Source organism: Coregonus lavaretus, assembly GCF_964263955.1.
Source record: "Coregonus lavaretus genome assembly, chromosome: 7".
NCBI classification, from domain to species: Eukaryota; Metazoa; Chordata; class Actinopteri; order Salmoniformes; family Salmonidae; genus Coregonus; species Coregonus lavaretus.
The window spans coordinates 7,988,414-8,060,502 of NC_139994.1; the positions used below are offsets into that span (position 1 = coordinate 7,988,414).

A 72,089-nucleotide genomic window follows, 5' to 3' on the forward strand; every position below is an offset into this window, starting at 1 on the left:
CTGAATAAACAATGCTCTCATGGTAGTTTGGGAAATGTTGTTTTGGAGTTTGCAGCAGCTCCTGGTGCATAATATGTAGAGTCCCTTTTTAGTGTACATATATACTGTGTATGTGTATATATAGCGCTATATATATATATATAATGATTGAAATAATAATATGTTAGCTGTTGTACAGTAGACTTTAAAATGATATAAGTGATGATCCAAATAATTTTATTTGCACTCTCTTTGAAGGCTTGAGAAATGTACTTTTACTTTGACCGAGTGATGATTTTAGAGTATGTTTATAACAAGTCGAATGTAACTGTCAATAAGCAGATAATGATCAAGTGATTGTTATTGCTCAATTCCAACTCCATCTTCTTTCCTCTTTGTCACTACCCAGACTGTTAGTCCTTGTCGATTCCCCTTTGCAGATCCGAATGGGTAGGGCCAGGGGATTTTCTGACCTGACCAGTAAAAACTCCTATCCCAATCAATGTACAACCTGTTTTTGTCTCAATTTAGCACTCTGAGGAAGTTGCTTGCCTATTGCTTACACATATCAGTTCCTTTAGTCTGATTACACAGTGACTGTTGGGGGAAGCTTAACAAATAGTGGGCTAGCCCAATCTTTGTATTTTTTACTTATGGGAGTGCCTCTCTATGGCACACCCTTACCCCCTTGACTACAAACCATGGGCTGCATCTCGATTTTCCACTGTTTCAGAAGCGTGCACTTGAACACTCCCTGTCATGGCTTTAAAACCACTGGGGGGTGGAAAACAGACGCAAGATCAGCATTCAGGGGCGACTTCACACAGCACCCTGATTTGACAAGACAATGGCAAGTTGACCAAAGCAGAAACTGACTGGAACCCAGGAGGATACATGATAACATTGAGATCTGAAATTATATTTTTAATAGGTGGGTTGGTTGTTTAGTAAGAAAACTGACGTGTGCGCAATAGTTTACAATGTTTATTGAATGCATAAACAAAGTGGCACAATGAGCACTTGTTGTGATCAAATACAGTGGTGAGAACAAGTATTTGATACCCTGCTGATTTTGCAGGTTTTCCTACTTACAAAGCATGTAGAGGTCTGTAATTTTTATCATAGGTGCACTTCAACTGTGAGAGACGGAATCTAAAACAAAAATCCAGAAAATCACATTATGATTTTTAAGTAATTAATTTGCATTTTATTGCATGACATAAGTATTTGATCACCTACCAACCAGTAAGAATTCCGGCTCTCACAGACCTGTCAGTTTTTCTTTAAGAAGCCCTCCTGTTCTCCACTCATTACATGTATTAACTGCACCTGTTTGAACTCGTTACCTGTATAAAAGACACCTGTCCACACACTCAATCAAACAGACTCCAACCTCTCCACAATGGCCAAGACCAGAGAGCTGTGTAAGGACATCAGGGATAAAATTGTAGACCTGCACAAGGCTGGGATGGGCTACAGGACAATAGGCAAGCAGCTTGGTGAGAAGGACAACTGTTGGCGCAATTATTAGAAAATGGAAGAAGTTCAAGATGATGGTCAATCACCCTCGGTCTGGGGCTCCATGCAAGATCTCACCTCGTGGGGCATCAATGATCATGAGGAAGGTGAGGGATCAGCCCAGAACTACACGGCAGGACCTGGTCAATGACCTGAAGAGAGCTGGGTCCACAGTCTCAAAGAAAACCGTTAGTAACACACTACGCCGTCATGGATTAAAATCCTGCAGCGCACGCAAGGTCCCCCTGCTCAAGCCAGCGCATGTCCAGGCCCGTCTGAAGTTTGCCAATGACCATCTGGATGATCCAGAGGAGGAATGGGAGAAGGTAATGTGGTCTGATGAGACAAAAATTGAGCTTTTTGGTCTAAACTCCACTCGCCGTGTTTGGAGGAAGAAGGATGAGTACAACCCCAAGAACACCATCCCAACCGTGAAGCATGGAGGTGGAAACATAATTATTTGGGGATGCTTTGCTGCAAAGGGGACAGGACGACTGCACCGTATTGAGGGGAGGATGGATGGGGCCATGTATCGCGAGATCTTGGCCAACAACCTCCTTCCCTCAGTAAGAGCATTGAAGATTGGTCGTGGCTGGGTCTTCCAGCATGACAACGACCCGAAACACACAGCCAGGGCAACTAAGGAGTGGCTCCGTAAGAAGCATCTCAAGGTCCTGGAGTGGCCTAGCCAGTATCCAGACCTGAACCCAATAGAACATATTTGGAGGGAGCTGAAAGTCCGTATTGCCCAGTGACAGCCCCGAAACCTGAAGGATCTGGAGAAGGTCTGTATGGAGGAGTGGGCCAAAAACCCTGCTGCAGTGTGTGCAAACCTGGTCAAGACCTACAGGAAACGTATGATCTCTGTAATTGCAAACAAAGGTTTCTGTACCAAATATTAAGTTCTGCTTTTCTGATGTATCAAATACTTATGTCATGCAATAAAATGCAAATTAATTACTTAAAAATCATACAATGTGATTTTCTGTATTTTTGTTTTAGATTCCATCTCTCACAGTTGTACCTATGATAAAATTACATACCTCTACATGCTTTGTAAGTAGGAAAACCTGCAAAATCGGCAGTGTATCAAATACTTGTTCTCCCCACTGTACATAGTTACAGTTGTTGGTTAGCTAGCTAGCGAATTTGAGCCATATTATCATAGATGTGACATCAGTCAAAACACCTCAAAACAAGACATGGTATCAAGAACAAGATAAAACTAGCTGAAACTAGCCACTTACGGTTCCCCACATGGCAGTTTCTTGTCATTGTTGCAAGCCATCTGGCCATCCAGAATGGAAACAACACATGGACTTCTGTTTGGAGCGATTTCAGTGCCAACAGAAACTGTATTTGCATTCAAGCCTTTTTTATTTGCATATAGAATTTGAATTCTATCTTTTTGAATATGTAATGCACACTTTGAATAATTGAATTCATGAGTTGAACTTGTATTTCATGGTTGGAAAGTTAATTGAATTAATATTGCGTTCAGTTTTAAAATTCAATTTAAATTTAATTGAATATTCAAATTCAATATATATATTCAGTTTCAGTATGGTAAATATTGCATTCATTGTATCAAGTTTACAAACTATAATTTCAAGTTGACAAAAGTTTCATATATTCAACTTCTCAGATGCATTCAGATTCAGTTTTCAAATTCTGTTTCCTCAATTCAGATTCAAACCCAGAGACAACATCCAGGTACTTTGCAAGCAAGGAATGGTAGAAGAGAACATATAATCAAACACTGTGTTAAACATGTTTCGGGCGTTTTCTGAAGCCAATGTGGCATGTTTAATTTAATTTCATCATATGGATTTGGCGCTGCCGTTTGAACCGTTTTGGCAATAAGCTATTATGACACCATTACTGAAAGTGAAGAGTCTCTGGAACATGGTTGTGCCTTCTGCTCCTCTCTATATGTTAGAAGGGACGCGTTAGAAGGGAGTGTGACAAAAACGTAATTTGACCCCATAACAGTATAGTTGAATAGCCCTATCATAGCACTTCTAAGGATAGCTATTCAACTCCCTATTTAATCTTGCTCTTGTGAATGACTGGGTTCGAACCGGGTCTCCTGCATGTCTCGACTGTGTTAGCCCATTTAGCTAATGCCCATAGGGATGACATTCCCACCTGGTTGCAACCTTGTTCAGTCACTCAATGTGATAATTTGCCCCCTTTTAATTATTTCAAGTATGCATTAGCCCCCCGAGAATCAAATGAGGTGACATGAAATGCTTAGTAAAATACTTATCTGAAATGTGTCTTATCTGACTGATGCTTGCATTGTGTACTATTTTCCTGTTCCTACTTCATGGGGTTTTATATTCACAAAGCAGGGTATCAACTGAGAGACAAATATCCATAAATGGTAAAATGGGTAGAGTTGCAATGGCACACGTGGGGACCCTCTGGGTCATACAGAAGTGGCACACTATTGTTATACCATAGCTACATCTCAAATACAATTCTGTCACATGCTTCGTAAACAACCGGTGTAGACTAACAGTGATTTTTTTATATTTTTTTACATTTTAGTCATTTAGCAGACGCTCTTATCCAGAGCGACTTACAGTTAGTGAGTGCATACATTTTTCATACTGGCCCACCGTGGGAATCGAACCCACAACACTGGCGTTGCAAGCGCCATGCTCTACCAACTGAGCTGCATACATGTTTCATACTGGCCCACCGTGGGAATCGAACCCACAACCCTGGCGTTGCAAGCGCCATGCTCTACCAACTGAGCTACAGGAGGCATACTTACGGGCCCTTCCCAACAATGCAGAGAGGAAAAAATGAGAAATAATAGAAAAATAATAACACGAGGAATAAATACACAATGAGTAAGGAAGACTTGGCTAGTCAAGATTCTCAGTTGATTGTCATTCATAGGCCAGCAAGCGCTTCACTTGCATTTGAATGGACTACTATGGAACTGCCATCTGTATCAAGAAGGCGTGGCAGGAATCACGATGACGTCCGCACAAAATCTTCCGTTTATAAATAAACTGCAGTCTTTCTCCGCCATCTTCTGTTCCACCACGAGAAACAGAAGCACAAAGGAGGACGCAGTTATTTTGTCTGAAAACGTAGCTATCTATTCTCATTACAAAATGAGTGACATTGAGGATGGAAACTTTGATGGACGAGTAAGTATTAGCGTTGCTACGGAAACCTAAATATCTTGTATTTCCTCTATTTTGCTGACATAGTGTTAGCTAGTTACTGTAGTTATCAGTTTCTTTGTTAGTAACGCTTTGGCTAGCTAGCTAATTAGCGAGTTGAGTTCGTATTTAAAAAAAGTAGCTAGATGGCAACCTAAAATGTTCTTCAAAGTATTGTAAACTTGCTATGAAAACGAGATTAACTCAATTATTCTTCCAAATTAAACGTTACCTTTCGCCATGTGTTGCCAGCCGACCAATACAATAGCTAGCAAACTAACGTTAGCTAACTTGCCTAGCTAAGTAGCTAACGACGTTATCATACATGACGCTACCCGTAGCATAAACGCAACGTTACGCACATTCTACAGATACGCTAGCTAACGTTAGTTATTGCTAGGTTCTAGCTAGCTCCCAGGTAAGTTTGGTGGAAGCCTTTGTCACAATAGTAAGTTGCAGTCAAGCAATCTGAGCTTCAAGCCACTTCCTGTAGCTAAATAAGTTAGAGGTAGCTAGTGGTGGTGAAAGTGAAACAGTAATGTCATCTCATAATGTTAATTTATTCAGTGTTACGCTACAACAATGCATTAGTGTACTCCTCTTGAAAAGTTGTCATCATCACTGAACCCTTCTGAGATGCAGGGTAATATATTTCTGCAAGTAAAGTACTTGTCCTGCTATAGATACTGTATACATTAGTTATTATTTAACGAAAGATCTTTTATTTTTCTATAAATTCATGATCTTTAATTTTATTAAATGTTCTTTTTTCATTAAGGTTATTGATCGTGAAGGATTTGAAGAGTTTTATCCAAGAATGTGGAAGAAAATGTCCAAGAATAAACGAAGGCTTATGAAAAACAGTTACAGAGCAGAACATAGATGTGGGAAGGGGAAAATGAATGAAACTGGAAGATTGGTGGTCAGATATAGAAGCGCTTGCAGTATGTATGACTAAAGGTGAAAATTGTTTCTATTTGGGGAAGAGAACCCGGAATCAGAAAATGAAAACGGAAAAAAGAAGAACGACGAAGAACAGTAGAATTCCTGAGAGAAGGAAGTAGAGTATATAAAGAGACTGAAAGAATGAATGTATCCCTAGGTGTACGGTATATGTTCCAAGTGTCTGTACACTACTATGCTCCCTTTCTATAGTTTAAAAATGCATGATGACTAGTTTGACCAAGGTAGAAGAAACGAGACATGGCGTATGTTAACATTATGACAGGGTTTTAGCATATTATTAATCCAGTTGAAGGAGGGTTTTTTCTTCTCTATCACATGTAATAGACATGGTGGAGCACTAACCTTTTCCTCCACAGTGTATGTGCTCTAGTTGTGTATGTCTGACTTTGAACAGTTGCTTGTCTGTTCCTGTGTGTGTAAGAAAAAGAGGGGGCCTCTTTAACACGCTGTTACTGTAACATTAGGACTCTCGCTCCCCATCCAAATCGGACCGTGGCAGTCCCGTTCGGGTCAAGTCGGAGAGCAGGTCCGGCTCCCCGAGCCCATCCCGGGTCGCCAAACACTCAGCGTCTCGGTCCCGCTCAAAGTCCAGGTGAGTCTGTCCTGTTATGTCTTATCAGAACCCCCACTTCCTATCTCATTGATTCCATTCTCTTTGTGAAGAGTAATTTCTCATTGTGCGTTTGCTTAACTTGACACTAAATCCTCCATCCCCTTCTCCAGATCTCACTCTCGTAGGCACTCTAACCGCCGGTACAGCCGCTCTCGCTCCCCCTCCAACCGGAAGAAGTCCCGCTCCTACAGCCCAGAATATCGGAAGAAGACGAGCCAGAGTGCGTCGCCCAACCGCCGCCGCCCCAGCAGCAGGGTGAGTGACACATCGTTTACAGGTCAAAGGTCAGGGTCTGACTGCTGATTGGGTAGAGCAGTACTTCCCAACCCCCTCCTCGGTAATCACCTGACGTTTCTGATATTTGTTGTGGCCCTAAACTGGCACACCTTTTTCAACTAGTCATGGGCTTGATGATAAGGTAACTAGTTAAACCAGGTGTGCCAGTTTAGGGCTACAATAGATATGTGAAACGTCTGATGGCAAACCCTGTGGTAGAGGGACAGCTGGGTTGTGTAGAAAATACAATTGTCAGTTGTGTTTTTAAGGGCTTGCAGCTGCTTTATGGAATTGTGGAATTCGATTAGGGTGTGTGTACATAGTTTATCATAGGAATGTTGACACCATTTTATGTATAGGTAGCGTGTTCATTTACCAGTTAGTATTCCTATGCTGCTCCTGTATTGTCTGCTACAGGAAACAGAATGATGTAACTTATTTAATAACCCTTTTATTAACCCTCCATCTCTTTATGTCAACAGAGCCATGACTTCAGAAAAGAGACATTCAGTCAGGGAGCAGGAGGAGGTGGTGAGGATGCCAGGGTATGTAGACCTTCTTACCATGATACTTTCTACATGAGTATTTTAATTCAGAAGTGGGCCACAACATGGAAAGCCTGTGGTCTAGCAGTATGGTCACATTTATGCCTCTCAGATCTGGGGTTGTGTGAGCAAGCGACTGAGATGAAGAGTCGCTCTGGATAAGAGCGTCTGCTAAATGACTTAAATGTAAAAGAGTGTGAGGTCAGAGATTGTTAGTGGCTGGTAATCTATGTGTTCATGTCAGCTGCTGTGAACTCTGACCCCTTTGCCCTCCAGGTTAACCCTGACCCCAACCAGTGTCTGGGGGTGTTTGGGCTGAGCTTGTACACCACGGAGAAGGACCTGAGGGAGGTGTTTGGCCGGTACGGCCCATTGGCCGGGGTTAATGTGGTGTACGACCAGCGCACCGGGCGCTCCCGTGGCTTCGCCTTCGTCTACTTCGAGAGGATCGCCGATTCCAAGGAGGTATGGGACAAACAGAGCAGTCTGGGCCTCTTACTCAATTAGTTTATTCTTTACTATTGCTCCTTGCCTTCACAACTGTGGTGGAGAATGTCCGAGGCCCTTACTCTCAGACTTTCTCCAATGGGTTTTGAGAAGGAGAGAATTCCAGGAAAGATTAATTGCGAAAGAGCCGTGGATTAGGAAGCACATGATGGGTCCTATTTAAAACACATTTTGTTGTCATAAGAAGTTATGCTGTTGATCATTGGGTCATGTTGTGATACACCTAAGAACCGATGGTAAATTTTTGCTTTTGGGGCCATCAATGGCCTTATTCCTCAGTCCTTGAAGATGTAAAAGGTTAAATAAGCCTTTTATGCTAATTCATCTGGAACCATTGATATTGTACGCTGACTAGTCTGTACACTATAGTTTCGTTTTCATATTGTGACTCTGGTTGTGTAAAGCGTGATTACTCATAAGCACCACCAGGTGTCAGTCTTGCCACTCACATCAAGTGGTACAAGCGACAAAGGAATTCTTCACTAATGAAGGTCAGAGTTTCTAATCCCAGATGCCCAACATCGCGAGACTTCCAGGGATGCCTGCGAAGCAGAATCAGCAGACCGGGGTTTGAGAAGTGAAATGAATCCTTGTTAATTTTTGCAATATAAAGGCACAACCTAGATTTGAGCCAATGTCAATGCCAAGTAGCTGAACATGTTATCAATCACATTTATTTATAAAGCCCCTTTTACATCAGCAGTTGTCACAAAGTGCTTTACAGAAACCCAGCCTAAAACCCCAAACAGCAAGCAATGCAGATGTAGAAGCACGGTGGCTAGGAAAAACTCCCTAGAAAGGCAGAAACCTAGAGAGGAACCAGGCTCTGAGGGGTGGCCAGTCCCCTCCCTTATGGCTGTGCCGGGTGGAGATTATAATAGTACATGGCCAATAAGGCCATATTTTTCTCCAAGATGTTCAAACGTTCATAGATGACCAGCAGGGTCAAATAATAATCACAGTGGTTGTAGAGGGTGCAACAGGTCAGTACCTCAGGAGTAAATGTCAGTTGGCTTTTCATAGCCATCAGAGGTCGAGACAGCAGGTGCGGGGGAGAGCGAGAGAGTTGAAAACAGCAGGTCTGGGACAAGGTAGCACATCCGGTGAACAGGTCAGGGTTCCATTGCCACAGGCAGAGTGAAACTGGAGCAGCAGCACGACCAGGTGGACTTAGGACAGCCAGGAGACATCAGGCCAGGTAGTCCTGAGGCATGATCCTAGGACTCAGGTCCTCCGGGAGGGGAGCGAGAATTAGAGGGAGCATTCTTCAATTCACACAGGACACCAGATAAGACAGGAGAATTACACCAGATATAACAGACTGACCCTAGCCCCCCGGCACATAGACTATTGCAGCATAGATACTGGAGTAATTACGCCGACCTCATGAAAGTAACAAACTGACACATTTTCATCAAATGACTTTCTTGGGTGCCTTTTGATTAGACAGCCTGCACATGCGCAGTTCAGCGTGAAACAACCGTTTGCCCCTGATGCGTTTCTACGCATGAGCTTAGCTAGCCACCGTCGCCTTGACATCGCCTACACTGCTTCTATTGGAGAAGCAGTTTCTACATATCTTCATACTAAACCATCTTTGGTTCAGCGTTGGACCAATGGGACGGTTCAAGGTGTGCTCAGTATGAACACACATTAAACCTTTTTCTCTTTTACCCTTCACCCCAATCCTTTCCCTGTACAAGTAGAACCCAGAGATGAGATGGAGCTCATTTTCAGAGTGACTGATTTTTAAACTCCTGTCTTTTTGTACCTCTTCTGTTTCCCTAGGCGATGGAGCGTGCCAACGGTATGGAACTGGACGGGAGACGTATCAGAGTGGACTTCTCTATCACCAAGAGGGCCCACACCCCTACGCCTGGCATCTATATGGGCCGACCCACACAGTAAGTATAGGATGGTGAATCTCTGCTCATAGTGTGGTTTTATGCAGATGTACACCTGTCTTGCTGCAACTGTATTTCTCTCCTGTGTGTATTGCTGTTTTATCTTCTTGGATGTGAAGTTGTGATACTGAGGGATTTGATAACTTAGTGTATTGGGAGTTATGGGCTGTGTCTGAAATGGCACTCTATCCCCTTATGTAGGGAGTCTGGTGCCATTTGGCTGAAATGGCACTCTATCCCCTATGTAGGGAGTCTGGTGCCATTTGGCTGAAATGGCACTCTGTCCCCTATGTAGGGAGTCTGGTGCCATTTGGCTGAAATGGCACTCTGTCCCCTATGTAGGGAGTCTGGTGCCATTTGGCTGAAATGGCACTCTATCCCCTATGTAGGGAGTCTGGTGCCATTTGGATGCAGCCAGTGATTGTGTTTGAGGAAATCTTGTCACTCGCAGTTAATATGAACTTATTGTCTCTTTCCTCAGAAATGGTGGTGGTGGGGAGCGAAACAGTGGCAGCAGCAGTGGTGGAGGGAGGAGGGGACGGGACTCGTATGACCGCTACGATGATCGACGCGGCGGCGGTTACGACCGTGGGTATGACCGTGGATATGATCGGGGAGACCGAGGTGGAGACCGGGGATATGACAGATATGACGAGTACGACAAGTACAGGTGAGTGATCCTCGATGTTGACTTCTTTCAATAGATTCACATCGGAGCTATAAATATATTTGGAATAAAAATGAACATATTTTACAGATGTTTAACTCATTAACACTGGTGAAAAATGTATGCACTCACTTAACTGTAAGTCGCTCTGGTGAAGAGCGTCTGCTAAATGACTAAAATGTAAAATGTGCTCTTCAGGTTAAATATGAGGGGATGAATGGGGTTACTTGTCCTGTGCGGGTATTGTGAATTCTTCCTTACACTAGTATAAATATTTTGTTCTCTCTCCCTCCTACAGTCGCAGGCGCTCTCCCTCACCCTACTACAGTCGATACAGATCACGCTCCAGGTCTCGCTCATACAGTCCACGTAAGTACACACACACCAACAGCACTTGTTAAACTCTTAACCATACTCAGTTTGTGATGTCTGAGGGAGTCACAATTACATGAAGCATATCACACTAACATGAATCCTTGTCTCTTTACAGGACGATACTAACAAACTTTCATCAAGATCAAGCTATCCTTTTTTCTGTTAACCACATTGGAACGGAGGCGTTTGGGAGCGTTGTCAAGCTAACTAAAGTGTATATCAACAGACGAAGCTCCCCTGCGACTTTTGTTTACGTGCTGTAGATGTCTTTTATTTTTTAACTTTGATGCATCCATGTAGTGTCTGTGCTGAAGACTCAGACGGTGGTAATGAAACTCATTGTGCCCGTTTGAGTATCTTTTAAAACGCACCCTTCTTCAGCTTGTCACTGATCTATAAGTGACTGGATAAGTTAAAGCGTTGTAGCCATTGTTTTGCTTTCACCAATCCAGCCTTGTCAGATCAGTGATTACCTCAAGGAAGGAAAGAAAGGATGTTTAATATTCAAACAGGCTCATTGGTTTTTGCAGTAGGAGGAAATGTGAAATTGATCTGAAAGTATCACTGGTTTGAGGAGGGTCTTTGTTATTAAGTCACATCTTTGAGTTGAGGATGTTATTGGGATACCCTCCAGAGATGTTTATTTTGATATTTTGTTTATTTGTATGGAAAAAGACATCTGTAAAATGCGTGAGTTTTTTTACATTCTGAATTTAAAGTTGAGCTGTGTGAAGGTATCATTCAGAAGAGTTGTCTCTTGGATCAGCATGTAAATACAGATTTTTGAACAAAAGATTTGATTGATTGTACACTACAGTGCAAGTCCTAATCACCATGCATAGCAATCAATATCAGCTTAATGAAAAATACAAAAGCCACACGATTTAAGTTTATTTACCTGTTTGAGCAACAAATAAGTGTTGAAATACTCATTTTACTGAGTTACAGTTCATTTAAGGAAATTGAAATCAATTCATTAGGCCCTATTCTATGGATTTCACATGACTGGGAATACAGATACCTTAAAGGGTAGGGCCGTGGATCAGAAAACCAGTCAGTATCTGGCCTGAGCACCATTTGCGTCAGGCAGTGTTACACATCTCCTTCACATAGAGTTGATTGTGGCCTTTGGAATGTTGTCCCACTTCTCTTCAATGGCTGTGCGAAGTTGCTGAATATTGGCGGGAACTGAAACATGCCGTCGATCCAGAGCATCCCAAACATGCTCAATGGGTGGTGACATGTCTGAGTATGCAGGCCATGGAAGAACTGGGACATTTTCAGCCTCTGGGAATTGTTGATCTCGTCACGGTATCTCTGCATTCAAATGCAATTGTGTTTGTTGTCCGTAGTTTATGCCTGCCCATACCATAATCCCGCCACCACGGGGCACTCTGACATCAGCAAACCGCTCGCCCACACGATGTATGATTTATTTCAGCTCATGAAACATGGGACCAACACTTTACATGTTGCATTTATATTTTTGTTCAGCGTATTTGCCAAAGACTTGCTTGTGACAACAGTATAAGCACAAATGATTGATAAATGAAGCTGCTGCTTTTGACATTTATTCCTTCACTGAACTGTGCCTACTTCTCAAGCTAATTATCCCCTCCTTGCTACTATTGTATTCAGCCCATCGCTGATCAAACAAGCTACATTCACACCTCATTTTCCCTCTGTTTTTGACAATACTTTTTAATGTTAACCTATAAAGGAGTGTCTGACTAGTGTAATGTTCAGCATGGTGAACCATTCCCAACACTTCAGATATCAATACACTACATAGGAAGAACCTGTTCTCCACATAAAATGTGAATTACTGCTCTATTTTCCATGTTTCTATGTCCAATCCTCAAGAGGGCCGGCACACTTCACTCAAGAGGACATGAAGTTCAGAAAATGTGGTGTAGAAGAGCAGATCATAGACCACAGGGATTGTCAGCTCTATGCATTGCATTTTTATCTGCAATGCTCAGCGTGTGCCATGCTGGATAATCCAATCAGTCCAAGAGTGAGTGTCACACCTTGGCTAAGAAAACGGTAACGGGATGGGTGTGATCAGGGGGGCGGGGGACCATCAATCTAATTAACACAGATTAGTTTGAAGAGGAGTAAAAAAGTGTCAATGAAGAGCATTGTGATTCAGGCAGGCTAGGTGACTGATCAGAGGCAATGGTGTAGTAGAAGGGAGAGAACAATGTTTATCTGGAGACCTTTGCCCTGATGATACCGGAGCCCACTGATGGAACATAAACTATAGAAGATAGTGCTACAGATTCTTAAGAAACCGTTAGTTGCAGTACATGGATCAAATTGTGAAGTCTTTTCTCAAGAGCAAAACATTTTTTATTCCAAGATACTTATATTTTCCCTAGTAAGTGTAAGTACACCTGCCCTACTAGTCTATGATGACCAATAGAGTTTCATCTTCCCTGTGTAAGAGGAATAGCTACAGCGAATGAGGTCGTACTTTGAGGTTGCCTGTGGCCCAGACAGTGAATATCTAAATACATCATCTGGAACGTGATAGTGTTTGATTCTGAAAATGGGCCTCTCAGGTCCTCTACAAGCCAAAATGTTGAATACAATTATATTTGAATTTACTCTGCCGATTGTCCGTGGTATTAGTCCTTCAGCTGCTCGAAATTTCAGACAAAATATCCACAGGAATGTATTGTTTACCCGAGTTTGTAGAGCACCAGTACTGAAGTAGTGATGTATATCATCTGGCACATGCGCAAAACCATGTAAACGCATGCAAGACTTCGGTTAGTATCCATGGTTCGCGTGCGTGTCCTTCCGTCTTGTGCACATGCATCCGTCATGAGCAAAACACACCTTGATTGCCTTACAAATAGACCCGTGTTTTGAAGTCGGTTTAATAATACTTTCCTGTGGCTATTTTCAAAAAAAATTTGACCAGATGATGGACCAAAACCACAGATAATTGACAGAGTACATTTAAATACACTGAACAAAAATATAAACCCAACATGTAAAGTGCTGGTCCCATGTTTCATAAGCTGAACTAAAAGATATCAGAAATGTTCCATATGCACAAAAAGCTTATTTCTCTCACATTTGTTTACATTCCTGTAAGTGAGCATTTCTCTTTAGCGAAAATAATACATCCACCTGACAGGTGTGGCATATCAAGAAGCTGATTAAACAGCATGATCATTACACTGGTGCACCTTGTGCTGGGGACAATAAAAGGCCACTCTAAAATATGCCGTTTTCTCACACAACAATGCTGTTGCCAGAGAATTGAATGTTCATTTCTCTACCATAAGCCACCTCCGACCTCGTTTTAAAGAATTTGACAGTATGTCCAACCAGCCTCACAACCGCAGACCATGTGGATGGCGTCCTGTGGGCGAGTGGTTTGCTGATGTCAATGTTATGAACATGGTGTGCCCCATGGTGGCGGTGGGGTTATGGTATGGGCAGGCATAAGATACATTTAAATTTTAGTCATTTGGCAGACGCTCTTATCCAGACCAACTTACAGTTAGTGAGTGCATTCATTTTCATACTGGCCCCCGTGGGAAACGAACCCACAACCCTGGCGTTGCAAGCGCCATGTTCTACCAACTGAGCTACACGGGGTCAAAAAACTCAATTGCATTTTATTGATGGCAATTTGAATGCACAGAGATACTGTGACGAGATCCTGAGGCCCATTTTCATGCCATTCATCCGGCGCCATCACCTCATGTTTCAGAATGATTATGCATGGCCCATGTCGCAAGGATCTGTACACAATTCCTGGAAGCTGAAAATGTCGCAGTTCTTCCATGGCCTGCATACTCACCAGACATGTCACCCAATGCTCTGGATCGATGTGTTCCAGTTCCCGACAACATCCAGCAACTTCGCACAGCCATTGAAGCGGGGTGAGACAACATTCCACATGCACAATCAACAGTCTGATCAACTCTATGCGAAGGAGATGTGTCGCGCTGCATGAGGCAAATAGTGGTCACACCAGATACTGACTGGTTTTCTGATCCACGCCCCTACCTTTAAAAAAAAGGTATCTGTAACCACCACAGATGCATATCTGTGACCACCACAGATGCATATCTGTATTCCCCAGATGCATATCTGTATTCCCAGTCATGTGAAATCTATAGATTAGGGCCTAATTAAATTATTTCAATTGACGGATTTGCTTATATGAACTGTAACTCAGTAAAATCTTTTAAATTATTGCATGTTGCGTTTATCTTTTTGTTCACTATATAATATTATTCAACATTCGTGACAGACAAGGGATGCTAAGCATTTTTCTATGTAACTGTGCGCGGCGTTGTCTACATAATTTGAAGAAGTCGCCAGGTTTCGTAACTAACTTTGAGGCTATCTTTGAAAAGTAATGGTTGAATTAAAGTAGAGTTGCATATGTTTGAAAGAGGGTAAACACAAGTCATAAGACCACTTTCACCTTTCTCTGACCGCCTTTATCGGCATCACCATCCGTTACAGACACTTGTTGGTGAATAGTAATGTAAACATTGTAGAACATTGATGATATATACATACACTACCGTTCAAAAGTTTGGGGTCACTTAGAAATGTCCTTGTTTTCCATGAAAACATACATTAAATGAGTTTGAATAGGAAATATAGCAAAATGCATAGGAAATGTAGTCATTGACAAGGTTTTAATATAAATAATAATTGTGTCCTTCAAACTTTGCTTTCATCAAAGAATCCTCCATTTGCAGCAATTACAGCCTTGCAGACCTTTGGAATTCTAGTTGTCCATTTGTTGAGGTAATCTAAAGAGATTTCACCCCATGCTTCCTGAAGCACCTCCCACAAGTTGGATTGGCTTGATGGGCACTTCATACGGTCAAGCTGCTCCCACAACAGCTCAATAGGGTTGAGAGCCGGTGACTGTGCTGGCCACTCCATTATAGACAGAATACCAGCTGACTGCTTCTTCCCTAAATAGTTATTGCATAGTTTGGAGCTGTGCTTTGGGTCATTGTCCTGTTGTAGGAGGAAATTGGCTACAATCAAGCGCCATACACAGGGTATGGCATGGCGTTGCAAAATGGAGTGATTTCCTTCCTTCTTCAAGATCCCTTTTACCCTGTACAAATCTCCCAATTTACCACCACCAAAGCACCCCCAGACCATCACATTGCCTCCACCATGCTTGACAGATGGCATCAAGCACTCCTCCAGCATCTTTTCATTTGGTCTGTGTCTCACAAATGTTCTTCTTTGTGATCCGAACACCTCAATCTTCGATTCGTCTGTCCATAACACTTTTTTCCAATCTTCCTCTGTCCAGTGTTCTTTTGCCCATCTTAATCTTTTATTTTTATTGGCCAATCTGAGATATGGCTTTTTCTTTGCAACTCTGCCTAGAAGGTCAGCATCCCGGAGTCGCCTCTTCACTGTTGATGTTGAGACTGGTGTTTTGCGGGTACTATTTAATGAAGCTGCCAGTTGAGGACCTGTGAGGCGTCTGTTTCTCAAACTAGACACTCTAATGTATTTGTCCTCTTGCTCAGTTGTGCACCGGGGCCTCCCACTCCTCTTTCTATTCTGATTAGAGCCAGTTTGCACTGTTCTGTGAAGGGAGTAGTACACAGCGTTGTACGAGATCTTCAGTTTCTTGGCAATTTCTCGCATGGAATAGCCTTCATTTCTCAGAACAAGAATAGACTGACAAGTTTCAGAAGAAAGTTATTTGTTTCTGGCCATTTTGATTCTGTAATCTGCCAGTTTTATTGCTTCTTTAATCAGCACAACAGTTTTCAGCTGTGCTAACATAATTGCAAAAGGGTTTTCTAATGATCAATTAGCCTTTTAAAATGATAAACTTGGATTAGCAAACACAACGTGCCATTGGAACACAGGACTGATGGTTGCTGATAATGGGCCTCTGTACGCCTATGTAGATATTCCATAAAAAATCAGCCGTTTCCAGCTACAATAGCCATTTAAAACATTAACAATGTCTACACTGTATTTCTGATCATTTTGATGTTATTTTAATGGACCTTTTTTTTTTTTTTTTTTTTTAAACAAGGACATTTCTAAGTGACCCCAAACTTTTGAACGGTAGTGTACATACTTATTGATCACTGATCACTTATTGAAAATGGATCATACATACTTATTGATCACAAGTATTAAACATTAAAAATGCAGATGACATCAGAAGAGTAAGTTTCACCTGCTTTTCACTGGAGACTGGGAAAACATCATAGTAAATTAAATAATATCCAAACATTGGTGAATCAAACATTATGTGGTTAAACCAATAAAACAAAGTTGTGTTAGGAAATGTAAAAGTGACTCTCACATGTGTGGAAACCAGATGAGTGGCCCTTGAGGTTGAACCCCGACACAACTGCACAGCTATCTCTGCTATATGTCTGCAAGGAGAAACAGTGGTGCAAGGATATCCTCAAGATGAGCTGATAGCCTATTCCCTGACCTCATGGATAGAGACATAATGTGTGTGTCCCAAAGAGCACCCTATTCCCTATATAGTGCATTACTAATGACTAGTTCCGCCTGGTTCCAAAACAACCCTAGCTCCTACCACTTCTGTATTTGCAGATTTGAAAGGACCAGATAGGTGATAGACCTCTAAAGTATTCTCTGCCATATTGCTCAGACCTATCTGCCTCTTTCAGAGCTGCAAACACCAAAGGCATAGGTAAGGGTCTAGGGGTGGTTTTTGGACTGAGATGATAACTGTTCATCATCCCTGATCTATCACGACTGTCTACAGACCTACTTTAACTGAGTAATTATTCAGTTGGTATGATTATATAGTATCTAAATAAATCAGGCAAGATCTCTTTTCCGTTGACCAAAGGCCTATTTTAAGATTTTCCTCTTGTAGGACAATAACCGTGATTCTGATTCTGGGTGCCAAGTTCACACCATGGCAGATGAATATATGACGTACAGAATATAGAACAGACACGATCCTTTATCATGTAATATAGAAGTTATTACACTCTATTCATCACACTTCTATCTGCAACATTCTGAACACTCTGCTATTTTTTCACTTATTGTTAATTCCAAAAATGTAATCAATTTGTATTTCTTGATTTGATTATTTTTTTGTAATTTGAAAGCCTATACCGGCTGCCAGCTTGCATGCCAGTATTGTTTTGTTATTGGTGAGAGATGTTTTAATCTGTTTGTTTTTAAAACTTAGCATGCAGAGGCTAGGTCTGAACTTCAGAAAACTTTCTCTCTGAAGTGTTTTTTGTTGTCTTCTTATGAATGAATGTGTGTGTTATAGTACATTTTACAATTGGTACTAAGGGATGCAGGTAGCCTAGTGGTTAGAGCATTAGGCCAGTAACCAAAAGGTTGCTGGTTTGAATATCTGAGCAGACAAGATGCAAAAAATATGTTGATGTGTCCTTGAGCAAGGCACTTAACCCTCATTTGCTCCAGGGGTGCTGTACTACTATGGCTGACCCTGTAAAACATATTTTTTCTTTGTACAGTTGCTTCAATATAACACCAATAAATAACTGTTTCAAATATGATTTCATAACACCATAATCAAACATTGATCACAAGTGAATTATATGTAAATTCCAAAGAAAATTGGAAATGTATTAATAAATTATCATAGGCATTTACATTTAAGTCATTTAGCAGACGCTCTTAACCAGAGCGACTTACAAATTGGTGCATTCAACTTAGGATAGCCAGTGGGACAACCACCTTTTTTTTGGAGGGGGGGGGGGGGGGGCATAGAAGGATTACTGTTATACTATTCCAGGTATTCCTTAAAGAGGTAGGGTTTCAAGTGTCTCCGGAAGGTGGTCAGTGACTCCGCTGTCCTGGCGTCGTGGGGGAGCTTGTTCCACCATTGGGGTGCCAGAGCAGCGAATAGCTTTGACTGGGCTGAGCGGGAACTGTGCTTCCGTAGAGGTAGGGGGGCTAGCAGGCCAGAGGTAGATGAACGTATGGCAAACGTGCCCTCGTTTGGGTGTAGGGTCTGATCAGAGCTATACCTAATGTATGCTTGGAGGTGTTCAAATTAAGTGACTTGAAGAGTAGTTTGCATCAGAGCTTGGGTCAGTTCCATTTCACCTGAAGACCACTCAGGAAACTAATTTGATATAATTTAATATTTAAACATTTTGATTAATTTTCAAATCATTAGGTTACTTGAACTGAAATGGAATTCATCTGCATAATATTCCCTGAGGTTATCATTCATAAATGTGTTTTCTGTATTGAATTGGAGTAAAACAAATGTACCATGAAATGACGATATACTGCAACTTGATATTAGAAAATTCATTTCTATCAAGAAAACAATTATCAGTTGATTTATTGTTTCACGTAATATTGTACAGTGTCTGAAATGTATCAACATCTCTTTTTCTGGACAGGTTTCTGACAAGTTAATTGCTGTTTTCAAAAAAATATTTAATTATTAAAACATTACTAAAAAGTTCCTATAAGTCACATTTCCTAAGCTATTTCTATGTTCATGACAAGAAATATTCACCAGCAATACTATGCATCACAAATTAAAAAGATCACACTTACATTCACATAAAAGTTGGCCTAGATCCAGAGGCTGACAAAACGGGTCTTGAACAACAATTTCAATGGATAGAGTCCAAAGCAAAACACTTCAAAAACAGTCTTTAACATCACACGTTTTTTAAAAAGGATTATGGAAAGGCAACAAACAGTGTTTTGAACGTTAATGTAAATTAATTTCATATTTTGTCATTTGCTTAGAAACGTTCATTGCCAATAGACATTGTTTTTAAATAGGCCTAGGCAGAAACCCGCCATTTTCTGTGTGGAAGACATTAGTGTAAATCTATATGGGGACCTCACAGGGGAAAATACCAATACAATTCTTAAAAAACTAAACATTTAAGGAACATTTAATGCAATTTAAGTGCCATATATGAATGTCGGTCTCAAAAAGCTATTTATCCAATATCACATAAATTATAAAAATCCTTAGAGAAAAGGTATTGCACACGTTTTATCGACATTCACTACAACATGGCGTTCACGACAAGAATGTTCCATACGTTCTAGCTCAAGCAGTCAGCCAATAGAATGCATTGAGACTAACAAGAGATGTTTAGAGATATTCGACTGAAGTATAAATAAATAGATAAGGGGATCTCACCCAAAACGGTATCCCTTGTTTCACTGAACAACGGGAACGAATGAGATATTGTTCCCCACAACACGATAAATGACTTACTATACATATAGTTTAAACTTCCTTATGGAAAAAAATATCATCCTATTTGGTCTTAAAATCTCACCGATGTATCCCGTGTGCCATTCATAACAATCTTTAATCATTCCACACCAGACGTAGTCTTGGGTATGAAACTTTCTTTATGTAAGCCTGTTTACCCCTATGGAATACAGCCATACCGACGTTTTCCCCCAAAGAATGGGGGCGGGGACTAATTATGTACATTCCTCACGGATATATCACCCTTTTGCAGTTCCTGAGCGCCTTGTACAAGCCTGGAATCGTAAACGAGAAGGACTGCGCACATTTGTTCGACATAAACAAAGTGTAGACGCTAAGTCACACTAATAGTCCAATCTTTTATCTATATGAACACATAGCCTATTACACATTTCCAGAAAACTGTCTCATATAAACATTTCGTTATTTCACAACACATGGAATTAGAGTTGGACTCATTGAATACATCGAATCAATATAGGCTATTGAACTGCAACGAATTCATAACGCGGTTGTTTATTGATTGTTGAAAGTTGAAAAGGCTTTTATATGAAAGATGACACATATCCTAATGTTCACCATTTAATCAATTACAGGTTAATTTGCGAAGCAGAAGAACGTATAGGCCTAATAAAGGTGTGTTTGAAACCATCTCATATAGGACTTCCTTGTAGTTCTATTTAATTTTATATAAGACAGTTTCCCATCTCCAAATTTTAACTCACTTTATCAACTCAAATAATGGGACTGCTTTTGTGGAGTAGCCTAACATGTATCTAGTTACATCTTAATTATTTCGTTACATTAAGAATTTATTATCACCTTTATTCATAAGGAGAAAAAAACTTCATTTTTTTCGCGCGCTGATTCATATAGAATAGCGGTGCAAAAGAGCCAATGAATGAACACGCTGAGCTCGAGCCAGCGAGAGTAGTAGGGGAGCGAGAATGAGCTCTCTGACTGGTCAATCTTTCCAACCAATAGCAGAGCACTCTATGTTTGGCCAGCACAGAGTACGTCAACTAAAGTGCTGCCAGTGCCATAGCAGAGGGCCTACGGTTTGAGGCTTTGACAATTCCCAATTTATTTCCTTATGCCTAACATGAACATGTCCATAAAACTGAAATCATCAATTGTTCTTATGTTGTCTAGAAACAAAATACTAACTTTTCCTGCAGTATACATTTGAAGAAGGCATTTTATCAATATGGCATTACGTGTTGCCCTCACACATTATTTAAAAGTTGTAAATAAACTATATGCACTCCCATGCATATTGTGTAGTACTAAACAAATTGTATAGGTACTGGCTAAACTATTAACTATCCCACTCTGCTCTGGTATGTGTGCGTAAAATCACTGAAACGCTATTCAACAGTGGCAATGCATGCGTTTCGAATGTGGGCCTATTGAGCCGATAGAAATCCACTTTAGAACGTACAATAATTAGACCGATTCTAATTTTATGTATTACACTTTCATTCTATTATTCCCTCAAAATGTATTTAGGCGAAAATCTTTTATTTTAGCCTAAATATCAGAATGGATAGCCGAAGGACTGAGATCATATATATGCTAAATGTAGCCTTGTAATTTGGTGCTTGTGAATTAAGGTCCACGTTTGAACTTGTGTTGTGAATTTCATCTACCGCTAACTACAATAATTTTACACTGGATACATATTAACAAGTGTAATTCATTGTCTGAAGAAATGTTCTAAGCCTAGCCAGACTGCATTTGAATGAACGTTGCTTGCTTGTTGTCGCCACCAGTTCGCTAGGGGCATTTCTCTGGATAACATTTTAAAGTGGTTATCCCACTGGCTATAAGGTGAATGCACCTATTTGTAAGTCGCTCTGGATAAGAGCGTATGCTAAATGACGTAAATGTAAATGTAAAATGACAAGACCTTCCCTCTCTCTACATAGCAGATATCCCCACGCCGGAATGGTAAGTGGTTCGCCATATGCAGTAGTAGCAAGCTCAATGGATTCCTGGTTCTACTATTGGTTTCTTCTCCAGATAAGTGTTTTCGAAAACAAACAAGCAATCTCGCCCCAAGACACCCTATTCCCCTCTCTGCCATTTCGTGTGGCCATGGACAAATCTGGCATGCTGCTGGACTTTGTATTGTAGACTAAAGCAGGGAACCACCTCAATCTTAGAGAAGATGGATGCCGTCATGTGGTTGGTAGTAAGCGTGTCATTCCCAAGTTGACCGGGCCATGGTCCTAGGGGAGGACGCATGCTAGACTTTCATTGATTCAATCCAATTCAATGTGTTTCACATGCATAAATTATAACGTCGTGCGATATAATTTATGAATGACACCTCCCCCTTCTTCCTCTCCCACCATACTGTTCTATACAGGATACCCACCGCAGTCTCGCGTGCGCGCAAAGCTCCGCAACACTGCTCTGCTATATGCGTGCGCGCACTGCTGTTTGACTACTTCGACCAGCGACCAATGGGAAGCGAGGGTTTGCAGAGAAAGGCACACAAATGTGATTCTAGTAAAATATACACTGGGTTCTCACGGAATCCCTTAACACACGTAGTTCGCCAGGTTTTCCCCCAACACCAATCCACTCTTCCCCTCCTTTTCTCTCGACTCCCGTCTCCATGGGCCCCACCCCGGATTCCCGTGAAATTTTCCCAATCCAACACTTAATTGAGCAACTGGGATTCCTCACGTGCGGGGTTGATTTTAGTTTGAACACGTGGCTCATTCAAAAAAGCCGGAATATCCTCTTTTTTTCCTTCCCCCTTCTTCATATTGGTTTTATTCAGAGGCGGGCACGAGCCTTAACGTGTATGAATTTCTCTGTCTCTTTGCCAAGGGGTTTGGAGGAAGACAAAAAAGTCGCGTCTCCTCCTTTTTCACTCAGTCAGCTATCGTTTTGGAGAGACGGAATAAATAATTAAGATTATAATTTGTTTTATGCGCGATATAGAAGTGCGAGTAAGCGCAAACGCGACGTGGTTGCCCGTCAAATATATCTGTGGCTTCAACTACTGGGGGAAGCACGCCACCGCCACTCCGTTGTAGTAAGGCGATTTTGGCGACTCAAAACACTGCACACCCGAGAGAGCAAATCACGATTTCCTTCTGCGTAAAGATTGTCAATTTCAGCGCAGAACATGAATAAGCTGTACATTGGAAACGTGAGCGAAGAGGCGAGTGCCGAGGACTTGGAAACTATCTTTGAGCAGTGGAAGATTCCGCACAGTAGTCCGTTTCTCGTCAAAACTGGTTATGCGTTTGTGGATTGCCCCGATGAAAAGATTGCAATGATGGCCATCGACATTCTTTCAGGTGAGACAATAAAAAAGGCGTTCGAGCGGTGCTTTAATTGCGGAAATGGCTACGGTTTTTCTTTAACCTCTTTTAGATGGATGCATACATCCAAGCTTGTCTCCTTGCCTCTCACTTGGCCCCTGACACCGTAGAAGAATCGTCCATGCCTTTGATAAATTCAAAGTGTGAACACGAATTTAATCTAGTACAAAAACGTTTGAAGAAACTTGTTACAGAGTGGATGAAGGAAAATAACGCCTATCCATTGTAGCGTCGTTCAGAGCAATGGGGCGCACAGGCAGTGGCCGCTCATTGTAGGCTTGTGTGTGTGTAACATGGATCACTTCGATTAAATGAACTAAATGTAACTCTGTTGTATTGTTACTTTTGTTGCGGCGGTTGAGCTTGCACGCTCTTCGGGGAGTAACAAAGTCGCAATGGAAGTATGGCCTAACTTGTTAAATTATAGCACACAGTGCATGTGCCTTATGCTGACACACCAGGTGGCTTAATTGTGTATTGGTTAAATGTAGGCCAACGAAATGAAAGACTAATGCCAAACTACTTTTTCTTTATAATTTAGAAACGACAACAAATGTACGAAATGCGGGAGAAAAATTGGCGTTAAGCAGGCGACAGTTGAAATAAAAATTACAATATTACTAAATATCCTCGTATTGAGCTCATGTGTCGTATACTTGTCACGTATACCATATTTAACCTTTTAGAATAGACATTCACGTTGGCTGAAACTTAGTGAAAATAAAGTAATTTGAATGGTCATACAATTGTGCCACCGATTGAAATGAAAGTAATTTCGTGCAAGGCCTTTTTGGTCATAAACTATAGTTGAGGCCTACTTTTGGCTGCCTGGGAGAACAGTTGAAGAGTACTAAACTAATTGTTTACTAAAATTGCATTTATTCTCCTCACTATAGGTAAAGTTGAACTACATGGAAAACTCCTAGAAGTGGAGCACTCGGTCCCTAAACGTCAAAGGTAAAGTCTGATTATAAACTCCTGTATTGTCCAACTGGTCCATTTACGCTATAAGGGGCTGCTGCGGTCCTCTGCCAAATTGTACATATCTCCATGACCCTTTTCTGGAAACATGTTATTTTTGTACCGTTATTTGATTGAAGTCGTCTGTGTCTTGGAATCAGTGGGTTTGGGGCGTCAGCAGGAAGTGAAGGGACAGAATGTCTGTTCATTTGGGGAAAGCAGAAATGCATAGGCTGTATGGGTGTAGAGGTCGAATTATAAGGGCATGAGGGATCTCATACCGTCACGCCTGTGGCGACCTAAAATATGCCTTTTAATTTTTTTCAATAATAATGTACCTTATTTTAGACACGATACCTATCTGTGGAAGTTGTTAGCCTGTATAGTGCAAATCTCCAAGTGTTTTACACTATTCTATGCAGCAATAGCATACTGGGCCTGCTTAAGTGTGTGTACATATATGCGTGTGTGTAAAGGCTTGTGGTGGGGCGTAGGCCCCTCTGAAGTCGTCCAATTGAGAAGGATCTGCCCGTGATTCTCCCTGGCTGCCCCACGCTTCTGTTCGAATCTACTCGCTCATTGTGGTGGTGCACGAGATGGACTCCCAAACGCGATTGGAATGGGCGGTTTAGGGCCTAGTCACGGAAAAACCCCGGTCTGCGAAAGACCATGTAGCTCCGTGTAGGCTACAGTCAACATGATTAAACTATGCTGAGTTATAGCATTTAGTCTGAGGCGATATTGATCCTCATTTACGTGGAAGAGGGACAAAAAAATGCAACAATTTGGCGTGGTGTGTAGGATTTTCCGCCACATGGAACAATTTGTTCATTAATAAACATTTCTTGGATTTTAATTGCTATCATTGAAATTAGTACTTATTGTGAGGATTTGGAGGAAGAGGATTTAGAGCCAAAATGCACTTTAATGTGTTAGAAATAAATAGGCATTTTAATTATTTAAATAATTTGGGCTAAAAGCAGTGCATAAAGGTAGGCTACTGCTATGTTTGTAAGGAATTAGAATCAAGCATGTGATCACCACGTTTAAAAATGTATATTGAAGTGAAGTTTAACAGAATTATGATTTGTATAATTGCCGATAACACCATTTAGGCCTACTAAATCGAATAATCGGTTTTATTGACGTTCTGCACAAAATGGCGTGAACATATTTAAAATATAAAATTATTATAGTGGACATTTATTTGCATGCATTGAATTGTCGAAGTTAGGGCCTAAATGAATTTACGCCAGGGCTTCCCCTGAATGCATTTACTGTTTTTAGCTCGCTCATTATTGGGATGGAATCATGAACCTATAAAAAAAAAAAAAGACTAATCACTGCTTATTTTGCTGACCTTTCCCCTCCAAAAGTGATGCTAGTTATTTTTGGCTAAATGATTAGTCTTTGACATCTGTAGGTTTACATACACTGGCGATTGTAGTGGTAGGCCTTTATAGTGACGTGTAAGCCTGGCGCTTGTTGGCCTCCACCTATGAAAAAAGATTAAGTCCCCCTTTTGCCACAGGAAAGGTTATAGGAGCGACTGGGAACAGTATCCTGCCCATTACACACACACACACACACACACACACACACACTGGGGCCCCTCTGCATTCCAGCCCGCTGAGTGTCAGCTGGAGGCTCGGCCAATCACCACGACTTAACCTTTGAACTGGTGGGGAGGGGGAAGTGCGCGCAAGGAGGCCGAGGCTCCCAGAGTCCTCCACAGGGTTCTAGGGTGGGACCATAGACATTAAAACCAGTAGATAGTGATAGCTCTGACGTCATCCACTTATTCCTATGGAGAACTCCCAATGGCTCATGAAGCCGGAAGTATTTGAATTTGAAGCGCGCCATATTGCTGAATGGCACCCAAAAATCTTTACGGATCATGGTGAAAGTGGCCGTAACTGGCAAAGGATCATGGTCAATGTAGTCATTTTCATCCTGCCTGAGAAAGTCAACCTTAATGTCTAAGGCAGGGGTATTCAAGTCTTGCCCTACAAGTTCCAGAGCCTGATGGTTTTCTGTTCTACCTGATAATTAATTGCACCCACCTGGTGTCCCAGGTCTAAATCAGTCCCTGATTAGAGCGGAACAATGGGGGAGAGAGCAGTGGAACTGGCTTCGAGGTCCAGAGTTGAGTTTGAGGGGTCTATGGCATGAGAGCACGAGCCTCATCGTAGCCTGCCGGCCCGTGATTGTTCTGTCAGCACTTGGGATGTTTCCCATTTATAAATCAGACCCGTCCTGAAATTCTGCGCACGAACAAGTATTAAAACTCCACCTGAAAAACATCCGTCATTCACCTTTTATGGTGACAACGCCCTAATTTCTGTATACTTTGGAAGTATTGGAATTAGGCAAAGGCAGTTTTCTAAAGAAAATGGCAATGGCGAACTTGATCAAATGTCTTTGGTGGTTTGATGGCAGAATGTTACACTTTTGCAGTGACATTTGCTGTAGGCCTAGGCTACCTGACAGACGACAAGTTTCTGAAAGACACACACCATTGCAAATTGCTGTGGACCTGTAAACGGATTGTTTGTTAATGTTTTGTATTTCCTTTTATTTAACCTATATGCTTCTCTGCCCGCGACTTCTGAAACAATGTCTACTTAGTGGTAGCCATACGCTACCAATGGCACATGAAGCCGGAAGTATTTGAATTTGAAGCGCGCTATATTGCTGAATGCACCAAAAGATGAACTGTCTGTTCACCTGTTAAATTCTACTGTTTGTAGTAAACCACGCTCCCTATCTTATTCATAGCGCAAAATGCTTGAAAAAGTACTTGAAATAATAGACTGTCTAATGGGCCCAATTAATTTGTTGTAGGATACTTTGGGAATATGAACCCATCAAGGCCAGAAAAGGTGAGGAATTTATTCTGCAAAGGTTATGAAAATATATATTATGTTTACAAAGAAAATATTGCCTACGCAAGAAATTTAAAATTACAGTATTGAGATGTACAGAAGCAGCCTAATCGTCTGTTCTTCCGTTAAACTGCGCTCCGGACGGACGGCATAAAGCAAATGACTTCAAATAGTTTACTTATTTACTACTGTGAAGGGTGTCCTATTAAACGAGAGATGGGAAGAATGGTATTCTAACTTGTAGGCCTGTAGGGTACCTCGTGAGTATGAAACATCACAGAAAAGGTGAGGAATTTATTCTGCAATAATCATAGAAATTATATAATTAATATAGCCTAGGAAAATAGATGCATATTTCTAATTATTTTAGATTGCAAATATAAATGAAATTGATGTTCTCTCTTCTCACTAACGGCAAACGATTGCATCTTGTTATTAACCTGTTATTTGTTATGAACAAACGTGTCCATCTTATCCCCCATTTTAACCAAATACTAGGCTACTTGCCTGCTTGCAATGCAATAGTTCCACCACTAGAAGCTGTGCTTACGCATGGTCTAAAGTTTGCGGGAAGGTAAATGCCAACTTTTGCGTGTGAACTAGCGCACGCATGTTTTGGGTCATATTTTGTACGTACACACGGTTTATAAATGAGGTCCCAGGGCTTTTGGCACTGCTATGACCAGCAGAAATTGTGACTTCACGCTCCAGACCAGACACTGGGGGGTCCTGGTTGGGATGGGCACATCGAGGTGTGCATGTGGCGAGAGGGGTGCAGATTGTTGGGGACGGGTGGGGGCTTTGTATTGGTGCAAGTGTGCCATTTGCCTTAGTCCTACTCAAACGACATTTTCCATATTCATTGGTTAATCTTTGGCCTATGTACTGTAATCACTGTAGCTTGATCATGAGGGGTTACAAGAGTTGAAAATGTAATAATGCAAGAAGTTAAGGTTATTCTTGGGCCAGCGGCCTGCCAGAGAACTACTTATAGTTCGCTCACTAATTACTTTTATTTCATATTGATGTTTAACTCTCATGCCTTATTATCTGCACTAGTGAGTGGTTGTAGGACACACATAGACCCCTATAACATTTTACACTGTGACCTGATTTTAAAGCTATATTCATTAGTTTATGAGTAAAAAAAAGTATTCCCATCCCCATCTGTTTATAAAATGAAAATGGCATGATTTGAGAGGTGGCCCGTGTGTGTCGGGTCGATCAGGCAGGTCGAGGGGCGAGTAGGAAGCTGCTGTGTAAGTGTTCACTTGATGAATCAGTGTTACTGAATGTCAGTAATGATCCACCAAAATTCCACAACTCGTAGCAGTCTGACTTGTGAAGATGGTACAACTTGAATCTAGTTTAGTATTAGTCTTGGACCATTTTTATATATTTTTTTTATACCAGAACAAATCTGAAGTTGTATTGACACAGTAACTTTCTCACACGTTCTAAAACCGCAGATGTAGATAAAATATTACCAATATTCTCATCAAATGGCGAGGGGGTAGGTCATGAAATCCTAACCATCGTCATTTAAACAAAAAATACACCCATTGCTCTATTCCTTTAATTAACAGACAAAAAAAATCCCAAGTCATAAAAGCAAAGCCCACTTCCATGGCCATTCTAACCCAGTAACTGTGGCTTTGTGAGGAGTAGTAGTTCCCAGCTCTTATTAAATAATTTGGGGTCAGGGGGTCACTGTGGGGCCCATCCTGCAAAGAAGGGATTTTGGACGGAAGCTCGGGGGTGCCCGAAATTCTCTATGTCCCCTTGTCCCATCTAGCTAGCGGGACTAGAGGTCCCTAAACTCGCTCATGCTTATCATGGAGCGAGAGACACTGATCGTGTGGACTTTCATGCTAGAGAACCATTGCATACCATGCTGCAGGGAAAGTAACGTTTTTAGCTATTTACGTAAATCATCAACAGATGTCATTTTAAAATGTTCAAATTCTTGCTCAAACCAATTTAGCAAATTTTTTGCTATCAACTTTTGCATTTTTTTGCTGTAGAATGGACACTTTTGTGTAAAGTGGAAGGGCCTATATAAGAGTGCAGCGGAAAGTGAGCAGTTTTGAGTTCAGTCATTCAGAACGCCTGTATACTGAATAGTCAATGAGTGTGGATGGATGGGCGTTGAGCATGGTATTGGATGGATGGATGGGGGGGGGTGTAGTTACATGGATGAGCATGGTAGTGAGAAACTGGGATGGATGTGGTGCAGTCATGTTGCTCGACATGGGATTTCTCCTATGGGCTATACACACACTACGGCGACACAGGCCCTAGGTCTCAGCTGGGCCATGGTCTGTCGGAGGGAGGCGGGGCTCTTGAATGTGTAGAATGTTGAGTTTAAAAGTAAATAAGGTTTCATCACATGACAACTCGGCCCTCACGGTCCCCCCACCCCTCCATGTTTCTGTCAGTGGACTTTGTGTCCATGGCAACGGGAGCCCCTCCCCCACAGGGCAGAGAGGGCCCTTGTTACCCCCCTTTTCCAAAATCAAAGGCTGGGACTGGGGAATGCACGTCCCCATACGCCGGCTGGCTCCGTCTGTGTGTGGAGCTATAGGTTAATCTGGCTGGAAGTGCTTGGCGCATTTGTACATTTTGCACAGTTCCCACTGCAATGCAGAGCAACGCACACACGGAAAAAGGGGGCCGGATCAGCCAGGAAAGGCACAGTAGACCGGAAAGGGCCAGAATTTCTCTCGGAAGCTTGTTGGGATTATTATTATTTTATTTTTTTCCAATTCGCCATTTAGAATGTATTATCTTTATGGTCCAAATAAATGAATATAATTCATTTGAGGCCCTGTTGGCGTGACCATGCTGAAAGGTCCTCCAGATTGAGTGTGTGTGTTAAAGAATATGTAAATGTTTTTGTTGTATGGTATGTAGGGGGTGGAAATAAATACATTAATAATAACGGTAAATGGCATTGAACTTTCCCCTACTAGGTTTTCACTGTGGCCTAGTCCTGCATGTACAGTTGAAGTCGGAAGTGTACATGCACCTTAGCCAAATACATTTAAACTCAGTTTTTCACAATTCCTGACATTTAATCCTAGTAAAAATTCCCTGTCTTAGGTCAGTTAGGATCACCACTTTATTTTAAGAATGTGAAATGTCAGAATAATAGTAGAGAATGATTTATTTCAGCTTTTATTTCTTTCATCACATTCCCAGTGGGTCAGAAGTTTACATACACTCAATTAGTATTTGGTAGGATTGCCTTTAAATTGTTTAACTTGGGTCAAACGTTTCGGGTAGCCTTCCACAAGCTTCCCACAATAAGTTGGGTGAATGTTGGCCCATTCCTCCTGACAGAGCTGGTGTAACTGAGTCAGGTTTGTAGGCCTCCTTGCTCGCACACGCTTTTTTAGTTCTGCCCACACATTTTCTATAGGATTGAGGACAGGGCTTTGTGATGGCCACTCGAATACCTTGACTTTGTTGTTCTTAAGCCATTTTGCCACAACTTTGGAAGTATGCTTGGGGTCATTATCCATTTGGAAGACCCATTTGCGACCAAGCTTTAACTTCCTGACTGATGTCTTGAGATGTTGCTTCAATATATCCACATAATTGTCCTTCCTCATGATGCCATCTATTTTCTGAAGTGCACCAGTCCCTCCTGCAGCAAAGCACCCCCACAGCATGATGCTGCCACCCCCGTGCTTCACGGTTGGGATGGTGTTCTTCGGCTTGCAAGCATCCCCCTTTCTCCTCCAAACATAACGATGGTCATTAAGGCCAAACAGTTCTATTTTTGTTTCATCAGACCAGAGGACATTTCTCAAAAAAGTACGATCTTTGTCCCCATGTGCAGTTGCAAACCGTAGTCTGGCTTTTTTATGGCGGTTTTGGAGCAGTGGCTTCTTCCTTGCTGAGCGGCCTTTCAGGTTATGTCGATATAGGACTCGTTTTACTGTGGATATAGATACTTTTGTACCTGTTTCCTCCAGCATCTTCACAAGGTCCTTTTGCTGCTGTTCTGGGATTGATTTGCACTTTTCGCACCAAAGTACGTTCATCTCTAGGAGACGGAACGCGTCTCCTTCCTGAGCGGTATGACGGCTGCATGGTCCCATGGTGTTTATACTTGCATATTATTGTTTGTACAGATGAACATGGTACCTTCAGGCATTTGGAAATTGCTCCCAAGGATGAACCAGACTTGTGGAGGTCTATTTGGCTTTTCTTTTGATTTTCCCATGATGTCAAGCAAAGAGGCACTGTGTTTGAAGGTAGGCTTTGAAATACATCCACAGGGACACCTCCAATTGACTCAAATGATGTCAATTAGCCTATCAGAAGCTTCTAAAGCCATGACATCATTTTCTGGAATTTTCCAAGCTGTTTAAAGGCACAGTCAACTTAGTGTATGTAAACTTCTGACCCACTGGAATTGTGATACAGTGAATTATAAGTAAACAATTGTTGGAAAAATTACTTGTCATGCACAAAGATGTCCTAACCGACTTGCCAAAAGTATAGTTTGTTAACAAGACATTTGTGTAGTGGTTGAAAAACAGGTTTTAATGACTCCAACCTAAGTGTATGTAAACTTCCGACTTCAACTGTATGTAAGCCCACAAACCTTCTAGCCTGCAGATGTGGATTTCTGTGTATCACATTTTTAAGTATGCTCCAATGTAAAACGTGTTTACTCTGGGTCATGTGTACATAATGAACAGTGTGAGCTGGGCCCGTGTGGGTGGTGGGCTGAGAAACATATTTAAGGCTACCAACCAGCCTTTTCATAAAAACGAACACTTGACTAATTCGTTGACTTGCATAGTTTAAAATGGTTGAGTAGGAAAGCATGTTTTCAATTTGAACACAATCGTATTTCGATTGTATAGTCTATTGGACTTCTCTACTCTTAAACTTTAAGTCAGTGAAGAACAGGAGGGTGATATGCACACCCTGAACTTGAGAAATAAATAATGGTAATGAAGAATTGAGAGGCACACGGAATATTACTGCTCCACAAAGCTTTAGTCCTGACCCACAAAATACAATGTTAACAATGTCATTTTTGTCAGGTGTCAAAGGGTCTTTTGACATTTCATGTTAACAACGCTGAAGTCTTAATTACCAGGTCAAACCTGTGCTTTTAGCCAATTATATGGATTTTTTTTTTCTGGTCCTAGTGGAAGGAGTTTGTTGTGTTTTGTGGTGTAGCTTATGTCTTGTCAAGATGTCTGTGGGAGAAGTTTCCAGTAAGATTGTAGCGGTTAGGAGTGTTTTGTGGGTGTGGAACTGAGTAGGGGTCACAGTTTGCGCTGGAACTCCCAGCTGCATGTACACAGTGTTCCTTTAGTGCGTGTGAGAACAGGTGTTGGACTTTAGAACAGCCTGGACACTTTTCCCACGTTTATATTATCTCCCTGGTCTAAACTATCACTTTTTTTATTAAACATGTCACAATTACAATTTACATTGTACATTTTAGTCATTTAGCAGACACTTATCCAGAGCGACTTACAGTAGTGAGTGCATACTTTTTTCCAATACTGATTCCCCGTGGGAATCGAACCCACAACCCTGGCGTTGCATGCGCCATGCTCTACCAACTGAGCCACACGGGACCCGTCTGGAAGTGTGTATATCCACAACTCCAACCAAGCATCTTTATGACCTCTAAAGTATTTGGGTCCTTGGTGTTAACAATGTTTTCATTGTGGAACCAAAAGTTTGAAAAACAGGGCATTCTGAATACTGAACCAGAGTTGTACAGTAATTTGTAGGATAGTCTGTTCTGCACTGCTGTGCTCCTGTTGACTGCGATGTGAGCGCTCCTTCCGTTCTGAATCCCCGTCTGTTCTCTCTGCTCTGACACAGCTAGTGGAGGTTCCCTCTTTCCTGGGCTTGGCATCCCTCCCTTTTCTGCGCTCCTTCCCTCCCTCTCCTCCTCTACGCTCTCCTCTGTCTTCTTCCTTTCTGTCCGTCCTTCTCCCATCCACCTTTCTCTCTCCTTTCTGCTCCATGCCATTCCTCCCCTCCTTTGTCTCTTCCTTTTTCCTTCACCCTCTCCTCTCCCTACCTCTCATTGCCATGCACTCCTCTCTCCCTACCTCTCCTTGCCATGCACTCCTCTCTCCCTCTCCTCTCTCCCTCTCCTCTCCCTACCTCTCCTTGCCATGCACTCCTCTCTCCCTCTCCCTCTCCTCTCCTTGCCATGCACTCCTCTCTCCCTCTCCTCTCCTTGCCATGCACTCCTCTCTCCCTCTCCTCTCCTTGACATGCACTCCTCTCTCCCTCTCCTTGACATGCACTCCTCTCTCCCTCTCCTTGCCATGCACTCCTCTCTCCCTCTCCTCTCCTTGCCATGAACTCCTCTCTCCCTCTCCTTGCCATGCACTCCTCTCTCCCTCTCCTCTCCTTGCCATGCACTCCTCTCTCCCTCTCCTCTCCTTGCCATGCACTCCTCTCTCCCTCTCCTCTCCTTGCCATGCACTCCTCTCTCCCTCTCCTCTCCTTGCCATGCACTCCTCTCTCCCTCTCCTCTCCTTGCCATGCACTCCTCTCTCCCTCCCGATGCTTCTCATTATCAGCTGGTTTGAACAGTTTCTCCACACGGTCAAGCTACCAGACCAACAATGCAACAGCCTCTCACCTTCCTCCTCTCCCATCCATTCATCCCTCCTCCGGTGCAGACCCGCTGGGCTTGGGAGTGGTATTAAAACATTAGTCATGTCCACAGCTTGTGCACCTCTCCTCTCTTAGAGCACAGAATGATTTGAAGGAGGCACCTACTAGCTTGCTGGTGTTTTTAATTTTGTATTTAAAAAAAAAAGGGTCAATTTGTCCTTTAGCCCAACCAACCCCTGACGCTGACTGACTCTCCCCTCTCTACCCCTCTCTTTCCTGTAGGAGCTGTAAGCTGCAGATCAGGAACATCCCGCCTCATCTGCAGTGGGAGGTAAGTGTTAATTGGTAAAGCTTTGGATCTATCGATCGATACTGGGTCCTTTTCAATGGGAACAAACATTTAAAAAATGCTTTGAAACAGGAAGTGAAAGTAAGCCTTTTTATTGGGTGTAAAGGAGTCCACTGAAGAAGTTCGTTGCCATCTTTGCGTCCTGTTTTGGATCCACTCATTAGTTCTTTAGAACAGAGGCTGATATTCCAGGTCGCCATTTTCTTCTGGCTGTCTCGTTATGGTACTTTTACAGTTAGGCTTGCGCCTCAAATGGCACCCTATTTTTATAGTGCACTACTTTTAACCAGGGCCCATAGGGTGCCATTTGGTACTTAGTTTACCTTTTTTGTAGTACAGGTAGTAATTTAGCAGTGGATTTTGTCGTACTATTTTGGCCAGAACTCGATAAGGAGGTAAGTGAGTACTAGCATAAAGCAAGCATAGGACAGTCTTTTTAAAGCTATTGTTGGTGGTTTTATTATTTTATTTAACTAGGCAAACATTATTGGGCACAGAATGGTAATGGCAGTATCAGAATAAAGGTGATGAGCATATTTCAAATGTGCCTACATTAACTCATCTGTTTCATTGCTGCAGACTTGTTGGTAGTCGTGCTCATGCCGTGTGTGTAATCAATGGAACTGTGATAATCGGTGTAACGCCAGAGGATTGCCTTTTAGGCGAGTGACCTAGTGAACTACAGGTGTACAATAAGGTGTATTGTGCAACATGAGTGTGACACACAAATGGTGTGTGTGCGTGCCCCCGGCCTGAGAGAGATCACACACCTCGCTCATGCAGACATGGTCACATCTCTTGTTATTTCTACACACCATCTACTCCCATTCATTCTCAATGTATCAATTGGATATTGACCTGCAGTAGTGCCTTCAGAAATTGGATTTATAGTAGCTGTGAATTGTCCAGTTTGCCTGGTGAGAAGCAGACGCATTCTTAGTAGGCTTGGGAGATAAACCGTATACCAGGGTATTTCGAAATACAGATGGTATAATTTTCCCCGTAGCAGGGGTGCGTGCTATGCATTAGGTTTGCTAACTTGCTAGCTAAGTGCCTAGATGTCAAGATCAAGCTTCTTGGTTACAGCAGAGACATTCAATCCCCTCCTGTATCAAGATCCTTGGTGTCTAAATTGTTTTGTGCGTCAAAAACAGTGTACCAAAAACATTTTTTGGTTTAAAATTTTTTTATAGCGCCCCTTGTGTGCACTTCTGGTAATACAGTATACCCCAGTATGGTACGAACAGTATGACAATCTGGATAACGCCCAACCCTAAAGCTTCGTGAGTCATCGCCGGTATTGCCACAGGTTGCTCATTTAGTTCCACTTGTCTGTAAAAAATGTTATCATTGATCCTTTCTGCTCGCAATCTAAATAAGAGAATGGAGTGGGTCTGTATCACAGGAAACCTCTATAATAAATAATATAATATGCCATTTAGCAGACGCTTTTATCCAAAGCGACTTACAGTCATGCGTGCATACATTTTTTAGTTTTTGTGTATGGGTGGTCCCGGGGATCGAACCCACTACCTTGGCGTTACAAGCGCCGTGCTCTACCAGCTGAGCTACAGAGGACTACTTTAGCAAAGGGCTGTTTCATGTCTCATTTTGACCAAATAGAATACAGTTAACGGACAACGTTTTCTCTTCCATTCTAAACTCGTAGTGCATAGGCCAAAGTATGACTGATTCGAGTTTCTCCACCTTTGACCAAACTGTTCTAAATGGACACAAAGCATTTTACACTGGTGGTCTTGTGCTGTGTAAATGGGTGGTAGCATATAGCATTTTGACCAGGGTTTGAATGGGGGAGGGAGGGGGCACTGAACACAGAAGTCTTTGACGTAAAGGAGACCTTGTATCTTATCAGGGAGATAACATGGTGCCTCAGCACACAGCCATGCAGGCAGAGAGCTGGCTTGTTCGCTAGGCTAACTCGCAGTGGGTGAGTGGGCCTGCTCTATGTTGCCTCCATGTGCTATGGACAGACACTCACAGAATGTGTAGCATTACTCCTGTCCCACCCCTCCCCCAACCCAACCACCGCTTCCTGCAGGAATGCACTCCACCCTTTCCTGAATGGCCTGGATTCTCATTGGCTGAGCCCTGGAGACGGGCAGACGTGGCAGCCAGTGAACATGGAGCTGCTCCTCGCCACAAGGAATGTCTGATCAGTGCTGGGAACAGCCAATGGGAGGGCTTTGAGATGGTTCAGGGGCGGGAGGGAAGGGGATTGGTGGGTTGGGAGAAAGAGGGCTGGGAGGGAAGCTGATTGGTCAGAAATGGGGGTTGAGTGCTCGTGGGTGTGGCTTTCAGTAAGCCTGGGCATGTTTGTAGGTCCTCTGCCTGTAGGTTGCGTTTGGACTCCTGTCCCTCGCTCTCTCTCCCACCTTCTCACCCCCCCCCCCCCCCCCCCCGACTCTTTCTCTAAGGAGTGAATAAAGATCAGTTCAGCTTGATAATGTGGGAAAATTAAATTTAATGAACACAATTTTGAAAGATCTCTCTCCTGTTCAACAATGTAATTGAATGGTGTGATTCACCAGTAGGAAGACCTTACGTATCACGCGTCTCAGGAGGAGTGCTGATCTAAGATCATGTCCCCTCTGTCCATGTCATCACATTCATTCTGATCTAAAAGGCAGATTTTTATTTTGTTTGTCATTTAGCTGGCGCTCTTATCCAGAGCGACTTACATGAGCAATTAGGGTTAAGTGCCTTGCTCAAGGGCACATCGACAGATTTTTCACCTAGTTGGCTCGGGGATTAGAACCAGCGACCTTTCGGTTACTGGCACAACGCTCTTAACCATTAAGCTACCTACCGCCCTGCTAGAAATTATCCTAGATCAGCACTTCTACTCCGAGATGCTTGATACATACAGCCTGGTTGATGGGTGGTATTGAAGGGCCAGTTAGTTGGGTCACAGGGCTGATTACAACTTAGGGTATATCACAAATCTAGCTAGATGTACTCAGGCTTATCTGAAATGAGCTAGCTTCAGTTAGCTTCACATTCCAGCTCAGGCTTCATCAATGTTACGAAGGTAGATATTGATCGCGCACCCGCCGCTTACTGGAGCCTGCTCGAGCCGGGCTTGCAACTGCGCGTTAATGTTGCACATGGCTAGTCAAACGCTGAACTCTTCATTGAGAATATGTTGAAACATCAATCCATGGGCGTGTCAGTGCCATGTCTTCAACTCACAGCTCAAACACTTCATTCAGGATAACTGGAGTTTAACCCTGAGTTGGCCTGCCACGGAGCAGGTTAGTTCTGGAGGATTCGTTGCCATAGAAATTTACCTGGCTAAAAGGTGAGCCACTTTGATGGTACCGGTTATCCTGAGTTGAACTCGGTTACCTCACTAATTCCACAAACCAGATTCGTAGTATAGGGCTCTGGCGTAATCCACATACTGATGAATATGTTAACTTTAAGTGGCTTAACTGTAAATTCTTCTTATTGTGATGGGCCCATGGGCTTGTCATTGGGATGTGGCCATGGTGTGTTAGGGTGAAGTTGCCCATAGACTCTTCGGTCAGTTTTGCATTTCACCTCACTAATAGTTAAGGTTAGGATTGGGGGGAGGATAATCTGTTCCTGATCACCTGCAGGGTGTTGACAAACGTTGGCGATTCAACATGTATAATCTTACAGAATTGAACTGAAATTGCTCTGCTGTTTCCTGTTTGACACTGAAATATACGGCCCTGTGATAGACTAGCGTCTTGTCCAGGGTCCTGTCCTGTCTACTGGGACATCAAGCTGCCTCATGCTACAGAAACAGGAGATGGACACCTGTCCTATGGGCTGTTCTGGCTCGGACAAGGCTTACTTTTTATTTTATTTATTTATTTCACCTTTATTTAACCAGGTAAGCCAGTTGAGAACAAGTTCTAATTTACAACTGCGACCTGGCCAAGATAAAGCAAAGCAGTGCGATTTTAAAAACAACAAACACAGTTACATATGGAATGAACAAAACATACAGTCAATAACATAATAGAAAATCTATATACAGTATGTGCAAATATAGTAAGTTATGGAGGTAAAGCAATAAATAGGCCATAGTGCAAAATAATTACAATTTAGTATTAACACTGGAGTGATAGATGTGCAGAAGATGATATGCAAATAGTGATACTGGGGTGCAAAATAAATAATGTAAATAACAATATGGGGATGAGGTAGTTGGGTGGGCTAATTACAGATGGGCTGTGTACAGGTGCAGTGATCAGTAAGCTGCTCTGACAACTGATGCTTAAAGATAGTGAGGGAGATAAGTGTCTCCAGCTTCAGAGATTCTTGCAGTTCGTTCCAGTCATTTGCAGCAGAGAACTAGAAGGAATGGCGGCCAAAGGAGGTGTTGGCTTTTACTTACTGAACTGTACTCACAAGCCAGTTTGGGTCTCCATGATAGTGAGACACCAATATCTTTTTCACACTAACTCCTCTGGTCTGGTTCTAATCACACACTCTCCCCTGTGGTTCTGACTCAGGTTCTGGATGGCGTGTTGGCCCAGTATGGCACAGTGGAGAACTGCGAGCAAGGTACGCGTGCACATACAGGTGTATATACATACACACACTCCTTAGCATTTGTTTCTTCTGTATCTGCTGTTTCTAGTAGGTATTTGTTCAAGTCTGTGACTGTTCAGTTGAAGTGCATGTTGAGTGTATAAACTTGTATTGCCCTATGTGCGTTTGTGGGTGTTAAGTCTATGCTCTTGCTCTCATGCGCTCGCTCGCGCTCTCTCTCTCTCTCTTCACAGTAAATACAGACACAGACACCGCAGTGGTCAACGTCCGATACGGTGCCAAGGACCAGGCCAGACAGTAAGCACACACACCTTTTCTTAGTTTAAGACTGCTCTTGCAGAATGCAGAGAGTAAATTTGCCTGAGTGGTTTGCACTCTTTCCCCACGCTGCATTTGTATTGGTGCTATTTGAATTGATCCCCTTTGATTTGTTAGTGCAGCAGACTCCTCTTCACCCTCTAAAGCGGTTTCTTCTAAGTTGCTGCTATAGGATTAACACACTGGCTGAGAGACGCTAGCTCACTGCTGCCCTCTGGCTGAGAGACGCTAGCTCACTGCTGCCCTCTGGCTGAGAGACGCTAGCTCACTGCTGCCCTCTGGCTGAGAGACGCTAGCTCACTGCTGCCCTCTGGCTGAGAGACGCTAGCTTACTGCTGCCCTCTGGCTGAGAGACGCTAGCTCACTGCTGCCCTCTGGCTGAGAGACGCTAGCTCACTGCTGCCCTCTGGCTGAGAGACGCTAGCTCACTGCTGCCCTCTGGCTGAGAGACGCTAGCTCACTGCTGCCCTCTGGTGCGTGTGTGGAGCGCCGGCCTTTCCTGATAAAGTGGGCGTGGACGGTGTATAAGAATGAATGGGATCCTTTTAGAGCAGTTCACAGAACAGTCAGTCCTGGCCTTGAAGAGCAACAGGGTTTTGTTCCAGCCCTGCACTAATACACACGATTCTTCTAATGCTTTTATCATCAAGGTCTTGTTTCAGTAGTGAGAGAGAAAATAAAATCGTAAGGGACCTTGCATCAGTAGCCTATCTAGCGTGGCCAAGCAAGTTCCTCCTGTGACTGACAGCGTTATCTTATCAGTGCCGTGACCGTAGCTATGTTTCTATTAACTTGGACAAGTGCTATTTTTGTCAAAATGTAGAACGTGCGCATAGAAAATAGATGCAACAATCGCCTACAGCGGTGCGTTTCCATTTAACTATCTTGTGTTGATAAACACAGCTGGATGTAATGACGTCACACCTAAAAACGCAAAAACCAGTGGTTGAAGTTGAATTGCTCACTAATAAATTGGCGACACCCTGTATGCCCTTCCACCTATCTGTTTAATGTCTCCGGTAGGCTGTGAAAGCCAACATGGATAGAATGCAAGAATTGACTAATATTTGCCATAATTCTAATGTACCAAAATATCGCCACGGTCTGTGCTGTTGTGAAATGTGCACTCCTATAGATCTGAAATAATTGGATGGTGAAACTTGCATCCAGCCAACCAGAAAAGCAAGACTAAGCAATTCAGGCGTTCTTGAAAGTCAGGACTATCCTTGAACTGCAAATAAACATTTTGATATTTTTGAAAAAAACATTTTGCAAGCAGTAGACATTTACAATTAAAATGGCTGCGCCCCACGGGCGGTGAATCATTGGATCTTATTAATTTGATTCAATGCAATTCAATCCGAGGACTGCAACCATTAGAAATACAATTTTATTTATGCCTAATAAGCCATTGTCAACTTCCTGTCTGGTTATTTTGATCAGTTTACATAGGCTATGGATTTCAGACAGCCCCAGTTGCATTTGCAAACAAATGTTTCTATGACATCACGTGCCCCACTTATCTTCAAAATGATTGGGCAATCATTTATTTGAAAAGCACAGTTTCCATCATTTGTCGCAATAATGAATGTTCGACAAAATAAAAATCCATCCCAACGGAAAAAAATGTTGCCTTTTATAAAATGTATACTCTTTCTGCAGTTTCCATTACACATGTCGCAATGTTTTGCGACATTGCTTTTTTCACATAAACCTGGGTCAATGGAAACCTGCCTAGTGACTGACTGCCTTTTCTCTTTGTGTGGTTGCCAGGGCGATGGAGAAGCTGAATGGCTTCCTGATGGAGAACTTTGCCCTGAAGGTGTCGTACATCCCCGACGAGACGGCGGCGGCTGCTGCCACCCCGCCCCTGGGAGGGGGTAAAAGGGTCTCGGTCCCCCGTGGCCCTACCCGCTCGGGTTCCCCAGGCCTGGGGGCGCGCCCCAAACTGCAGTCGGACGTCCCTTTGCGCATACTCGTCCCCACACAGTTTGTAGGAGCCATCATCGGCAAGGAGGGAGCCACGATTCGCAATGTCACCAAACAGACACACTCAAAGTAGGACTACTTCCCTGATTCATGTACACATTCATGTACACAACATTCTGATGGGGTGCATTCAGCAGGACGCAACGTTCAGATAGAAATGCAGCATGAACAACAAACACCCCTCTATTCCATGTAGAATAAGGAATCATATTGTCTCTTTATGACATTTCTATCTGCAATGTTTGGCTATTGAACATGGCCCTGATTTATAACCATAAATATCAATACATTTTATGAGCCTTGGCTTGGCAATATAAAGCTCACTCCCACAGAAGAAATTACTCACTTAGCAAAAGTGAATTTTGGCTCCAGCTATTGATGTGACCCTCTGAAGGCATCTCAAGTTGAAAAACGATGAACTTTGACCGTTGCACCCATCCTTAGTGATTCTGTGTTTTCTGTGGGATTGAGCCAGTAGGAAGGGGGGACACGGGGATTGAACCCTGGTCTCCGGTGGGGAGTAGTATGGGACCAGCCGGTAGTGTAACCGCTAAACGACGGGCTGTTTAGAGGGTGACAAAAACAAAGACTCTTCCCTTCTAACCATCTCTCTCTTGCCCCTCTCCAGGATCGACATCCACAGGAAGGAGAATGCTGGAGCGGCAGAGAAGCCCATCACGGTCCACTCCACCCCAGAGGGCTGCTCCAACGCCTGCAGAACCATCATGGAGATCATGCAGAAGGAGGCCCTCGACACCAAGTTGTGAGTTCAACTGGAGAACGCATACATAGACACACACTTTACCAGCAGGCCTCCCAAACCATGTTGTGAGTTCAACTGCACATGCCCAAACAGTCATGTTAGGATACACAACTTCTTCTATTCTTAATTATTATTCTATAACTTGACCCATTGAGCCGTCGTCTCTCTTTGTTTGTCTGTTTCCTCTTTCTACAGTACTGAGGAGATTCCGCTGAAGATTCTGGCTCACAACAACTTTGTGGGCCGACTGATCGGGAAGGAAGGACGGAACCTAAAAAAGATTGAAGTGGACACAGAGACCAAGATCACCATCTCCCCGTAAGAAGACCAACATCCCCATACGATCACCCATAAACTCATACACACGAGCCAAAGAGTTTTCAAACCCAGATTTCTAACTGGCTAATACTTCTGGGAACGCATCGCGAAACAGACTCAGTCGGGGTTTGGCAAGTCAATGAGAGAAGTGAAAAATGATAGTAGTTAATTTTCTCTAAATCTGAAGGCACAACCTTTATTCGACCTAATGTCTTAAGTAGCTGAACATGTCAACTACAACCTTGTGAAAGTGACAAACTGACACAAATACAATGTGTCAATAGATGTGTCAATATATCGAAGGAATGCCTTTGATTTGACAGCCTGCACATGCGCAGTTTGGCGCGACTCGACCGTTACTGTGCATGAGCTTGACTGGCTAACATCGCCATGACATCACCAACAAGCGTGATCGGGGATTTCTATTGGAGGAGCAGTTTCTGGAGCTCTTCATCATAGGCTCTTTGCACTTGCCATCAGAATGATTACTGCAAACAAGATGAATGTCTCATAAGACACACACACACACACACACACACACACTAGAAACCGAGGTGGTAACGGATGTCCTCCTCCAGTCTCCAGGACCTAACGCTGTACAACCTTGAGAGGACGATCACAGTGAAGGGTTCCATCGAGGCGTGCTCCCGCGCCGAGGAGGAAGTCATGAAGAAGGTCAGGGAGTCGTATGAGAACGACGTGGCCGCTATGAACGTAGGTCCTTGTTCTAACCCACTGGGGGCATGGCACTCTGTGTTGGTGGATCCAAATAATCTGGAGTAGTGTCCCAAATGCCACCCTACTTCTACTTTTGTGCACTATATTGGGAATAGGGTGTCATTTGGGACTTAACCTGGGGAGATCATGGCTTGTTTAGGCTGTGCAGCTACCCACATAAATGTTTTTTAAATAAATGCACTTTGTATATGAGTGGTTTATCCCGGAGAAATGTTTCTGTTCTTGGTTAATTTTGTCTGGTAGTAAATCTTTCTCTCACTCTATCATCTCTCTCGCTCTCTCTATACCCAGCTCCAGTCTAACCTGATTCCAGGACTCAACCTGAATGCCTTGGGTTTGTTCCCTGGTGGTGCTCCAGGTATGGGCCCCTCCATGGGACACAACGCCCCACCTCCTGGTGCCCAGGGTGGCTACTCCTCATTCGGGGTGAGTGTCTGGACCTTCCCCCTCCTACCTCCCTGGGTCTACTTCACAGTGCCTCTTGGTGATGCTTAAAGATATCCCCCTCCTTACAGAGCAGTTCTGCAAGAAGAAACCTACAACAGACAACCTCCGACTGAGAAGCCATTTTGGATCTTTCAGTGACCCTGTCTGTGTTCCTCTCTCCTTATAGAGCAGCCATTTGGGGGCAGGAAAGTGACTTGGTTTCGTGTTATTCTCTCCTATAGAGCAGTTCCTTCGGGGGCGAAGGGCCATTGTGGGCGTCTGTGCTGTCGGCGAGCAGCCAGCCCCTCTCTGTAAGTCTCCATTCTCACAGTGCTTTGCACGGCTGCTGGCTGCTGGATTGGGTAAAAAGGCAGGGCTTGCCACAGCTAAGCCCCTCCCAGTAACCTATGACCCCCAGGGAGGGCCTAACTCATGTCTGTGTTCATTTCTCTAAAACCTGCTGGGTGGTTGCCACAGTTTCTACTGGGTTTAGTTGGGCCTCAAATCTTCAGCTGAAGAAAGTGCAGCAATTGAACATCTTGGCATGTTTAGAAGGTTACAAATGGTCGCAGATGTTTCTAAAAGGGTACCTTTTCTATTAGACAATTTGATCTGGAACAGCCTCCTGGTGAAAAGGTTTGTGCCCATCTGGAGGCTTGTGAATTTGATCTAGGGTTGGATTACTTTACCCCCAACTGAAGTGTAATGATTTGATGGTGTCCTCTAGATTAAAACCAGCAGCGCTGTCCCAAATGGCACCCTATTCCCTATAGAGTGCACTACTTTTGACCAGAGCCCTATGCGTGCACTAAATGGGGAATAGTAATCCCTCCAGGAACATGCCTCCCTGCCCCTTCATCTAAAAGATCTCACCCACTTCACTTCCCTCTAACACCAGCCATGTGCAGTGAGCCCACGCGGTTTGCTACAGGTCATCTTTAATACAATAATCTGTTGGAATGTGTGTGTGGAAGCGCTGGGGAGTGACTGAGCCGGGCCAAGCATTCTGAAAGGGATTATCTGATGGGTTCAGTTGCTGCAGAGAAATGGAGAACCCTCTGGGAATGCTGTTTACCTGAGCTAAGTGCTGGATGCTACAGATTTTCTCATCTTTCTAGAGTCAGGGTCTCTTATCCCCTGGGTGCGTCCCAATAATCTCTCCTTCCTCACTCGTTCACTACTCCCCACAAATTTAAACGCATTGGATTGGTATTGTCATGGGCAGGAGGGAATTTCCATATACCAGTCTTTATCTTTCAAAACCATGAAGGGAAGTGAACAAGTGCTCAATTGGGGAGAAAAGAGAGCTAATTGGGACATGCTCCACGTTTGGAAGTTGAGGAGATTTTGTTTAGTTGTATTCAATCTCTTCGAATATGTATGTACAGTTCTTTCATGGTTATGCAGTGCTATTGTGGTTCTATATGCTACTGAGGGGATAAAGTTAAATTGGGATAGATTTGACTGGTCTCCCTAGCAGTGTCCCAAATGGCACCCTATTCTCTATATAGTGCACTACTTTTGACCAGGGCTCATATGGTTCTGGTCAAAAGTAGTGTACTAAAGAGGGAATAGGGTACCATTTCGAACTCGAGCCCTGTGAGGCTGCTTCTTCCTGTGTCGCTGCATCAGTTGCTTGGTCGCGGTCAACTGGGCTGCTATCGCTGTTTGCCTGGTGTGGTCTCACTGTGGTCTCCTTACGGTCAGACTGGCTCTGTTGTGGTCTCCTTATGGTTAGACTGGCTCTGTTGTGGTCTCCTTATGGTCAGACTGGCTCTGTTGTGGTCTCCTTATGGTCAGACTGGCTCTGTTGTGGTCTCCTTACGGTCAGACTGGCTCTGTTGTGGTCTCCTTATGGTTAGACTGGCTCTGTTGTGGTCTCCTTATGGTCAGACTGGCTCTGTTGTGGTCTCCTTACGGTCAGACTGGCTCTGTTGTGGTCTCCTTATGGTTAGACTGGCTCTGTTGTGGTCTCCTTACGGTCAGACTGGCTCTGTTGTGGTCTCCTTATGGTCAGACTGGCTCTGTTGTGGTCTCCTTATGGTCAGACTGGCTCTGTTGTGGTCTCCTTATGGTTAGACTGGCTCTGTTGTGGTCTCCTTACGGTCAGACTGGCTCTGTTGTGGTCTCCTTATGGTTAGACTGGCTCTGTTGTGGTCTCCTTATGGTTAGACTGGCTCTGTTGTGGTCTCCTTACGGTCGTGTGGCCTCTACTGTTCCACAGGGCCAGGGGCAGCCGGAGTCGGAGACGGTCCATCTGTTCATCCCGGCGCTGGCGGTCGGAGCAATCATCGGAAAACAGGGTCAACACATCAAGCAGCTGTCACGCTACGCCGGAGCATCCATCAAGGTGAGGGACTTAACGGACCTGCATCTCAATAACCTAAAATAGCCTCTTATCTCATGTATTCTCCTTCACCTATTCCCCCCCCCCCCCCCCTCCATTTTTAGATCAGTGCAGATGAAGTCAGCGTCGTAGATGCAAACCAGGTATTTATTTTCACTTCAAACATTCAGATTCATTTTCCGTGTTGTTACTTATACCCATCAATCCTCTCAGATCTCCACAACTGCATATGGGAGTAGAGCTCCGGTTCAGATCGGGATAGGGTGGCCCCTTCAGGCTGTTGTGATGCACCCCTGATGGGGTAAAGGGAAGCAGTGGGACGTGATTAGATCAGGTAAAGTGTGTTAACGTGTCATGTCCCTCCCCTCAGGTAGCCCCTCCAGACGGCATGGACACCAAGCAGAGGATGGTGATCATCGCTGGACCACCAGAGGCCCAGTTCAAGGTAGGAGCCCTCAGGTCCTCTCGCTTTCTCCACCAGCCATGCGGTTTCCAGTACCCAACGCACCAGAGGAAAAGTGTTGTCCTTTTCGCTCCCAGAAATCCAGAGAACAAAATCATTTTAGTCAAACAGTTGACAACTAGCTAGCTGGCTAAATCTGGCACATTCACATATGTTCATTGATGTCAATTGTCCCGGTCAAGTAAATGAAATAATGAAGCTATTTGAAGATGAAGATGCTTCAATCGAGGGTTGTGGAAATTCCTCTGGCTGACTCTTTGCCCTTTGTCCTGTTGCAGGCTCAGGGTCGTATCTTTGGGAAGCTAAAGGAGGAGAACTTCTTTGGGCCGAAGGAGGAGGTGAAACTAGAGGCTCACATCAAGGTGCCCTCCTTCGCTGCTGGACGTGTCATAGGCAAGGGAGGAAAAACGGTACGCAGAGGCTTGGTCTCCTGTGTGTGACTACGGTTGCCAGATGTATTCTAATTCTGCTCCTGAAATATTGAAAACACCACGTTATTTTGGCTGTAATATCAATGGATCTTTTATTAATTTCTTAGTTTCTCTACCTCTCGCTCCCTCCCTTCCAACCCCCTCTCCACCCTCCCTTCCAACCCCCTCTCCACCCTCCCTTCCAACCCCCTCTCCACCCTCCCCTCCAACCCCCTCTCCACCCTCCCCTCCAACCCCCTCTCCACCCTCCCTTCCAACCCCCTCTCCACCCTCCCTTCCAACCCCCTCTCCACCCTCCCCTCCAACCCCCTCTCCACCCTCCCCTCCAACCCCCTCTCCACCCTCCCCTCCAACCCCCTCTCCACCCTCCCCTCAGGTGAATGAGCTGCAGAACCTGACCAGTGCTGAGGTAGTGGTCCCCAGAGACCAGACGCCTGATGAGAATGACCAGGTCATCGTCAAAATCACTGGACACTTCTATGCAAGCCAGGTATGTTACTCTAATCAAACTTTATTTGAAGTGTTTTTTTAAATTGCAACATTGTGCAGTATAACAATAATAAAGCAGATCAAACTGATGTTCTGAAAGGATCAGATGGGTTGAGCTATCATTTTCTGTCTGCTAGTGGCACTGAGTAATATCTGGCAGGGGGAGAGAGAATGAGTCCATATTCATCCCAGTCAGCGCCGGTCAGTGGGCTAAGATGCATGAAACTGACCATTTGGATTGTGCTGTAGGGTAGGGATTAACATGGGTAACAGGGATCCTGGGACTGTCCCGGGAACACTTCACATTTCCCCAATAAATGTAATGACGATGCAGGAAATTACAAAAGTTTCCCCCAATGTTGGCACTAATGCAATTCCACAAAATACACAACATGAGCAGCATCATATTAGCAAAAAAAAAAAAAAGGTTGTCCCATGGAAGCCTTTAGCCTAGCATATTTAATTCACACAAAATCGGCATTAATTCAAAGTACACACATTGACACTACAGTTCATAAACCCTACAGGAAACGCCTGCAGTATAACCTATAGAAGGTGTGCCTCTGAGCTGTCATTGTGACTCTGCAGACAGTCACGTGATGGGTCTATGCACAATTCACTACATATGCATCTCGGTCACAGACATGAAGTCTGTTAGCATTTTCCCTCATGCCTCTGAATTGTTATCTTCTCCTGTCCTAGACTCTAGGCTATTTTCCTATCCAATTCCGCTGTAACCCAAAATCCTGACTCCTGTCTCGCATGAAAATTCCTAACTTTATTCTGTTATATATGTATCTATGTGTGTGTAAGTATGTATGTATGTATGTATGTATGTATGTATGTATGTTGCATTATCAAAGCACACCTCTCGCCTATGCATGACAAAATACCACTAACATTTCCCCCGTACTTGAAAGTTTCGGTAGAGATTGTGTGATCAACAAACGGTATGAGAGTAGATATGGATATTTTTAAAACAGAGTTGGACCCCGTTAAAATACCTTGATATTTAAACTATTTTCACTCTTCACCCCAGTTATTCATGAGCTGATCTGCTATCTGTATAATCAAATATAGGAGGTATTCTGTCATTCCTTGGAGGTTATCTAGCAAGCTTAGCAACTTTTGTCATTTGACTGACGTTACGTTTGTATGATTCGCCAACACTATACTCTGGGTGTGTCCTGAGTGCGCTCTGTGTCGAAATCGCCTACTGCTGAATTGAGGAACACGATAACGCTCGGAATTCATGAACGGCCTGTTTCACAATTCACAACAATGTAATTGCTGATCAAAGATAGTTACTCTATCATTACTATATCTCAGTTTAATTTGCTCAGATCTTTACTTTGTGGTCAAGCCGACAAGGCGGCGCAGTGCCCATCTTATTTGGGGAGAACCGTGGCATGGTGACCATACCTTGGTTTTAAACGCTTTAAATGGGCACTTCTGATTTGAGGGATTTCCCGGGACTCTCGTGATAAATATGAATTATTCCCGGTATTGAAACTTGGTAGATTCTCTGGAAAATATGAATCCCTACTGGATAAAGGAAGTATAGTTGTGTGCTGTAGGGTTCCCAAACCTTTTTTTACTCATCCCCCCTTCCAGCATTGGGGAACATCCTGCGCCCCCCTGTGCGTGCGCATGCACGCACCACGTCTATTTCTATGGGCACAAGCACTGTTCATGGCAAACTGTTCACACCCCTCATGTTGCAGGTTCAAAGCTTATTTCCTGCAATTATATACATTTTACCATGTCTAATGTGTATTCGTGTGATATTTGAGTGACTCAAACATTACTACAATCTATGGGCTAAAAAACTAGCTAGAAAAACGTTAGCTGACATGGGCTAGTTGATCTGGACATTTCTGACAAGTTATAAATAGCTCTCTAAGGTATGCAATGACTGACATGACAAGAGGAAAACTGATGATGATGCACTGCCCAATTTAGAAAATGCAGCTTGTGCAACTTTCAAGACTAAGTTGAAAGCTGGACTGAGTTCCTTAAAGAAACCATTGGGGAACCACTGCGTAGGGGAAAGGGAGTACAGATGGGTTGTTAAATCTTGGTAAAGCCAACAGATGTGGTTTGAGTAAAATGTACAATGTCGGCTTCTTTATGTAAGGATTGTCCACCATACTGCTTCACATCTGTGTAGCATGTATCAATAGCTGCATCTGAAATGGCACCCTATTCCTTATAAAGGGCACTACTTTTGACCAGGGCCATGCACAAAAGTATTCAGACCCCTTGGATTTCGTCACATTTTGTTACAAAGTGGGATTAAAATTCTACAAAAAAATTTTTCCTGAGGTCTTGGCTGATTTCTTTTGATTTTCCCATGATGTCAAGCAAAGAGGCACTGAGTTTGAAGGTAGGCCTTGAGATACATCCACAGGTACACCTCGTATTGACTCAAATGATGTCAATTAGCCTATCAGAAGCTTCTAAAGCCATGACATCATTTTCTGGAATTTTCCAAGCTGTTTAAAGGCAGTCAACTTAGTGTATGTAAACTTCTGACCCACTGGAACTTCCGACTTCAACTGTACATACAGTACCAGTCAAAAGTTTGGACACACCTACTCATTCAACGGTTTTTCTTAATTTTTACTATTTTCTACATTGTAGAATAATAGTGAAGACATCAAAACTATGAAATAACACATATGGAATCATGTAGTAACCATGAAAATGTTAAATCAAAATATATTTTATATTTGAGATTCTTCAAAGTAGCCACCCTTTGCCTTGATGACAGCTTTACACAATCTTGCACGTTCCAGGTGAAGCTAGTTGAGAGAATGCCAAGTGTGTGCAAAGCTGTCATCAAGGCAAAGGGTGGCTACTTTGAAGAATCTCTAATATAAAATATATTTTGATTTAACATTTTCATGGTTACTACATGATTCCATATGTGTTATTTCATAGTTTTGATGTCTTCACTATTATTCTACAATGTAGAAAATAGTAAAAATTAAGAAAAACCGTTGAATGAGTAGGTGTGTCCAAACATTTGACAGACTCATATACAAAGACCAGGGAGCTGTTTTTGAAAGTCTCATAAAGAAGGGCAGTAATTGGTAGATGGTTAACAATAACAAATCAGACATTGAATATCTCTTTAAGCATGATAAAGTTGATAATTATGCTGTGGATGATGTATTAAACCACCCAGACACATCAAAGATGAAGCCGTCCTTCTGAACTGAGGTGCAGGACCGGAATTAAACTCCTTAGGGATGTCACCATGAGGCCATTGGTGATTTTAAAACAGCTACAGAGTTCGATGGCTGTGATGGGAGAACTGAGGACGGATCAACATTATAGTGGCTCTACAATAATGACCTCAATGACAGAGTGAAAAGAACCCAAATTAAAATGATTCCTAACATGCATATTGTATGCAACAAGGCACTAAAGTAATACTGCAGAAAAACATGGCAAAGGAATACACTTTTTGGCTTAAATGCAAAGCCCTATGTTTGGGGCAAATCCAACACAATGCATCACTGAGTAACAGTCTCCTTATTTTGAAGCATGGTGGCTGCATCATGGTATGGGTATGCTTGACATCTGTAAATACTAGGGAGTTTTTCAGGATAAAAATAAACTGGATAGGGCTAAGCACTGGCGCAATCCTAGAGGAAAACCTGCTTCAGTCTGCTCTAAACCAGACACTGGGAGTGGAATTCACCTTTCAGCAGGACAATAACCTACAACACAAGGCCAGATCTACACGGGTTGCCAACCAATAAGACTGTGAATGTTCCGAGGTAGCCAAGTTAGTTTTGACTTAAATCTGTTTGAAATACTTTGGCAATACTTCAAAATGGCTGTCTAGCCATGACCCCCAACATCTTGACAGAGCTTGAAGAATTTTGAAAAGAATATTGTGCGAATATTGTACAATCCAGATGTGCAAAGCTCTTAGACTTACCCAAGAAGACTCACAGCTGTAATCGCTGCCAAAGGTGTTTCTAACATGAATGGACTCAGGAAACTGAATACTAATGCAACGATTATTTTATTTAGAATTGTTGTATTAATCTTTTAAAAATGCTAGAATGTTTCTATTTTGTGTAGATTGTTGACAAATCCATTGTAATCCCACTTTGTAACACAATGTGAAGAAATCCAAGGGGTCTGAATACTTTTGCAAGGCACTGTATATATAAGGAATAGGATGCCATTCAGTACTATAGGGTGCTATTTCAGAAGCCGCCACGTTAACCTTTCTGCTTGATTAATTCTTAATTCTACTCACCTTAGAAGCAATGGATGTGTGCATGCCAGTGTTAGATGAGGTTCCTGACCTTTGCCCTTTGACCCCTCCCCAGCTGGCCCAGAGGAAGATCCAGGAGATATTGTCCCAGGTGAGACGGCAACAACAGCCCAAACCCTCGCCCCGCGGGGAGGGGCCGACCCTCGCCCGCCCCTCCCGGAAGTAGACGGGGGGCCAGTGACTGAACCGCCTGAAGACAAAGCAGAGACCAGAGGGGAAACACGGGCATCAAGGGTCATGGGTACCCTACTGTACACCCCCACCCCCCTCTCAGTGACCTCCTCGACCGACACACCACAGTGTGGATAAGACCTTAAACCCCCCACCCCCCCATCACCTCACCTCTCTGAGAATGTATTTCAGGGGGTTCCAACGTTGTCACACACCCTCTCACCACACGGATGGGTCCTGATTGGTTCCTCATTCGTTTAAGAAAGAAATAAGAATTATCCCCTTCCCTGGTGTGTTAACACTCAACCACCTCACATGTTGATGACAGGTGTTCATTTTGACACAAGTTTCAGTTTTTACCTTTTTTTATTTAGTATTTTGTTTTTCGCCCTGGATGAGGTGTTTGTTTAATTGGTTGATGAAGCTTTCTCTCCTGAGTTTTCTGTGGCAAGAAAAAGGCATTGCTTGGAGTCCTGGTAGGATGATGAGAGGGGGGAGGGGTTTAGATGGAGTGGCAGGGCTAGGGGTAATACTCTTGTTTGATTGGACAGGGGCCCCGGTGGTGGTTTAACCGGGTGCCCCTGTGCCGGTGTTGATAGTGGCATTTTATAAATTCGGATGCATTTTATAGATATATAAATATATTTAGAGTTGAGGATAACACTGTCGTTAACACTTAAGGGACGTGTTGAACAGTGTTGGCCAGGAAAACCAATTTAATATGCATTTTACTGAACTACCTCAGGATCTCTAGTACCTCAAGAAGATGAAGATTAAAAATAAAAATAAAAATGGATTATATATATATATAATATATATATGAGAAAAACAGTTATTTTATTTTTTATTTTGCTTTGTGGTATTTTGTATACTTTATAAAGCTAATAGTTCTTGAACATTTTTATTTTTTTAAGAAAATTAAACATTTGGTCGGCTGCCAACTGACCTTGCCTTCAACTCTAGCGCTCTCCGGCGGCATCAACGTGTACGATGTCTGTGTGTGACGACGGTGGCCCTGTACATAAAGTCTGTCTGTACACACTGCCCAGGGCAGAGTTGGGGCCCTACTCAGTTGGCTGTTGATTGGAGTATCGAGAGAAAATAAATCGCCTCAGTTTTCCTGATGAATCCACCATCTTCTGAAAACTACAAAAAATAACGACTATATTAGAGTAATGCCGATTCATGCCAACCGTACATACTGCAGCGACGCCGTTTCGTTTTGGGGTTCTGACACTTATTGTTGATGGTACGTTTAATTTTTCACACTTAAATGTTTTTTCTTCTGCCTTCTGCAATGGGATAGCACGCAATGGATGGGCCTGAGCACTGAGTTCTCTATGTAGCCATCATAGAAATAGACATGGAAGAGCAGCACGGTCTGTTGGTTGTATTTCTGTTACCTGTTTAGGCCTTGAACCATCATCATAGTCTGAAATGGCACCCTATTTCCCATAGTGCTCCAAGTTGTGCAATGGGGAATAGGGTGCAATTTGGAAGTTACCCCAGGGTTCTGACAGGCTAAAGTGCAGTCCACAGCATTTAATTTTTTTCATAGAGCGAGCTTGGCCATGTGTGGTGGCCCCAGTAGCCACCAAGTTGGTCTGTTAGTGTCATTCACTGCATGGTGAAGGTAGGGGGGATTCACACTGATGGATGCTTTTATTGCTATAGAATCTACTGTAACTGTTTAACCAGCAGCAGCAGCTGTAACCTTGATTTGAAGTGAGAGAACGCAGTTAAAATTAGTATTCATTACAAAAAGCCAAGAGGCACACAAAAACATTTACTAAATAAACCCTGATTGGGACGAGGAATATCAGTTTAAAAAATCCAACGACGAAATACTATACCAAGTTTATCCTTTTTTTTATGCAGAATGTAAATGTTTTGATTTTGGTAAAAGTGTTTGAGTGTATCCATTCTTCCACAATAGAACGCCGTCTACCTCAGCTGAGGGGGGGTTTGTGGCGGCATGCGCCCTCACCCCGCCTAGCGCCCACGCGCTCGCTGCGATACCTCAGTCCCCCGCAACACTTCTCTGCATGGGCGCGTGCGTGCTCACGCAGTCCAACCTCGCGCTTACGTACATGAGGGGCACAAGTGACGTTTATTCCCCCCTCCTCCCTCACCCCTTCCTCATCCTCTGTTTTTTGATCTACCTCTTTAGACATACATTTGAATTAGAGGCATACTTCTATTTGTTAGATTTAGCGTTCTTCTCCCGCTCCCCCTTCCGCTTTCCCAGATATTAATGAAAATAAACAAATCATGTTGTACTCTCTTAGAATTTAAACGAATAATCGAAAAGTGATCAGAAATATTTCCTTTGCCAGCATTTATATAATCTACTCTTCTAGTTTAGTTGATTGAAAATCCTCAAACGTTGCTTTTTTCTGCTTTTATTTTTGGTAGTGTGGCTTCCATGTATTTAACTTTCTTGCTTGGGTTTTTTGTGAAAAAAGATCATTCACCCGTAATTTGTTTTTGATGCAATGAATGGATGATAAGTAAAAATAATTATTAAAACTGAAGAAGAAGAAAAGGCCTGCCTTTTTTGTTTCTGGTTTATGAGACTAACAATAAATACTGTCTTTCTTACCTTTGTCTTCATGGATGCTACATTAATTTGATAGCGATTTGTTCTGTTAGCATTTTCTTAGCTGTGTAACATGGAAAATCATGTTTGTGGGGAAAGTGGAGGGACTGGGTTTGGGAGTCCGTTTTTGGAAAAGTGGTCTGATTTAACCATGATTCGCCCCCTCCCCTGCCCCCTCTCTACGACCATGCTTGAGCCCCTTCACCCCCATCACGCAGCTCCACTTGTCAAACGCCTCTGAATAAAATAAAAAAGTGAAATTGGCTCCTATGTCCTTCACTTGTCTTTTTTTTTTTTTTTTTCTGTCCTTATCCATCTACTGTAAGATGTACTTTCTAAAATGTTTGTGTAATTTAACCTTTTGTTAAAGGGGAAGTTGAGGATATTACAACTTGACGTTAGATGGTTCCTCACCATGAAAGTAGTCTATGGGCCAGGAGAAACCATACTCTATGGTTTGGTTTTCTCTAAACGGCCACTACGTACTCTAGCTACCGCTAGCAAAACATTTATGGAGTGATGACGAGGGCATGTGTGAAACAGTCAATTGTGTTAGTTGGTCCGTTACTAGAACCATGTAATAGTGTTCAGTCCAATATGTAAATTGTATTTTAATCAGGTTACTTGTTACATCACCTGTGAGCCCCCCCAAGAGACACATGCAGATAGGTAGGTTACACACATTTCCAGTATATTCAAAACTGAGTAGTTGGTTCTTAAATCTTTCCAGAACAAAATGTCATTTTTAGATTTGGTGTGAAACTATGGCTTCTCAGTACATTCATGCAACAGAGACTGTGTGCACATTACAGAGAATGGGCAGTAATGTGCAGTTGAACACTGATAAATCAAGTTATTTAAATTAACTTTTTAACATTTTCTAAAAGTAAGCCATTAAGCTTGAAGCACAGTATAAATATATTTTCATAAATTCATGAGTGAGGGGAAAAAATCATTAGCTCTGAATATCCGTCAAAACAACTTTTTGCCCAGCTTCATTTTGGTTCCTAGGCCCATTCGAGTTCACAGATCTGAAAAGGCTAAGGGAAGCGGCTAGATAATAAAATGGGACGGACGGGACCTTACTATTACACTCCCACCAGAGCTGCCTCTCAACTTTGCCACAGTGCCTATAGAAAGTCTATACCCCTGTGAACTTTTACATTTGTCTTTAAGCATGATAAAGTAAATTATGCTGTGGATGATGTGTTAAACCACCCAGACACATCATCAAAGATGCAGTTGTCCTTCTGAACTGAGCTGCAGGACATCACCATGAAGCCATTGGTGATTTTAAAAAATGGCTACAGAGTTCAATGGCTGTGATGGGATAAAACTGAGGATGGATCAACAACATTGTAGTGACTCCAAATAATGACATACAGTGCATTCGAAAAGTATTCAGAACCCTTCTCTTTCCCCCATTTTGTTACCTTACAGCCTTATTCTAAAATGGATTAAATAAAATCCTCATCAATCTACACAATACCCCATAATGACAAAGCAAAAACTGGTTTTTAGAAAAGCTTGCAAATTTATTAAAAATGGAAACTCACATTTACATAAGTATTCAGACCCTTTACTCAGTACTTTGTTAAAGCACCGTTGGCAGCGATTACAGCCTCGGGTCTTCTTGGATATGACTGTACAAGCTTGGCACACCTGTATTTGGGGAGATTTTCCATTCTTATCTGCAGATCCTCTCAAGCTCTGACAGGTTGGATGGGGAGCGTCGCTGCACTGCTATTTTCAGGTCTCTCCAGAGATGTTCAAGTCCAGGCTCTGGCTGTGCCACTCAAGGACTTTCAGAGACTTGTCCCGAAGCCACTCCTGCGTTGTCTTGGCTGTGTGCTTAAGGTCATTGTCCTGTTGGAAGGTAAACCTTTGCCCCAGTCTGAGGTCCTGAGTGCTCTGGAGAAGGTTTTCATCAAGGATCTCTCTGTATTTTGCTCCGTTCATCTTTCCCTAGATCCTGACTAGTCTCCCAGTCCCTGCAGCTGAAATATATCCCCCGCACCATGCTTCACCGTAGGGATGGTGCCAGGTTTCCTCCAGACGTGATGCTTGGCATTCAGGCCAAAGTGTTCAATCTTGGTTTCATCAGACAAGAGAATCTTGTTTCTCATGATCTGAGAGTCCTTTAAGTGCCTTTTGGCAAACTCCAAGCAAGCTGTCATATGCCTTTTACTGAGGAGTGGCTTCTGTCTGGCCACTGTACCGCATAAAGGCTTGATTGGTGGAGTGCTGCAAAGATTGTTGTCCTTCTGGAAGGTTCTCCCATCTCCAAGGAGGAACTCTGGAGCTCTGTCAGTGACCATTGGGTTCTTGGTCACCTCCCTGACCAAGGCCCTTCTCCCCCGATTGCTCAGTTTGGCCAGGCGGCCAGCTCTAGGAAGAGTCTTGGTGGTTCCAAACTGCTTCCATTTAAGAATGATGGAGGCCTCTGTGTTCTCGGGGACCTTCAATGTTGCAGACATTTTTTTGGTACCCTTCCCCAGAGCTGTGCCTCGACACAATCCTGTCTCGCAGCTCTACGAACAATTCCTTCGACCTCATGGCTTGGTTTTTTCTGTGACATGCACTGTCAACTGTGGGACCTTATATAGACTGGTATGTGCCTTTCCAAATCATGTCCAATCAATTTAACTTACCACAGGTGGACTCCCAAGTTGTAGAAACATCTCAAGGATGATCAATGGACACAGGATGCACCTGAGCTCAATTTCGAGTAAAACATTCTAAAAACCTGTTTTCACTTTGTCATTATGGGGTATTGTGTGTAGATTAATGAGGGGAAAAAAATATTTAATACATTTTAGAATAAGGCTGTAATGTAACAAAATGTGGAAAAGTCAAGGGGTCTGAATACTTTCAAATGCACAGTAAATGACAGAGTGAAAAGAATACAAATATTCCAAAACATGCATCCTGTATGCAACAAGCCACTAAAGTAATAATAATAAAATGAATACACTTTTTGGCCTAAGTGCAAAGCCTTTTGTTTGGAGCAAACACAACACATCACTGAGTAACTGTCTCCTTATTTTCAAGCATGGTGGTGACTGCATCATGTTATGGGTATGCATGACATTGGCAAATACTGGAGAGTTTTTCAGGATGAAAAGAAACGGGATGGAGCTAAGCACTGGCAAAATCCTAGAGGAAAACCTTCAGTCTGCTTTACACCAGACACTGGGAAAGGAACTTACATTTCAGCAGGACAATAAATCCAAATTTACACTGGAGTTGCTTACCAAGAAGACAGTGAATGTTCCTGAGTGGCCAAGTTACACTTTTGACTTAAATCTGCTTGAAAATCTATGGCTGTCTAGCCATGATCCTCAACACCTTGACAGAGCTTGAATCATTTTTTAAAGAATAATGGGCAAATATTGCACTACAGGTGTGCAAAGCTCTTATGAGGCTTACCCAAGAAGACACAGCTGTAATGGCTGCCACAGGTGTTTCTAATATGTATTGACTTAAGGGGGTGAATACTTATCTAATCAAGGTATGTTAGTGTTTTATTTTTCATTCATCTTTAAAACATGTTAGAGCTTTTCTTCCACTTTGACATTACAGAGTATTTTGTGTAGACCATTGACAAAAAAGTACAATGAAATCTGTTTTAATCCCACTTTGTAAGGGGGGTGTAGACTTTCTATAGGCTCTGTACTTGTGCTTTTCTACAACAAAGTCAACTAAACAGAAAAGGCATTTGTATTTTCATATTTATTATCAAAAGTTAAATGTATCTCTTGCTATCTTACCTATTAACAGTGTTAGTTCTCTTGGTTATTGGTATATATATCTTCTTTGTGATGCATTTATGAATGTGCTAAAAGTTAACTTTGGTACTGAAGAACCTCTGAGTAAAAACCCTGGGGTCTGTTAAGGATTATATAAAGTTACAGAACATTGAGATAGAAATGTATCGTGTAGAACAGATATGCTTGTCTGTCAGATACGAAAGGAAATCCAGTAAGCTCTATTCATGCTATTTCTATCTGCACCATTCAAAATGTTACACACCACTGAATACACCCCAATTTTACAGCCCATTGCTGTAGTACCGTCGGAGGGTCTACAGGGGGCGTCTGTCCGACAGCAGGCGACTCCTCTCCTCGTTGGTGGGGAATATTACCTCCCTCAGCCGGCTCATACGACCTCCGACCCCAACATGGCCCCTGCCGCTGGCATCCTCCACCAGGGACCTCCTCACCCGCTTGTAGACTTTATAGCGCCTGGGAGAGGAAAGTAGAGGAGGGAGGGAGAGATGGATGGGAGGGGGGAGGGAGAGATGGATGGGAGGGGGAGGGAGGGAGGGAGAGATGGATGGGAGGGGGGAGGGAGGTAGAGCGAGATGGATGGGGGGAGAGCGAGATGGAGGGAGGGGGGAGGGAGAGATGATGTGAGGGGGAGGGAGAGATGGAGGGATTGGAGGGGGGGAGAGAGATAGATGGAGGGGAGGGAGATAGATGGAGGGAGGGGAGGGAGCGAGATGGAGGGGAGGGGGGGAGAGAGAGATGGAGGGGGGAGAGAGAGATGGAGGGGAGTGGAGGGGGGAGAGAGATGGAGGGGAGGGGCGAGTGAGAGAGGAGGGGAGTGAGAGGTGGAGGGGGGAGGGAGAGGTGGAGGAGAGTGGGGTGGGAGAGGTGGGGGGGAGGGATGGAGGAGAGGTGGGGGGGAGGGATGGAGGAGAGGTGGGGGGGAGGGATGGAGGAGAGGTGGGGGGGAGGGATGGAGGAGAGGTGGAGGGGAGGGGGGAGAGAGATGGAGTAGAGGGGGGAGTGAGAGGAGGGGAGGTGGAGGGGGGAGAGAGGGGGAGAGGGGGAGAGAGGAGGAGAGATGGAGGAGAGAGGAGGAGGGATGGAGGAGAGGGGGGAGGAAGAGGTGGAGGGGAGGGGGGGAGAGAAGAGGAGAGGAGAGAGAGAGAGATGGAGGTGAGGGAGAGATGGGGAGGGAGAGATGGAGAAGAGGGGGGATAGAGATGTGGTGGGGGAGATGGAAATGAGAGATCATGAGTAAGGGAAACTCTGTGTGAGTGCGCGAGTAATACTGGGTGGCTTGACTTACTTGTAGACCATGAAGGCGGTGAAGGCAAAGATGGCTACCACAATAGCACTGGAGGAGAGGACAACCTCTGCAGCATGAGGAGCTTTAGACACTACAGACAGATGGGGGAGAGGGATGGAGGAACAAAAATGAGAGGGAAATTGACAGAGTGATAGAGAGGTGGGATGGATCGAGGGGAGGCAAGAATCAAAGGGGGGAGGATGGAAAGAAGTGGAGAGAAAAGATGTAGAGAGGTGGGATGAGATTGGAAGAGAAATAAATCACTTTATCAGTTGTAAATTGTGCCTAAATACCATCAAACGAAACCTAAACTTAAAAATGAAAATCCCCATCTATGGCTTTGGACTTGTACACATTCAAAACATTGTATCCCAAATGCCACCCTACTCCCTATATAGTGTACTACCTTGATCATGGCCCATCCATATGGCACACTATTCCCTATATACAATGAATTCGGAAAGTATTCAGACCCCTTCCCTTTTTCCAAATTGTGTTACGTTACAGCCTTATTCTAAAATTGATTAAATTAAATCCATCTACACACAATACCCCATAATGACAAAGCGAAAACAGGTTTTTAAAATGTTTTGCAAATGTATTCAGACCCTTTGCTATGAGACTCGAAATTGACCTCAGGTGCATCCTGTTTTCATTGATCATCCTTGAGATGTTTCTACAACTTGGGAGTCCACCTGTGGTAAATTAAATTGATTGGACATGATTTGGAAAGGCACACACCTGTCTATATAAGGTCCCACAGTTGATATGTCACAGCAAAAACCAAGCCATGAGGTCGAAGGAATTGTTCATAGAGGTCCGAGACAGGATTGTGTCTAGGCACAGATCTGGGGAAGGGTACCAAAAAATGTCTGCAGCATTGAAGTTCCCAGAGAACACAGTGGCCTCCATCATTCTTAAATGGAAGTAGTTTGGAACCACCAAGACTCTTCCTAGAGCTGGCTGCCTGGCCAAACTGAGAAATTGGGGAAGAAGGGCCTTGGTCAGGGAAGTGACCAAGAACCCGATGGTCGCTCTGACAGAGCTCCAGAGTTCCTCTGTGGAGATGGGAGAACCTTCCAGAAGGACAACAATCTCTGCAGCACTCCACCAATGAGGCCTTTATGGTAGAGTGGCCAGACGGAAGCCACTCCTCAGTAAAAGGCACATGACAGCCCACTTGGAGTTTGCCAAAAGGCACTTAAAGGAATCTCAGACCATGAGAAACAAGATTCTCTGGTCTGATGAAACCAAGATTGAACTCTTTGGCCTGAATGCCAAGCGTCACGCCTGGAGGAAACCTGGCACCATCCCTACGATGAAGCATGTTACCGGCAGCATCATGCTGTGGGGATGTTTTTCAGCGGCAGGGACTGGGAGGTTAGTCAGGATCGAGGGAAAGATGAATGAAGCAAAATACAGAGAGATCCTTGATGAAAACCTGCTCCAGAGCACTCAGCACCTCAAACTGGGGTGAAGGTTCACCTTCCAACAGGACTATGACCCTAAGCACACAGCCAAGACAACGCAGGAGTGGCTTCGGGACAAGTCTCTGAATGTCCTTGAGTGGCCCAGCCAGAGCCCGGACTTGAACCCGATCTAACATCTCTGGAGAGTCCTGAAAATAGCTTTGCAGCGACGCTCCCCATCCATCCTGACAGAGCTTGAGAGGATCTGCAGAGAAGAATGGGAGATATACAGGTGTGCGAAGCTTGTAGCGTCATACCCAATAAAACTTGAGGCTGTAATCGCTGCCAAAGGTGCTTCAACAAAGTACTGAATAAAGGGTCTGAATACTTATGTAAATGTAATATTTCCATTTTTCTAAAAAACTGTTTTTGCTTTGTCATTATGGGGTATTGAGTGTAGATTGATGATGGGGGAAAAAACGATTGAATCCATTTTTGAATAAGGCTGTAACGTAAGAAAATGGGGAAAAAGTCAAGCTGTCTGAATACTTTCCGAATGCACTGTAGGGTGCCATTTGGGACTCAACCTGAATAAGACCCCAGGGTCTAGCCCTGTGACCTACCGGGTGTGTCAGGGTCAGTGTTGCTGATGGTGATGGTGGTGGTGGCGAGGGCCAGACTGCTGGCGTCCTCCAGGGTGATGTTGACACAGTAGGTCCCTGGCTCCAAGAAGGTCCTCCGCAGGTGCACCTCGCATTCCGACGATGGGGGCACGTCATCACACATGATGCTCCTCACCTGGTGGCAAGAGGGGTCCGACACGATGGTGCAGGCTGAGGTGGGAGTGCTGGGGAAGGGGGAGAGAAGGAGGAGAGTGGTTATGGTAGTAGGTAAATGGATGGGGCAACTATGGAGTGGTTTGTGTGTTAATATTCATTACAAATGACATTTTTCACTAGTCCAAAAACATGTCTGAGGGTTGCCTTAGCCACATCCAATTGTGTTCCACTCACCTGCCCAGGCACTTGACCAGGAAGCTGATATCAGTGTTGGTCACCTTGGCAGCAGACACGTCCACGATCCAATTGGCTGGCTGGCTGTTGATTAAGTGCTTGTGTTCTGTGATTGGGTAAGGAATGAATGGAGTGATTAAAACACGCTTGGATTGAAGACTTTTCACAATTGGGCAAATACTAACTTCCACTCCCATTAATATCAATGCATGATTATGTTAACATGTGTAGACATTGGGCAGTGGAACTTAGACATTCTCATAGGGGCAAATCCTATGTCCCAAATGGCACCCTATTCCCTATATAGGGCACTACTTTGTGCCCAAAAGTAGTGCACTATAAAGAGAACAGGATGCCATTTGAGACGCACTATATCCTCATCCACCCACCGATGATGGTGATGTTGGTCTGGAAGGTTCCGTAGAGGTAGCGGAAGCAGTCATCGGCCGCCAGGTGTCTGTGGCGGAGCTGGGCCATGGGGGTTGGGCTAGCGGGCAGGGACATGGGGGTGGGGCCAGCGGGCAGGGACATGGGGGTGGGGCCAGCTAGCAAGAACTGGGCGAAAAGTTGTATCGGGTTGAAAAGAGCCAAGGCCACGTCAGCAACCGTCGTCGGGAGAGGCTCCGTTGTTGGGAAGCCCGTAGTCATAGGAACAGGTGTGTTGGGGGCGGGTCTGGCAGTGGTGACTGGCACTGGAAACGAGACAGTGGAATTTGGACAGTTTATGTCAGCTGAATAGAACTAAACTCACTAGAGAAAACACTTCCTCATACACTCTAACAGACACTTCTATTCAACACACATTACAGAGTTAATTCTTACCAAAACCATGGGTTGTCTCCATTTTGCGAGTGATGGCGTGAGTGCCAGGGGTAGGTGTGGGGGCTGCTGAAGGAGAGAAAAAGAGCGATATGACATAATGCTTCAAAGACGGACATGGGGCTGCAGCGCAATCAGTTAAAAAAAACATTCCTCAATGGTGCATACCTTATTAAAATCAAATCAAATGTTATTGGTCATATACACATATTTAGCAGATGTTATTGCGGGTGTAGCGAAAGGCTGGAGTAGCAGTAGTATGGTGAAAGATTACGCTCATTAGTGTGTAATATGTACAGTCGTGGTCAAAAGTTTTGAGAATGACACAAATATAAATTTTCACAAAGTCTGCTGCCTCAGTTTTTATGATGGCAATTTGCATATACTCCAGAATGTTATGAAGAGTGATCAGATGATTTGCAATTAATTGCAAAGTCCCTCTTTGCCATGAAAATGAACTTAATCCCCAAAAAAACATTTCCACTGCATTTCAGCCCTGCCACAAAAGGACCAGCTGACATGTCAGTGATTCTCTCGTTAACACAGGTGAGAGTGTTGACGAGGACAAGGCTGGAGATCACTCTGTCATGCTGATTGAGTTAGAATAACAGACTGGAAGCTTTAAAAGGAGGGTGGTGCTTGAAATCATTGTTCTTCCTCTGTTAACCATGGTTACCTGCAAGGAAACACGTGCCGTCATCATTGCTTTGCACAAAAAGGGCTTCACAGGCAAGGATATTGCTGCTAGTAAGATTGCACCTAAATCAACCATTTATCGGATCATCAAGAACTTCAAGGAGAGAGGTTCAATTGTTGTGAAGAAGGCTTCAGGGCGCCCAAGAAAGTCCAGCAAGCGCCAGGACCGTCTCCTAAAGTTGATTCAGCTGCAGGATCGGGGCACCACCAGTGCAGAGCTTGCTCAGGAATGGCAGCAGGCAGGTGTGAATACATCTGCACGCACAGTGAGGCGAAGACTTCTGGAGGATGGCCTGGTGTCAAGAAGGGCAGCGAGGAAGCCACTTCTCTCCAGGAAAAACATCAGGGACAGACTGATATTCTGCAAAAGGTACAGGGATTGGACTGCTGAGGACTGGGGTAAAGTCATTTTCTCTGATGAATCCCCTTTCCGATTGTTTGGGGCATCCGGAAAAAAGCTTGTCCGGAGAAGACAAGGTGAACGCTACCATCAGTCCTGTGTCATGCCAACAGTAAAGCATCCTGAAACCATTCATGTGTGGGGTTGCTTCTCAGCCAAGGGAGTGGGCTCACTCACAATTATGCCTAAGAACACAGCCATGAATAAAGAATGGTACCAACACATCCTCCAAGAGCAACTTCTCCCAACCATCCAAGAAAAAGTTTGGTGACGAACAATGCCTTTTCCAGCATGATGGAGCACCTTGCCATAAGGCAAAAGTGATAACTAAGTGGCTCGGGGAACAAAACATCAACATTTTGGGTCCATGGCCTGGAAACTCCCCAAACCTTAATCCCATTGAGAATTTGTGGTCAATCCTCAAGAGGCGGGTGGACAAACAAAAACCCACAAATTCTGACAAACTCCAAGCATTGATTATGCAAGAATGGGCTGCCATCAGTCAGGATGTGGCCCATAAGTTAATTGACAGCACGCCACTGTGGGATTGCAGAGGTCTTGAAAAAGAAGGGTCAACACTGCAAATATTGACTCTTTGCATAAACATAATGTAATTGTCAATAAAAGCCTTTTGACACTTATGGAATGCTTGTAATTACAGTTCAGTATACCATAGTAACATCTGAGAAAAATATCTAAAAACACTGAAGTGAAGACCAATACTTTGTGAAGACTGTACATACTTTCTAGGTTTGTGTACCTGCAATATCCACTGAAGTGTGTGACTCAAGTGAGTGTACCTGTAGTTTTCGGCGAGGTAACACTCGTCGGCATGGCCGGGGGACACGGGATCTTGAACGCCGCCTCCACCATCAACTTCACGTTGACATTTCCAACCGCACTGTAGGTGTGAGTGGCTACGTTGCTATGGGTGACCAGCTGGTTGCCATCCTTGAAGTCCCAGATGTAGTCGACGGCGTCTGCGGTCTTCAGGTAGTTACTGGGGTCGTGAACCGACACACTGAACACCACGTCCTCGCCACGCACAAACACGCTCTCCGACAGGTTGGCTGATGCCTTCTGGGAAATATTCACAGCCACTGGGATCTTGTCTGTGGAGGGAAAAGGGTTAACGAGGTCCCGGAACACATAGGGTGTGTTCGTAAATTCTCTGGCTATCTACTCCGACTTTAGAGCACTCTCCTCTTGAGTGTGTCAGTGCAGAATAACTGATGAATTTACGAACGCGCAATACCCGTTCAATATGACCGGTGTCAGTAAACATCAGCAAAAAAACGTTATTCAATCGTTGCCAGCAGCACAGTTACACTCACTAACGCTCTAGACAACATGAAAACAGCCTAACCACCTCTGCTAGGGGGAGTAAAATGGTGTTCTCTCATTTGTGTCTGGAAGTAGCTAGCTAGCAAGCTAACTTTAGCCAGTTAGCTTGGGTGCTTGACTGCCGTTGTGAGGTCAGAACGCTAGAGCATCCAGTGTGCTAAATGCTCCGAGAGCGAAACGCTCTGAATTTACCAACGGACAATCTGACAACGCTCTGAATTTACCAACGGACAATCTGACAACGCTCTGAATTTAAGAATGGACAATCTGACAACGCTCTGAATTTACCAATGGACAATAAGACAACGCTCTGAATTTACGAACGCCCAGAGCACACTCTGAGCGCACTCTGGCACTCCAGAGTGAATTTACGAACACACCCATAGTGAGCGCGGGAGGGGGGGGGGTGTTATCCGGGTGGGCTCTGAGGTACAGGAACACATTGAGAAAAAAAGTGACAAACTAAACGTATCAGCGCAGCAGACAGAGTAGACAGCCAAGTAGCCCACTATCTATGGTGGTGAAATGGACACTGCTCTCCAAGGTGCTGATTAATTCAAAGCATTTAGACGTCACTGCAGTATGCCCACATACTTGAGTATAGCTATTGGTCTTACACAAGTCCGAAATTCTTATAGCCTCATTTTCTAGACATCACTGCATAACACCCGCCATAGGCATATGGTCACACACTCAGCTGTGGGGCTTACAACACCCGAATTTCATATAATTTCCAAGACATCAATGTCACAGTAGAACTAATATCACAATTTCGGAATAAAGTTTGAAATAAAATTCATCAATGTAGGCTACAGCAGAACACACATATGAGAATATATAGGCCTCCTGCCTATGTGATAACATGAAGCACATATTCAGATTAACTTCACAGTACAGAACAAGTTTGTAAAGAAAAAATTTTCCTCCCTTAGTTTTCAAAACCTCCCACAATGACAAGTCCATTTAACTCCTGACAGTCAACTTCTTGCTCAAAGCCATGAGCAGGCCTGTGGCTGTGACGTTTAGCCTCCTTCTATGGCTGTTCGGAAGACTGGCTGTAGGTGATGTGTAAGAGAGACTATGCCTGCGTTCCAATCAGCAAAATCCTTGACTGCCTATGGCTAGTCAGAAAATATTGAATAAGTGAAAGCAAAGCGCTAAAGCTCCACCTGACTAAGTGCTTGGTGTCCTTTAAGATGTACAAGGGGAAGGAACGATAGTAGATGGGAGGAAGCAAGGTTGCGGATTGAGACACGTGATGCTTGGAGAGTAGACATGAAGTGTATACAGCGGACTCACCTGTGACAAAGAAGACGACCTTGTCGGTGGCCAGGGGGCTGTACTTCCTGCGCTCGCGTTTCCTGTACACCATGACCTCCATCAGCTCCGCCCCAAGAGTGATGTCACTGGTGTTCACTGTCAGGGTGGAGGAGGAGCCATCGCACGTCTCAGAGTACTGACCTGAGGGAGGGGGGAGGAGGGAGGGAGGGAGGGAGGGAGGGCGAGAGGGAGGGAGGAAGGGAGGGAGGAATCAGAGGCAGAGAGAGTTAGAGTAATAGCAGATATCCATCTCTCTCAGCACCTGCCTCCTCACCTTTAATAGAGCTCATCTAATCGAAGACATTGTACATGCATATGTGCGTAATTTACTGTGTTTGAGTGAGTCTCTTACCCATAGAGTGCCATACATAGACGTAGCCCTTGTGTCTCCAGTCATTGCTCTGAGGGAAGGGTTTCCCGTCTGGGAAGACCTTACATCTCTTCAGGTCAGTACACTTTCCAAAGCCATAGTCATCCAGCCAGGAGGTCCAGTTAAACACATAGCCAGACTTAAGTTGACTGTTAGCTGACCAGGGCAGGGGAGGAGAGAGTTACAGTCAATTCACAGAATTTAGTACACCCTAGCCTATTTCATGCCTCAATGTTGATCTATTCAGTTTTTGTGAATGCTAAATCGCTGACTGTATAATGAACTTATCAGCTGTTGTCATTTTTGTAAAGTGCGTGTGTGTGTGTGTCTGTGTGTGTGTGTGTGTGTCTGTGTCTGTGTGAGGGGGTCTGTGTGTGGGTGGGTGGGTGTGTCTGTGTGTGTCTGTGTGTGTCTGTCTGTGTCTTTGTGTGTGTGTTTATGTGCAGGGGCGTACTTAGTGATTTCACAATCCCCAAGTCAAAACAGACTATGGGTGGCGCACAATACTACATAGAGCCATGACTACATGGAACTCTATTCCACATCAGGTAACTGATGCAAGCAGTAGAATCAAAAATACACCTTATGGAACAGCAGGGACTGTGAAGAAACACACAGACACACGCATTCACATGGATTTTGTATTGTAGATATGTGGTAGTACAGTAGTGGCATGAGGGAACACACTTAATGTGTTGTGAAAAGTTTTATGAAATGTAATGTCATGTAATATCTTTTATTGTATATAACTGCCTTAATGTTGCTGGACCCCAGGAAGAGTAGCTGCTTCCTTGGCAGGAACTAATGGGGATCCTTAATAAATACAATACAATACAATTTGGAGGCCCCAGGCAGAGGTCAGACTGAGGCCAGACTGAGGCCAGACTGAGGCCAGACTGAGGCCAGACTGAGGCCAGACTGAGGCCAGACTGAGGCCAGACTGAGGCCAGACTGAGGCCAGACTGAGGCCAGACTGAGGCACACGCACACATTTTTTAAATGGGTTTATAGTAAAGCCATGTAATTTAACTGTAAAAATTTATGACCTTTTAATGTGCCATAAACACAACCAGTTTTCATTTGATTGTCAAACAAATCACTTCAAAAAGTAGTTTACCTTTGCACGTTCATCCAAAATAATTCCAGGATCCGAACAGTGCACTGTGCATTCGACAACTTTCCAACTTTCCTTTAATTCGCAAGTGGCTGAAACTATCTCACCGGAGAAAGCATCCTAGCGAGCGAAACAGCGCCCCTCTGTCATACTATGTGTAGTCCATGTATCTGATGGTGTCTGGCCAAAAATAGTATGACATGCAGCATCAGATACATGGGCTACACACACCCCACTGGGCACATATGTCAATTCAACATCTATTCTACCTTGGTTCAACATAATTTCATTGAAATGACGTGGAAACAACGTTGATTCAACCAGTGTGTGCCCATTGGGACATGTCCTCTGCCTCGACGAAGATGGCAGTATTATCAGAAGCACTATATTATCAGCAGCACCTGTCCTTTTACTGAGGCAATTGCCTATTCTTCCTAATCTTAAATCCACCACTGTGAGAGTGTGTGTGTGAGTATGTATATGTATATGTATATATATACAGTGAGCTCCATAATTCACTGGACAGTGACCATTCTTTTGTTATTTTGGTTCTGTACTCTAGCACTTTGAGTTTGAAAGGATACAATGACAATGAGGGTGAAGTGCAGACTGTCAGCTTTAATTTGAGGGTATTTTCATACATATCGGATGAACCGTTTATGAATTATAGAAGCTTTTGTACATGGTCCCCCCCATTTTCGGGCATCAAAAAACATTGGACAGTTTAACATAATGTAGAATAAAGTAATCATTGTTAATATTTGGTCGCATATCCTTTGCATGCAATGACTGCTTGAAGTCTGCGATGTATCGCCATCACCAGACGCTGGGTATCTTCCCTGGTGATGCTCTGCCAGGCCTGTGCTGCAGCCATCTTCAGTTCCTGCTTGTTTCGGGGACTTATTGCCTTAAGTCTCCTCTTCAGCATGTAAAATGCATGTTCAATTGGATTCAGATCTGGTGATTGACTCGGCCAGTCAAGGATTTTCCACTTTTTGGCCATCAAAAACCCATTTTTGCTCTAGCAGTATGTTTAGGGTCATTGTCTTGTTGCATGATTAAGTGCCGTCCAATGAGTTTGGAGGCATTTGGTTTTATCTGAGCAGATAAAATATTTCTGTAGACTTCAGAATTCATTGTTCTACTTCTGTCTGCAGTCACATCATCGATGAAAACAAGTGAGCCTGTTCCACTGGCAGCCATACAGGCCCAAGCCATAACACCCCCTCCACCATGTTTCATGGATGAGGTGGTATGCTTTGGATCATGGGCATTTCTTTTTTTTCTCCACACTTTTGTCTTTCCATCACTCTGGTACATGTTAATCTTTGTCTCATCTGTCCACAATACTTTTTTCCAGAACTCTTGGGGCTCTTTTAGGTGCTTTTTAGCAAACTGTAATCTTGCCTTTCTGTTCTTCAGGCTTATCAGTGGTTTGCATCTTGTAGTGTACCCTCTGTAGTCCTGCTGGTGTAGTCTTCTGCGTATGGTAGACTTTGACACATCTACACCTGCATCCAGGAGAGTGTTTTTGATCTGTTGGGCTGTTATCAGAGGTTTTTTCTTCACCATAGAGAGTATTCTCCGGTCATCCACTACAGTGGTCTTCCTCTGTCTACCGGGTCTTTTGACATAATTGAGTTCACCGGTTGTTTTTTTCTTGTTAATGATGAACAAAACTGTTGACTTGGGCATGGCCAGGTTTTTTGCAATGTTCCTGAATGATTGATTTTCATTTCTAAGCCTTATGACGGCCAACTTCATTTGCATCGACACTGCTGTCTTCCTCATGTTGTCACACCCCAATAACAACCTCCAAAGGCAATAGCAACGTCTAGAATCATTACTATTCATCAACAGCTCTCCTGCATTCACTAACGACACAAATGAATACACCTGCCTAACGACACACATCTGTGAAGCCAATTTAACAAATACTTGTAGTACCTTAAAATGGGGGGACCATGTACAAAAGGTGCTGTCATTTCTAAACGGTTCATCCGATATGTATGAAAATACCCTCAAATTAAAGCTGACAGTCTGCACTTCACGCTCATTGTCATTGTATCCTTTCAAACTCAAAGTGCTAGAGTACAGAACCAAAATAACAAAACAATGGTCACTGTCCAATGAATTATGGAGCTCACTGTATATATATATATATATATATATATATATATATATATATATATATATATATATATATATATGCGTGTGTGTGTCTGTGGGTGGGTGGGTTTGTTCATGCTAGGTGCGTGCGTGTGTGTGTGTGTGTGTAGATGCACCTGAGGCCTCCAGCTCCATACCATCCAGACAGTGATCCTCCCACACCAGTTCCCCGTTGGCGTCCTCCTTCTGACATGGCGGGTACTCTAGCTTGGCAGTGAATGACACCACAGAACCGTTGATTGCCGGACTGTCGCTGGTCAGGCGCACTTTGACGGGCTTACCTGGATCCGGAGGGGAAATTAGTTGATAAATGTTGTGAGAACGTTATAAACTTTCTCTGCATAATTTGAAAAGGTCTCTGGCGGTGCTCACCTTTTCTCCGCGTTAGTTCCTTGGGACCGAAGGGCGGGTAGAGATAGTCATCCCACGGGTTGCTGTCTGGGTTCCAACCGGGGATCGGCGGGAACTTCATCGACAATGAATGCTTGTGAGGGAACATGTCCCGGTAAGCTGAGAGAGAGAAGAGAGAGAGAGAAGAGAGAAGAGAGAGAAAGAGAGGAGAAAGAGAGAGAGAGAGAGAGAGAGAGAGTACAATTTTGTTTTGAGACTTAGGCCTATAGAATTATAGGTTAAAATTGTGCTTTTAAAAACTTTGGAAAATCTACCTAATGTGAGAGCCCTAATGTAAGTTTATCGTGTTAATTCGTTGAAACAGGCCTATTTCCTTAACCATAATGAACTGTAATATTCTGGATATAGACTGACGAGTGCAATAGATTTTGTTTAAAGTCGTGTTATATACTGAATAAAAGTAACCTTTGGAAAACCTATCCAGGTAACCATATTCACAAGACGGATCTCCATGTGCACGCGCGTAAATGGCGTAATTGGGCTCATGGGACTGTGACTGACAGGACAAGCGCGTGGACGCTAGTAACGCAATAACAGCTCGCGCCTCTGAAATTCTTATGAGATGAGCAAGGTCAGAAGAATACAATGAAAGGAGCGTTGCTTTTTCCTTGTAAAGAGTAATTTGAAAACCACAGGGTAAACGGAGAAAATGGCAGATAAATGTCAATGCCATGCATATGTGAAAGTATTTCGAACTATAGTCATTTGAAAGACTTGACTGGGTGCATTAATAAACCTTTATAGGCTAAAAAGGAAAAATATTTAAAAAAACGCATAACAATTATCAATAACAATGTAACAAGTATCCCTATATCATTTTAGTTATCCATTTGCCAAAACGTTATACGTTATCTGCATCCTATACCGCAAACCTGATTGATGGGTACAGCTAAAACCCCAAAAGCAACCAAAAATGTACTTACTTTTGAGTCCATTTGCTTGAGAAACGAAAAAAGTGCAAGCCAGAACACAAACATAAAGTAAAGCTCCCATTTCGACCTGAAGAAAAAGTTGCACCTGTAATATCCACACAACCCCAAAGATAGTGGCTCCTAACGCAGACCCCACCAAACACAGAACTGCTCCCACACGCAGACACGTATTGTCCCTTTCTTCCCCCGCGTGCCCCGAGTTCCATAATTTAATTGAGGGCTGCATGCACTCGCAAACATGTGATGTTGATAACAAGATGCATCTCATCCTTCATTAGGTCGCGCGCCTCATGTGGACTGTCTCAGTCCCCACCCACTCTGCCCTGTCCTGTCTCTTACATTTAAAAAACCTCAAAAAATGTCTCATGTTCTCTCGTCGCCAAAACAACAACATAAATAATAATTGACCAGTATCCAGGAAGTGGAAGAATACTTGGAGGTCTGAGAGGGTTGAAACTTTACGGATGGAGTCCAAATCCTAGTCCAATTTGGTGGAGGCTGTAGTTTCAGAAGAATCCAGACGTCAACAAATTAGGATTTTTTAAGGTCTGGCTAAAAGGCCTATAGCCAGGTCTGGATTTGTATGAAGCATCGAAATTCAAGGAAATAGAGACCCAGGCTATTTCACGAGTTATTGTAAAATTAAAAATATAGAATATTATTTTATCCAAATATTCGCATATTCTACATAAAGCCTCTTTTGAATCATGACAGTTCCTGTAAATCTTGATCAAACAGAGCCTATTAATTTTAATATTGACTTAATACCGACACATTTTCCTTAGATTTAATCTTGTTTTTAGCTTTTTATTGATGCAGATATTATTTTCGAAATAGTCTTTTGTGTTGTTCAAATGCTAACCATTTAAAAACAAAAATATATAACAAACTTCAAAAGAAAACATTTCGATAGGCTAATAAATACATATTTGTATAGGCCTATAGCCTTTTCCTTAAAGCCACATTCCTGTTGAAATGGTGCCTTTACGCACATATTGCACACAAAAACATTATTCAACGTATATCAGACGAATTTTACAGCATAGGTCTTGGGACATTGTCATCTAAAAAATGAGGAACACTTCTCTTCTCCAAAATTCATGCCAACGCAGCCGTATAGGTCTATACTGCCCCTTTGCAAACCGGAAGGTGTGCAGTTATCTTATGATGCGCGAGCCGTCTCGTTAACACAGCCCAAC

The 72,089-nt window shown here is 43.4% G+C and overlaps 4 protein-coding genes across 5 annotated transcripts in view; 3 read left to right on the plus strand and 1 right to left on the minus strand.

Moving 5' to 3' along the window:
• The window catches only part of LOC311132366 (coiled-coil domain-containing protein 126-like), an 11,816-nt gene extending 10,432 nt beyond the window's left edge, over positions 1–1,384 (plus strand). For both annotated transcript variants that reach the window (XM_084165620.1, XM_084165621.1), the window contains one exon: positions 1–1,384. This exon is cut by the window's left edge. The gene's annotated coding sequence lies outside the window, so the exon portion shown is untranslated.
• A 3,158-nt stretch (positions 1,385–4,542) lies between these two features.
• Positions 4,543–12,105, plus strand: LOC311132397 (transformer-2 protein homolog alpha-like). Its single transcript, XM_084165672.1, has 9 exons — positions 4,543–4,664; positions 6,110–6,237; positions 6,369–6,513; positions 7,017–7,079; positions 7,356–7,544; positions 9,375–9,490; positions 9,972–10,160; positions 10,456–10,526; positions 10,648–12,105. Exons 1-9 carry the CDS (start codon positions 4,629–4,631, stop codon positions 10,656–10,658), a joined length of 948 nt encoding a protein of 315 aa, XP_084021798.1. The 5' UTR covers positions 4,543–4,628; the 3' UTR covers positions 10,659–12,105.
• A 10,813-nt stretch (positions 12,106–22,918) lies between these two features.
• On the plus strand, positions 22,919–51,223 carry LOC311132158 (insulin-like growth factor 2 mRNA-binding protein 3; the record flags this gene model as incomplete). The annotated part of the gene is made up of 17 exons (XM_084165378.1): positions 22,919–23,093; positions 24,014–24,074; positions 33,857–33,905; positions 38,429–38,480; positions 38,702–38,765; positions 40,560–40,844; positions 41,404–41,538; positions 41,734–41,856; positions 42,435–42,570; positions 42,886–43,020; positions 43,263–43,331; positions 45,245–45,370; positions 45,472–45,510; positions 45,738–45,812; positions 46,109–46,240; positions 46,638–46,751; positions 51,103–51,223. 17 exons carry the CDS (start codon positions 22,919–22,921, stop codon positions 51,211–51,213), a joined length of 1,881 nt encoding a protein of 626 aa, XP_084021504.1. The 3' UTR covers positions 51,214–51,223.
• Positions 51,224–57,901: 6,678 nt separating this feature from the next.
• LOC311133007 (protein QNR-71-like) lies at positions 57,902–70,951 on the minus strand (the record flags this gene model as incomplete). Its single annotated transcript, XM_084166427.1, has 12 exons — positions 57,902–58,061; positions 58,894–58,984; positions 60,926–61,149; positions 61,316–61,421; positions 61,705–62,007; positions 62,138–62,203; positions 64,031–64,342; positions 65,874–66,035; positions 66,247–66,420; positions 69,685–69,828; positions 69,920–70,057; positions 70,882–70,951. 12 exons carry the CDS (start codon positions 70,949–70,951, stop codon positions 57,902–57,904), a joined length of 1,950 nt encoding a protein of 649 aa, XP_084022553.1.
• Between the last annotated feature and the right edge of the window lie 1,138 nt (positions 70,952–72,089).

Coding starts and splice junctions, on each gene's coding strand:
- LOC311132397 (XM_084165672.1), top strand. CDS start 4,629: ATGAGTGACATTGAGGATGGAAACTTTGATGGACGA. Junction 6,514..7,016: donor GCCGCCGCCCCAGCAGCAGG/GTGAGTGACACA, acceptor TTATGTCAACAG/AGCCATGACTTCAGAAAAGA. Junction 7,080..7,355: donor GAGGTGGTGAGGATGCCAGG/GTATGTAGACCT, acceptor TTTGCCCTCCAG/GTTAACCCTGACCCCAACCA.